The sequence below is a fragment of the Mauremys mutica genome, chromosome 4, assembly GCF_020497125.1.
Source record: "Mauremys mutica isolate MM-2020 ecotype Southern chromosome 4, ASM2049712v1, whole genome shotgun sequence".
Lineage (NCBI taxonomy): Eukaryota > Metazoa > Chordata > Testudines > Geoemydidae > Mauremys > Mauremys mutica.
In genome coordinates, this window is record NC_059075.1 from 145,788,017 (window position 1) to 145,860,105 (window position 72,089).

Sequence of the window (72,089 nt, forward strand, 5' to 3'; positions counted from 1 at the left end):
CATTGCCCCAACAATTCACAGGATCCTAATGACTGACTAGAAGAATGGGGGCAAAATTAGCAATATTTCTGTGGGGTTTTTTTCACGCTTGCATGAGTTGGAGAAGAACATAACATTCTGGACGAAGCTGCAGATTTTCACACCACAAGGGCAGGTTTTGCCTGTGAAAATTGGCTTTTTGTGAAAAAGAGGGGAGGGGGGGAGATGAAAAGTGCAAAATGTTTGTTTTTCACAGAACTGGTGAAAACAGCATTCTAATGGCCAAACTCTGTGGCTGACAAGGCTGAGATGAACATTTCCCCAAAAGATTGTTACGTCATTAAATTAAGTGCACAACACACAAAGAGTTTCCAAAAGAGTTTAATAAATAGCGAGGTTCTTTCTTTACTGTATAAACTATAAATATACCATGCAGTCCTTATAATTTAAAATAATTTACAGGCTGAGGTAGGGGGGATGGGAGGACGTGGGCATGAGTGTTTGTTCCATCTCAGGGTCTCACTGTTTTCCGGCTGAGCACGCACACACATGCGGTATCGATTCGGATAAATCTCCAGGCTGCTTGCTTGCCTTCCATTGTCAGTGCTTTGACAAAGGTGTGCGTGGTGGTGCAGTAGGAATTCCAGTGCTTAGCATCAATTCCCCGGCACCCACTGGAGACTGGCTTAGGGTCCCTGCATTTGGTTTCAAAAAAGTACTGCTTGAAAACATTGTTGTTAATGTTCACCTCTCCCAGCACTGTCACCTCTTTGCCTTTGATGTCAGTAGCTGTGGTTTTGTCCCCAACCCACATGCTGACACTGTCACAAACTGAGAATTCTCCCCGGTGCAGCACAGGATGAGCAGTCCGCTTGGTTCGAATAGTCCTGTTAAAAGAATCTGCACTGTCCAGATACTCCATGTTCTGCCCATCCCCCAACACTGGAGGGGGCTGCGTGCTGAACAGAACCCGAGGGGACCGGAATCGTCTCTTTCTGAAAAGCTTTGGATCCACAGTGATGTTTGCTGCCTGTCCAGCTTCTCTGCTGTCTACCTTCCCAGCAAGGTGATGAGTGGCTGTGTGTTGAGCTGCCTTGGGAATGTGATTTGCTTTAGTCCGATGGATATTTTGAATGGTGGGTCCTGCAGGAAACCCCCATGGAGCATTGTCCTCTGACTTTGGTGCTGCCTGTATGCCGAGCAAAAAAGCTATAATCAGAGTGTAGTACAGCATGGACATTACGCTATGCACCTAGAATGAAACAAAAACTGAGGGTTACTACAAGTGACAGGGACGTGAACCGAAAGCACTTGTGCTACACGAAAAGTGCCCACTCTGACCTTGACGGGTATTTACTGATCTAATGCTGCTAATGACAATGAATTTGCTGGATATTTAGTACTGTAATGCTGATCATACAGATCTCATCAGGTATTCATGTGAGTCCCAGATGTTCTTCCAGAAAAGCTCATTCAAACAGCACTAATGTGCTTAATAAAGTGGTAATCCAAGGAAATAATGGCTGGATTATAATTAATTTATTTGGTATTTGTTATTAGAACATTATATATGAAGCACTTGTTTGGGGTTATTAATGTGGAGACCATAGGATAAGAAGGTGTTCTCTGGAGTATGTATCTCCATTGATATTTTTTTCAAGCTCTTTGACAATGGCTACTGCTACTCTGGGGCCATTTTGGTCACAGCACTGGGAGTTATGGGTAGAGAAACACCCTTCTTTATTCGGACAGTCATGAGCAAGTTCAAGTTCAAGACATCACTGAATAGAGAAACAAGGCCGGGGCTCGTCGCTCTGGAAGCTGGAGAATATGCACATCTGTTTGGGTGTGGAAAAATGTAAAATCAGTTTCTAAAAATTCTTCAGGAACAACGTTATACCATAAGTCCAGTGAGAGTGAAAGCTGCATTAGGCAACACAGACGTGGGTTAGGTAATGAATCAGTAGTGGGCATCCTAGGAATAAGAGAGACATTTGAAACATAATCTGAAATTGCACTTAAGGGCAGACATTGTATTTCCCCTGCAAAGCATTAATAAGTAGAGACAGGGCATAAACAGAACAAAAACTATCAAGCCAGACTCCTCCCCTGTCTCAGTGTCTCATTTTGCCTGACATGTTTCAGCTGGCCTTGGATTTCACTGCATGTCCGGCAGGCACGCACTGACTGGACAAACATGATTTCACAGGGGAAAATTCAAACTCTGCAATTTAGCTCTAATTTCCCATAATGTTTTAATATTTTTCTGGACATGGATCACTTATTACTAAAGCTCCCCCCTCCCTTTCTGCACAGCCTTCCCTAGCCTAAAATTGGGAGGATTACTAGAGTACTTGTTAAGTTTTTATGCTTTTGCTAAGACTGGGATCTCATGGAGAACTCAGGAGCCTATGAGGAAACTGCTATCTGAGATAAGAGCTGGATAGACCTAACCAGCTGAGTTTATGCAGGACTGGATGATCTGATGGATTCAAGAAGCGAGCTGAAGATGCCAAATGGAAGGAGTTACTGAAGACGGTAATGATGCGAAAGTCCCTGCAATAAGGGGGGAGAGAGAGAGGCCAAGAGCCACTTTAGCAATTCTCAGTGCAGTGACCAAACTGGATTAAGTGGAGACTGAATGTTGGAGCGAGAGGCAGGTTTTGCTGCACTGAAAATCTTCACCATCCCAAACCTAGCCTCATTTAGTAGGACCCAAGGCTGCCTTCTTCCCACATTCGGCTTGTGCTACACAGGCATCGTCTGTGTAAGGAAATAGAATTTGGAGGTGGGAGTAGCACTACAGCCATGTGAGTCTACGAGTAACCTCCAGTTCTCCAACTCAAATTAAAGTCAGATGGTTCACAACATCGCTAAAGAGTTTTCTTTTTTCAACAGAGATGTTATTGAAAAAGGTCTGCAGAACAAAATCCAGACGTAGTTTAAACACCCCCACAGCAGCCTCAACCAAATGTATTTACATATAGACCCTTTGTTTATACTTTCCTTCTATAGGAAAGAGAGCTTAGTGATGCCAATAAAAGCCTGTTTTCTGCTTTTGTGTGATTCAGAATTCACTAAAATGCAGCAACATGTAAAGAATGATTTATCTCCCTTCCTCCAGCTCTTTTATTACACAGTTACTAACATCATTGTACTCTGTGCTTTAAACCTACTAACACAAAATTGAAACCATCTCCAATTTTTTCCCCATCCCCCAACTTTACAATTGCATTGCTCCATATTTCTCTTCACTGTAGCAAGTACTGTGCAGGCAGCATGGTGTGAGGTAGGACTAACCAGGACAAAGCTATTTGGGATTTTTAGTACACTTCTACCTCAATATAACGCTGTCCTTGGGAGCCAAAAAATCTTACCGCGTTATAGGTGAAACCGTGTTATATTGAACTTGCTTTGATCCATCGGAGTGCGCAGCCCTGCCCCCCCTGAGCACTGCTTTACCGCATTATATCCAAATTCGTGTTATATCGGGTGGCGTTATATCGAGGTAGCGGTGTAGTTATTTTTTAACCTTGAGAAAGCATTTTCAAAACTGGATCTCTCAATTTGTTTATGGGAAGTGGAAGATGAAGGATTAAAGCAATGTGTACCTCAATCACAGTTAATTGTATGTGCAAAATAAATTTAAAGCCCAGGGAGACCTTGAAGTGTGTGAAATATGGATTTGCTGTCTTACATAAATGGCCATTCCACAAGGTTTGTTTGTTTCTGTTCTTCCATTCACATGCTTAGTACATATTTGACCAGGGCTGCCCAGAGGATTCAGGGGGCCTGGGGCAAAGCAATTTCGGGGGCCCCTTCCATTAAAAAAGTTGCAATACTATAGAATACTCTGTTCTCATGGGGGCCCCTGCAGGGCCCGGGGCAAATTGCCCCACTTGCCCCCGCTCCCGCGGGCAGCCCTGTATTTGACTCTTAAGTGCTGCTCTTTGAAAATGTGTAAAGTGTATGCCAAGTGCATCTGAGCTTCAGAGAGGTTTTACAGAGCTGCAACCTTTAGGCATGAAATTCAGGGACACCTCTTAGCAAATATAGCCATGTGGGTCATCACAAACCTTTCAATACTAAAAATGTAAATACTGCAATGGAGAGTACTGCATAACAGATGTGACTTCAGAATGGCTCAGCTTCCATTATAATACAGTAATTAGTAAATATTTCCCACAAATGATGTAATCTGCTAGAAGAAGAAGGAAAGACTCAATGAAATTAAAAGGCAACTAATCAATTTTTTTTACTGATCTGTTTAGTTCACCTGGGAGTTTGCTGCTAGAGGATATTGTTGAGGAAAATCACTTAGTAAGAGTCATAACAAATTAGGTGCTTACAAAATAAGAATATTAAGTGCAAATAAACTGGCAAAAGTAAAAATGATAGGGTCTGTTGGTCTTCCAGCTTCAGAGTATAAACCGAGCACTCTTTGGGCTAAGAAAAAAATCTGCTCTTTCCACACTTGGTTGTACAGTTGATCAAGTGTATTATTATTTATTTACTCTTCTACTTCTCCTCTGATGCAGCGGGTACAAGCCACTGCTGGAGACAAGAGGCTGGTGTAATGAGACTTGGTCTGTTTTGATATAGCAGTTACTATTGAGCTTACCTCTGTGTGTATTGAACGGAAAGCTGCTCCCAGGCAAGGTCTTTAGTGTCTCCAGACTCTGAGCTGAAGTTGGATGCAGCATGCCATCAGGCCAGTCTGACTGCACAGCTAAGAATCTCTGAACAACCTAGTCTGGGTTCTGCTAGAGGAATGAAAGTATCTGTGTCAATAATCATTCAGAAAATACGCTTTTCAAATAACCTTTCCCCATTGTTAGAAGGAGCACAGGAGCAAGACCTGGCAGGCAGGAAGCTCACTTGCAGGGCTCTTCGAACTATGATTTTTTTGGGCTAATTTCATGGCATAGGAGATGTCTGAAGCACAGCACTCTATGACTCTGCGGGCACTGGCCTTGAAGAACAACAAAGCATGAAAGCACATGCTTAACTTTAAGCACACGAATGCCACTGAAGTCAATGGAAAGTAAATTTTGGCCAGTTTAACTTATTCAGTGGCTGATTGTGCCAACCTCCCTCAGACTGCATCTGACCTTACTCTGCAAGTGGTCCATTCGGTTTCAATGTGGGTAAAGGTGGCAGAACTAGGCCCCGCTAGTGCGGGTGCGCTCAGTGAGAGGATCATCCACCTGGCACCAAGGCATTAAAGAAGCTTTAGAATTTTTTTTCAATCAAGTTATTTTTAAACTGAAATTTCACAGGCCAAATCCGTGGAGTCAAACTATGCTTTTGGCTGCCCCTGCACAAGCCCCCGGTTTTCATTAACAGGAGCTGCACATCAGGAAGTGAGGTTGTGGGATTTGGTTGAGAGTGTGGCTCTTAAAAAATCAAAAGGCAAAGTTACTTCTTTTTAATAGCTTAATTGAAAATTTCCAAAGCACTTTTAGCATGGGGCTTGCACTAACTAAACCTGGGAGTAGCTCGGATAGCATCACGGTCTGTTGGAGCCTTTTGATTTGACAGATGAAGGACCTTGCATCACTTTGATAAGATGAGGTGGCCAATGTCTGTATGCAGATTATGGTCCACAGTCTACAGTATGGAGTTTGTTATAGAGAAAATTTCAGAATAAGGCAAATTACAATTACATGAATTTGTTAAGTTACATCAAACCCTAAAAACAAAATCGTCATGCTATAGAACTGAGTAAATTATATTTTAGTAAGAATGTACTAGTAAAATAATAACCCTTTCAATGTAGCCTGTTAGTTTAGTAACACTAATGATAGAGTTATAATATACATGCCACTGCCAAAAATAATCCAACAATTTTTCCAACTGTTCTGCCACCCTAAGAAAACACTGCTCAATTCCAACTGGCTGGTTATTTAACCACAAGAAAAAGTTTCATTTCAGCAGTTTTTTTCAAAGTTCTTTTACTCCATGCTTCCCGGATTCACCATCATGGCTGAATCCAGTAAATGATGCAGTGTCATTCAAATGATGCTGAAGACAGCACCTATCCATGTTTCCATTGTATATCCAATTCTCAGAGATTAATAGCATGTTAGATATACTGAAGCAAAACTTTCTTCAGAACTTGTCAGTTTAGATTTCTTTTTTCTAATTTTAAAGCTAGTTTAAGCCACTGCAACAAACATTTTACATGGAATTGCAAAATATAAATTTTCCTTCTTTCGGGATCTTCTCTTACTCATGCACTAGTTAAAGAAGTAGCACGTTATAAATATATACAGCACTATTCACACGAGTATCTTGTAGTGATCTACAGAGAAACAAAGCACTTTACTACTTAAAAAATAAAACAAAACAAAAAAAACCTCAGACAAATGGTTACTGGAAAAGTCATCAACCTAGATTTAAATAACCTTCTCTCTTCTTTTGTATCACATGTTAAGTCCTGGCTGCCCACCCTACAATAAAGGCACGCTAGAAAAAAAGCAGAACAACATGAAATTAACAGTTTGCTAACAAGTATCGGGTTCTAGAAATGATGACCCATATTAAAGCACACAGAAGGAGACTCTCTTTTCACCTGGGAGACTGTAAGCAATGTATGCAGGCAAAGCAAAACCTAACCTACACCACATAAAACAAAGGAATTCAGCTCCATTTTTCTTCTACTAATAGACATTTTACCTCACGTGCTCCAGGATCTGCTTATAAAAATAAAAAAGAACAAAAGGACACATTGCCCGGATGGAGGTTATTCAATACTTGAAATATATTAAATGAATGGCCCCTGTGCCTCCTCCAAGATGAATACCAGTGGTTAACATTATTGCCAAAATCTTTTCTTTTCCTTGTTATGTTAAAAATACAAAAATCCTGTATCCATTGATTTCAATACATATCTAGGAAATTGTTGTGTAGAATTATTCTATATAATCTGAAGAATCAGTGCCTTTAAGCACACACACACACACACACACACAAAAGGGGTGGAAGTTCTTGCAGGAATGTATGGAATTAACACCAATATCTGTGAAAATTACAACAAAATATTTGGAGCTCTGACATTTGCTAGAAATACAAGAAATAAATACATAAAAAAGGAAGTTCATCCTTCGTTAGATCTATAGTAAGTCAAACCCTTTCTGAAAACTACAAACCTTTTTCCAATGCCCCTACAATGGGGAAACAATAGATACTCATGCAAAGTCAAAAGAATTCCAGTTCATGGTTATAGAGATCCATTACTCTACTAACACAAAATACAGCACTGCAAGTTCAATACTATCTACCTCTTCTTCCTAGGAAATCCAGAGTGCACCAACACTCCAATAATATTAATGTTTGATTTAAACCCACAAAAGAGAGAATTTGGAGTTTTATTTGTCACAAGTCCAGCTCTTTAGTGCCATTGTTTCCTGGCACACTGAATGATTTCACAAATATAAAATCTTGACTCAGGGCACCAGTGCTACCTCAGCCTTACTATGGCATGATGGGCAATACATACTTGGGTCTCCTGTGGCTAAGCTGGGAGCTAAAGGAGCTTTGTCACCTTCAAATCAGAATTCCCCTTCCTAGAATTTCCCTTTTTGTGTTTATCAGAATCCTAATGTTGTATTTAATAGTATTTTTTTGTATAATTTTAACCGACAGACATTATAAACTCAGCTTTTATCGCAAAATTATATTATATATGCTTGATGGTAACTGCCAAAACATCAACCAAGCGGTTGGATATAATGAAGGCTGGATTTCATGGGTATTTTTAAGCTTATGTTTAAAGTGGATTCATCTAGCTCTTTCATTAACTCAGTAGCAAAGGTCAGAGGAGATGAAAACCTGGTATCTTAAATTTACTTGATACACATATAATTATGTTTCAAAAAGTCTTCTAGTGTTTCTTATTTCTGGTTCCATTTGACCATGACATCATGAACAAAGGACAACTTTCCACCAGGGAAATTCACTCTGGGGCTAACAAGAGCTCCACAGTACTCATCTCTCCCAAGGGACTTGAATCATTTTGAGTAAGAGAATCCCTGGGATTAAGAGCAGATTCTTTTTTCCCACACCTATAGAATGAAGGAAACCAGCCGCTTTCTCCTTCACCACTAACCTAGTGCAATTTAGCTATTTTAGGCTCAAAGGAATGTGAATTCCAGCAATTCAATTCCCAGCAGAAATTGCAGTCTCTTTCTACAGATTGCCTTTTTTCAATTATATAGAGCTCAGTCACCCACTTTTTTGAAAGCAAGAACAATCTGCCTGTTCTTTAATACATGTCACCCCAAAACGAGCCATATTATGAGGCCAGGGGAAATTATTTGATGTCAATACCAAAACTGCTGGACGTTTTAGCTGCTACTTTGTACAATATGTTCCTCTTCTGTATTAATCTACAGTCACCCAGCAGTTTAGTAACCATGGTCTGTAATCATTAGATTATAAATGTTACACTCCAATCTCTCTTACTGAATCAGTTAGTGCCTTAATGTGCATCACTTTCCCAACTGCTCTCCCAATTGTCCAAATCCAATTTATTAATTGATAAATGAAATGTATCAGCTAAATAACGTTGTGCCACATGCTTGAAAAATATTCAAAGTCAATAAATGTGTTAACCCTGAGTGTGCAAAAGCAGGATTGTGATAGCATTTCCCATTTGTTACAAGATATCTGGACACAGATTCTTATTGATAATGTCTATAAACAAACCTCTCCTGTCCTGAACAAGAAGCTACAGGAGCAGAAGACGTGCCTTCAGAGCCAAAGACGTTCAAATACAAATCACAGTCCAGTTAGCTTTTGCAGAACTGTCTATGTGATTTTACTGTTGATGGCAATTAATTCTTGCTAAAACATGAATTCTGACCAAAAAAGCCCTTCCATTAGACTGTTAGAGACTAAAATGTGCTGTAAGTATTAACAGCTCATAATTCCCATCATGTCTGGTTGGAATGTATCTTGCTACACGGATTTTCCTTAAAGATTGCCATATTCCATTTTTCCTTTGAGGTTTCACCCCTTATGTTATGCAGCTCTGTAAAGAAGGTGATTTCATTGCTTTGTCATAGCCCATAATGCAAGACATGAAAGATCAGGAAAATATATAAAAACCTGGTTGTGCAATCGGTAATTAAAGCCATACTCCTATGTTACATTTTCTTCAGTGTGAACTGAAAACTAAGATGCAAACCTTGAGTTTATACAAGGACACCTATGAAAATCTCACATAATTGGTGGCCTGGTACGAAACTGGTGGGAGCAATAGCTGTGCAAAAGCAGATGGTTGCTGTTTGAACTGAAGGAGGAGATTCTCTCAAAAGTTCTGCAGAACCTTCTGACTTGCTGTCCATAAATGCCCCAGTGATTCTCTTCTGCTTCTAATTAGACCACAGTTTCCATCCTGAGTCTTCAGTTCTTGTCACACTATTTTGTGAATGGAGATTACATATACTTTTTTTTGCTCAACTGAAAGAGACCTTCTTTCTTTTGTGTAGCAATATCTTATCACTTTCTTCACCCATGTTGTTTTAAGAAGATGCAGACTGTTCACACCTCTGGAGACAGCCCTCTGAACAGAACTGGCCAAAGGCTACTAGCAGGGACAGCTCTAGGCACCAGCGTTCCAAGCATGTGCTTGGGGCGGCACTATTCAAGGAGTGGCGCTCTGGCCCTTTGGGGGCGGCACTTTGCTTCCGCGGCAGCACTCCATTTTTTTGGTTTTGTTTTTTTTTGCTTCATTGGCGGCAAAAAACCTGGAGCCAGCCCTGGCTAGTAGATTTCAGAAACATCTAAATTACTCAGTTTTTTCACCTACACATTTCTTCTGTATGGATTTTTATCACATTAACCGTAGGATTGGTGCCTTCTATTAGTTGGCTTTTGTGTGGTCTACCGTTGTGCAAAAACCTTCTGCTGGTGAAACCAGCCAAAAGCCACATTTTTATGGGATTATAATAAAAATTATCTTGCACCTTCCATATGCACACCTGGGAGGCAAGTGAATCTTTTAAAGAGGGGCTAACAAAGGTCCAGAGAAGACAAAGGCTTGCTTTTTCAGAGGTGTTTAGCACCCATAGCTCCAATTGTACCAGCTTTATTATGGAATAATATACCAGTCGGGCCATGGTTAATGTTGCCAGTAACTTTCAATGATAGGTCCTATTTTTGACACATGGAAGGGAAGTTGGCTGATAGATTAGTAATGACAAAGCCAATATATTGTGTGTAAGCTCTGTTATCTGCCCAATTCTGACTGCATATTGGGGTTCCCTGAATACTAACAAAGTCCAGTTATGAATGTAATCATTTCACTGGATGAGGGGAAAATCTGCATAACATTAATTTGTTATGGGAAAAATAAGACTCAAGAGTTAGAACCTGCTTTGTTTGCATCTGAGGCATGTTCGCTGATTCTTAGTACGGCAACATTTTTCAAACACTGCAGCATGGCACTGAAATGGAACTGACTTGCAGAACATTCAGCTGCGTGTGTGGTGGGACAGAATTCTGAAAAAAACTATCAGGTCTCAGGAGATCACTTAGGCCCTTTGGCCCTCTTAACCTGCTCATCACCATACAATATCTAACCTTTATGTGTGCAGACAAACATCGTTAAAGTTAATTGGGACTACTAATGTGACGTTACTCAGTATGAGTAAATGCTGCAGAATCAGGCCCTATGTGAGGATAACACAAGGAGCAAGGAACATTATTTTTATCTTGGGCTCTTTTTTGGTGCAGATATGTTGGTAGAGAAAACAGAATTCAGCCTGCTAGCATGCACATTATCACAGTTGTGCAGTAAACCAGATCTCCCACATTACAAGGGAAAATATAACTAATATCCCAATCAAAAGTAACAGTAAAATTCTATTCTACAGAAAAATAAACCTAGCCACATGGGTTATGTTCTAGTCCTATGCAAGACACTATTTGGAATGCCTGTTTGTGTCATTTCTGAAACAATACTTCAAAGAAGATGGCAGATTTTTGGGCCAGGTAAAAATGAATAAATACTTAAATAAAAACCACAAGTGGTTCAAGCATGTCTTAATGATTAGAAAAATTCAGATGTTCCTTTAATTTATTAACTGACGTGTATGTCTCCAAATGTAAAGTGTACTTCTCCAACTCCTAGTCACTGCTGAGTCATAAAATCATAGAAACGTAGAGCTAGAAGGGTCCTCAAGAAGCCATCAAGTCCCACCCCCTATGCTAACGTAGGGCCAAGTAAATCTGGACTGCACTAGTCATGCTCCCTAGAGCAGGGCCTGGTCTACTACAAAGTTAGGCGGACATAAGTAGTCTTGTGTCGACCTATTTGTGCATGTATCTACATTCAAATTTGTCACCGGGCAATGTAAGTATCCCATTACAGCAACACAGTATAACCACCTCCCTGAATGGCATGAAGCCCTGGTTGACCTACAGATGTTGACGCAGTGCAAGTGCAGATAGTGTGTAGCCTGTGTCAACCCTAACAATCCTCCAATGCTGTGACCGCTTTGGTCACAACTTTAAACTCCACTGTTCAGGGGTCACAGAGACCAGAAGCCATCCCCCACATTTTAAAACCATCTTGCGTGTTTTTGAAATGCTTTTTCCTGATTGCTTGCCTTGGCGAGCACATCTAGCAGCGCACCTCTGTTGTGGGCAACTTCCCAAATTACCACGCCAGCACCATGCACTAGACACACTCCTGTTTGGAGCAGACAGGAGGTTTGGATCTCTTGGGCCCATGGGAAGAAGAGGCTGTGCAAGCACAGCTACGGACCAGCTACAGAAACATGGACATATATGAAGAGGTGATGCAGGAGATGCAGGCAAAGGGGTACAAAAGGGATCAGCAGCAATAGTGCCAAGTGTAAGTGAAGGAACTTTACCTGGCATATCACAAGGCCAGGGAGACCAACAATAGGTCTGGTGGTCCACTGGAGAACTGCTGCTTCTACAACAAACTGCATGGCATACTTGGTGAAGAACTCACCAGCACCCCTCACACTTCTGGATACCTCAGAGGAGCCTGAGTCAGAGACCCTCTGCCACGAACAATAAGGAGGAGGAGGAGGAGGACACAGTAGCCATGCTGTGAGCCACAACCTGTTTGAGATTCCACCATAGTCTAGCCAGTCCTGCCAGGTGAACATGGATGAGTCAAATGAGAAAACTTGGGTAAATGTATGCATGAATTTTTCCTTGCAATGTTTCAATATAAAGATGGCACCTGGTATCATAACCCAGAGGCCTCAAACCCAAGTCCATGGAGTTTATAGGTACAGCTATGCTGCAACCTTCCACTTGGCAGTTTGCTTATATCTGCTGACCCAGGACCCATGAAGCTCAGCCCCAGTTTGAGGCTCCACCCCTTGACATCCCATTGGTGGAGTCCCAGAGCAGCTGATTGGCCTGCTGCCCTTACTTAAGCCAGCAACAGGCACAGGAAGCTTTCTGTACAACCAGCAGTCACCTGGTTGGGATTGTGTACCTTGTGCTGTCTGCTCCCCCCAGCTTGACTTCCTGGTGCCCTGACCTGGCTTGGCTCCTGGCATCTGACTTGTGGTTCTGATCTCTGGTTTGTCTCCTGCCTCTGAGCTGGCCTGACTGTGAACCCTGGCTCTGAGCACTATATCTGCTGCTCGTGCTCTGCCTCTGATACCTGGCCCATCTGAAGTTAACAAGATGTGAGTAAAACAATGAAAAATCAATACTTACATGAGAAGCACTAGAGGTAGAGTTGGCATTTGCTTTTCATTCTCCTGGTGGGGGAGGGCATGTAGAACAGTGAATGTGCATGGGGATGTCCCTTTTACCCTCCTGAGAGATCTCACTGAAACTTCTGCAGTCCTTTCCTGAAGGCTTGTAGGAAGAGCTGCCTTATTTTTTCCTCTGCAGTAGGATGTTCCCCATGCCACTCTGCAATGATTTCAGCTGGGCAAGCTTTACTAGGCTTATAATATGAAGCAGTAACATGAGTTCTGATTACAGGAAATAGAATGAAGCCAACATCCCCATAAGAGTATAATAGTCTTTCAGGATGTTGCATGACTAATAGCGTACCTAAAGCATTTGAGTAGAACTCTGTGCCTCAGCGTGCAAAAGGGATTGCTTTGCTCTCTAGTGATGAAGCACACCTAATTATTGCTACCAGCTAATCTGTAAAGTATTGACAGCTCTTGGCTCTGCACCTGACACAGTGACACCAGGTGCTGCCCAGAAGAGCTTACAAACACAAAGGCAGACAGGCAAAAGTCTGGGTGCACTGGGAATTCCAAAGGGAGGTATAACTGGGAGGTGAGTCTTCACTGTCATTGTTGGTGGATCACTTCATCTGGGCATCTTCAAACACATGACTCACTTAGGAAGGCTCAGAATTACTAGAGGGTGGTAACTCAGTAGAGATAGGTGTTGAGAAAAGGGAACAAGCAGGGTAGAGTGACTTGCATCCATGGGAGGGAAGTGATAAATGAGATGAGGGAGGCCACAGTGGAGCTGTGCAGGGCTTTGATGGTAAGAATGTGTTTAGCATGGGAAGCCCATGTTGGGGCTCAGAGTGGGAGGGCTTGACATGGTAGGAGGAACAGGCAGAACGGTAAAGTGGGAGCTGCATTTTGATGGACTGGTGGGGTCTGATATGGTCATTGGGGAGACTGGAGAGGAGGAGACTTTAGTAATCAAGGTGAGAGGACATGGACAGCCACCCTAGCTGTCAGGACAGAGGAAGGGATGGATTTTTCATAGGCTATGGAGAATTTGGACATGACCTGGATGTTTGGGCAGAATAAGAAGGCAGAATCAAAGATGATCCCCCCCCCAATTGTAAGTTTGAACAGCCAAGAGGATGTGGGACCAACAGTGACAAGATGGGAAGGTTTAAGAGGAAAAATAAGGAGTTCAAGTTTAGCCATATTAAACTAGAGTCATTGGCAAGCTATCCAAGTGACGATGCCAGGGAGATACCTTGCTGAAAGACAGCACTGGGCAGAGGGGCACAAGCCCAGAGGAAAAAAGCTGGTTTGAGAGTGACCAGCTATGAGATAATAGTTGAAGCCATTTGAGTGGATGGGTGTCGGCCCTGAGGTTTGACTGGGAAGAGGTTGTCCGAGCCCCTGAGTCCTTTCACAGAAGAGGGTGAAAGCTAGAATAGAGAGGATCCAAGCTGGAATTAGAAGTGAGTGAATGGAGGCAAGATTTGTAAATAACCTGTTGCCTGAAGGGAGCTGGAGTAACGACTCTGTCCCATGACCTATCCGGGTACCTACTACCCATTCATTGTACAGTCAGACCCCAACACTATATATCTGATTGTCACTAGTAATTCTGGCAGTGGGCTCCGGAGTGACACAGCTGGTTAGAGCCGGGAGCAGGCCACAGAGTGGGGGTAGCAAACATTTTAAGTTGCCATGATAAAAGTTTAAGAAGCTTTTTTTGGGCCTGATCCTGCTTTCATACCATTTTTACATCCATATCATTCCACTGACTTTAATGGGGTTACTCCTGATTTACACCTATGCAAGTGAGGTCAAAATTAAGCCCCTTTTATGTCAATTATTTTTATTGTAGGAGAACAGGAAAATGCCCTGCTTATCCTCAAACAGGGCAGTTTGGCCTCTCCCCGATATGAAACTAAAACCTCAGTAACATACATTCCACAGTCATCCAATTTTTGCTTAATATTACCCAACACAGTGAAAACCACTAGGAAATGTGCATCTCAGAAATTCTCCTCACTTATGACTCTGACTTTGTTAATAAGGGGAGGATGGCCACAAGCTCATCTCCAATACAAATATTTTAACAATGTGTGATAAAATGTAACTTCAAACACTGAAAAGCCGGAAGGTCTGGGGAAGCGTGGAACCATGCTGACTAAGAACAGCATCATAATGACTGGGTCTTACCTTGGGTAAGATCAAGCAAAGGATATAAAAAAAGAACTCTGAGCTCATTTCTTAGACTATCAGCAAGTTACCATCTAGTGCAGGGGTGGCCAAACTTCCTGACCCTCCGAGCCGCATATGATAACCCTCAGAAGTTTGAGTGCCGCAAGACACGCACAACCTGCCCTGTGGGACAGCATGTGCTGGGGCTCGGAGCTACAGCCCTGAGACCACCTCCCCGCAGGGCAGAAGCCCCAAGCTCCCCATGCCCAGTCTGGTGGGTGGAGAATGGGGGTTGGGAGGAGGGCTCCATGAGCTGCACTTTAACTGCAAAGAGCCACACGTGGCTCACAAGCCACCATTTGGCCACAGCTGATCTAGTGCATATATTACAGTGCCTGTGGGATACCACTTGTCTCTAGCCCTTCTTACTAATATGCCTCGAATGCTGTAATGTTCCACGAGTGCTTCCACGGGAAGGTGATACCTTTGGGAATAATACATTGCAATGTCCCTTCCTATGCTGCAGTATCATTCTGCACAGTTGTAGAAGGACGGGTGGCAGATCTACTTCTAGACTTCAGGTTCAAATCCAGCCCAGACAGTGAGGAACCAACAGGTATTATCAGCTGGCTGCTTGATCAGTGAGGTTGCTGTCTGGTTCATGGGGGTTAAGGAAGACTATGCTAGCAATCTCATTGCACTCACTGCTATTGTTGGCTCACACAAATGCAGGCTAGGGAATTCTGGTGGGAGAATGTGCCGATGTATGAGAGTACCCTCATATTTATGGGTGTCTTTGGGGTCAGGGCTATCTGTGGTTTCTCCCAATCTAGAGCACACATTCATGAGGCTTTCTAATCACCAACAACTGTCTAGAGAACTGTGATTTCCTTTTAGTAACAACACATGACCTTTAGAATGCTGCCCCAGTTAAGGGTTTCCAATGGGACTGAGCTGTCACTGACAATCCTGAGGGTTAGCAGGGTGATAAAAGCGCACAAAGTTGCCCTGACAGAGATAAAATTATCTAATTTAGATAACTAAGACAAAATGGCTTACACAGAACAAATGTTACTAAAATTAGTCATGTCATTCCAAGGGGCCTTAAATACGGTGAAGGAAAAATGAGTTAATAGTCACTCATGAGACTGGTGGGAAGTTTCTCTGAAAATAAAGGACAGGGCAAAATATCAGAGGGAGTGTGAAGCTCAAGACACAAGGGCCACAATTCTCGGTAAGTCAATGGACTCAAAAGGTTTAAAGCTGGTATGATGGAGTGGTGAATCAGGCCGAAGATGCCCAAAACTCTGGCTGCAAAGCATTAGCTGAGCATGCAGTTGTAGAATGATCATAATAGTAGCCACAAATCAAACCTAACGCTAATGATTGACACATGATGACTAGCTTGGAATCTTCCATTGCAGACTTCGGTCTATAGATGAGTGTTTTACTGGAATTTTGGGTTTCATAAATCCTAACTCACTGGCACAAGGCACTGACTGAAAGAGGCTAAATCCTCACACAGAGGCCTCAGGCACTGACTGACTGGAAAATCACAGCTGAGGGTTCAGGGTGAAATTCACTCCAAGAATGTGAAGCCTTCCTATTTGGGGTGGATGGGAAGTGAAATTCACTGCCCCTTGCCAAATCCAGGGCTAGGGTGCAGGGCTGCCATGCAGCTACCACTCTAGGCACAGGAATAGCATCATAATGTTCACTTTTGTTAGCAGTAAAAAAGAGATGTCAGTTTATACCACAGGGCATAGGGAGGTCTCTAAAAAATCTGTTACCTGCCTGAGATCAGTCATACCTTGTGGAGCATGTAACATGGAAACACAGAAGTGTTTGTATAAAATAAAAACTGGGAAATAGAGCTGGGTGAATAACTGACTTTTTGCTTTGGTAGCAGTTCTGAAAAATCAGGAAAACTGTTTGACCTGAACAGAATCTGAAACTCTCAGAATTTTCAGTCAATTGAAAAAGTCAATTTTGGATCAAACAAAATGCTTGTTTCTTAGTAGTTTCAAGGGCTAAATTCACAAACTGGCCAGAGGAGGAGCTTGTGCTGCCCCCCCTCCACCTTTGACCCACTGGTTTGGGAACTCACCTGTGATGTGAGGAGCATGGGTTCAAACTCCTACTCTGCAACAACAATGTGGACTCAGGTCTCCCCTGTCCGAGGTGAATGCTCCAACCCTCAGGCTATTGGGTATTCTGGGGCAGGTCTCGCTCTCAATCTCTTCAGTTGAAGCTGTTCAACTTTATATAAATATTAATTGGGGCAGCGGGATTCAGAACCTTATTTTTTCCCCAACATGCCCCTCCTCCAGTGAGTGCCCTAACCATTAGGCTCTAGAATAACGGTCTCTGCCTCAGTGACTATTTGAGGTTATCAGGGATGGGGGCGGGGCCAGCTCCAGGCACCAGCGAAGGATGCAGGTGCCTGGGGCGGCCAATAGAAAGGGGCAGCACTCTGTCTGTTCGCGCGGCAGCACAACTGGGTCCGCGGCGGATCCTTCAGTCCCTCTCGTCCTCGTCGGCGGCAGCTCAATCACTCCGCTTCAGTCTTCGGCGGCAGGTCCTTCAATCGGGTTTTTTTTTCTTCTTTGCCGCTTGGGGTGGCGAAAAAGCTGGAGCTGGCTCTGGATGGGGGGAGCACGAACACCACAACCTTCAACTCCTCCTTCTAAGTCACCTTGTGAATCTAGACTGAAAATTGTTTTTGTCCTAAGCTACTCAGTGAATGTGTGCCAAATTTGTGAATAGTTTCAAGTTGACCAAAATGCATTTTTTGGCAAATAAACTATTTGTCCAAAAAATTTTGCCCAGTTCTACAATTAAGTCATGATCAGAATCTCTTGGGCAAACAGATTCCATCATTGTAAGATTTCTCCAAAACTTTATTTTAGAAAAACATTCTTCACACACACACAACCTTCAGGAAATGCTGACATAATCCTCATGGTATTTAATGATTTTTTTGTTGTTTCAATTCTTCATTCTCCATTCACTCTTTATCCAAACAAGGAATTTTTAACTCCTACCAGAGTCTCTCATAAACTTTCCTATGCTTTTACTTTTTGTAAAAGCCACAAGTTTTTCAACAGGATGGGAATTCTATTCCATGTGATCATTATTACACTTGTTTGTAATTGGCAACTGAAAGAAGAAAAATAGATCAGCAGTGAAACAGAGGTCAGCATTTGCAATGTAGGCGGTGGCCCTACAAAATCAGAAGCTAGATGAAGTTCATAAAATTCTTGTGATATCAAAAACAGTGAAATTGTTTTGGAAATTATGCCAAGCTATGAAAGACTGGAGCTGTTTTCAAAGATGAAACAGATTTGTCCATGAAAAGGGATTAAAAATTTGAATAGAAGAGATCCCAAAATAAGCCTGTACTCTACGAGAGGAAGATGTTCCTCTGCTCATACAAGGCTTTCTAAAACCTACAGAAATACTGTTAATACTTAAATAGAATATTGGTTGCATTTACAGAAATGTTATTCAAAGATCTCAAATGATTTTATACACAATAATTAATTAGGCCTTATAACAGACCGATGAGGTACCAGTAGGAATTATGTGGCAAATCAGTGGCAGAGTCAGGAATATACCTAGGAATCCTGTCTAGCAGTTTGCTTCTCTAGCCACTAGATACACTGCCTTGCTTTTCTTTACTTCAAGGAGACTTTCCTATTTCTAAATGAGGGATCTGTTCCCCACATGAGACATTGGGGGCTTCTTGTTCTTAGCAAATGAATTCCCTCTTTGTTCACTCACGTTACAGCCCTGAGAAATAACCTGCCAATTTGAAAAAGGTAACAAAAATACTAATGAATGCTTCAGAGACTTACTACCTCAACTTCCAGTGCACTTGATATATGAAACAGCCAATAACATCCCAATGCAGTCCTGTTTACTCGCTGGGTTATATGCTTTTTATTTCAGGGTTTTTATGGTTTTGTGTGACTCACTGTATTACAAATCCACATGAGCTTTAGGCATGATATTTGAATGTAAAATTTAAATGTTAGTGATCTAACTTAAATCAACAAAGCCTTAGTTAATATTTGAAATGGCTTTGAGAGCCTCCTATGAAATGCTCTATAAACATGGAAAACATTGTTATAATACATTCTGGAACATGAGTTCTGTAGATGACTAGGTACCATTGGGTGTAATGAGTTAAACTGAACCTGGAACTTAGGTCTTTAAAATATTTTATGACCTGAATTAAAGCAATATTTGAGTAGAAGAATGAAAGCCAATAAAAACCAAAACAAACCCATTTAACTTATACTATATCAAATCCTAAATTTGGACCCATCACTAATGGGTTGAATCTGTGCTCTCATTTACATCCAGGAAATCCTATGCAAGTATATTGGTTCCAAATGACTAACCGTACATATGCAAAAGGTGACATATAGTGACCTAACATGCATGCTTGCGCATATTCTGGGTGTGAAGTTTGAGCCCATTCTAGAGACTGTATCCCAATAATTTCAAAGCAACCGTTCATCAGCATACTCAAAGCAATTACTCCATCTGGTAGCTGTGCTTTTCTTTTGGAAAATTAAAATTCTATTGCTTCAGTTTAATCCAAGAAAAAAGGTATTTTTTTAGGGATTTTATGTTGGTTTTTGGCGACCTCCAAATTATCACAGATGAAAGTCAAATGTTCCCTGTCTCTGCACAAACAAGCCCCATTTAAATCTGATGCAATTTTGAAATGACCAGTTGTGAACGCCTAAGAATAGGGGTTATAGCTGAATTACCCACAAGAAAACGACAACCTTGGAAATGCTACCAGAGTACAGTATAATCTGTATTACAATTGTAATGTTCTCTGGAGCCACAAGCAGATCCTCATGAGAATGAGGCTCTCCTGCCATGTTGGGTAGTTCGTTCACCAAGAAAAACATTAGATGATAAAAGCAATTTGTACTGATGCTTTGGCTCTTCTAGACGTCATCAGAAAGAAAACAGACCAAAAAATGTTCAGCTTTGACTTCTCAGCTTGCAGTATATGAGCAGAGCCACTGAAGTGCTTTCTAGATAGAGGCAGAGGCACATTGCGCATAGTGGTGTTCCCAGAATTCATGCTTATGTGACTTTGTAGTTTGCATGTTTTTGCTACCATGATGATGTGGGATTTGCATAAATCTGAAGACATTTTAAAAAAATTTTTAAAGCCCCACACCTCATTTTTTTGTCTGTATTCTACCCTGGACTGTCTTTACATTGCTCCTTTGTCTTTGATTAATTATCAGAAGAGTACACCACTGTCATTCCTGTCCGTGTAAATCTGCAGGATTTGTTTGTGCAGCTGATGCTGTTACTTGGCATTCCTGTATTTACTGTTCTTGCATTTTTTCCACTTTGCCCTCAAGTGGTAGGAAATGCAAATGACCAGATTCTACGTGGCCCTTACTCTGGTGCTAGATGTGGGAGTAAGGAAGGGAAATTCTTTCCCCAATCTGCATCATCCATTGCAGGGCCAAGCTAGATGGCAGACCCTGTTCCCTGGTGACCCTCAGGTAGGGTGACCAGATGTCCTGATTTTATAGGAACAGTTCTGATATTCGGAGCTTTGTCTTGTATAGGCACCTATTACCCCCACCCCCATTCTGATTTTGCACATGCTATCTGGTCACCCTTCCCTCAGGGCTGTTTTCTCTACTTGTTTGCTGGGATGTGTGGCACCCAAAGGAGCAGAGACATTGCTCCATGCCACACCCCCCGAGCACAAACCAGTGGAGGCAGAAGGCTGCATGCCTCCAAGGAATGTAGCAGCGCAAACAGAACTCCACACTGGGAACTCTGGGAGACATTGGGTATCGCAGTGGTTCTTCTGGGGCAGTACAGAGCTGTAGCTCCCCTGCCTAAAAGGCAGTCTGGATCTTGAGTGTAAGGACTACATGGCTGTGAGACTTGTCCAGTTTGCTCGGCAGCACACTCAATAGTCAGGCATCAGTTACTTGCCAGTATGAAATTTACCTCTAGGAACACGTAAAACAATCCTCCAGACCTTAAAGAGCCTTGCTCAAACTACACCACCCAGCTCCTCCCCTGACTCTGTGCCCCTTTCTTGGGCTTCATTTTCAAGCATCCTGTGCTCTGTCCAAGTATCTCTGCTGACAAACGCCCTTTGGCTCCAGCCTTTGTACTTCCCTCCATGCCCACCCACAACGTTTGGGGAAGCCTCTCCTTCAGTGTTGGCCAAGCTCCCTCCTCCTTTCACACACGAGAACACTGTGAAGAACTCTTCTGTGAAGAGTTCCTGCTCTGCTGACCAATCTCCTCCTGTCCTGTACTCCCCTGTTTTCTGGTGCTTTTAGGCTACAAGGTCTTTGCTGGAGGGACTCACTTGTTCTCCTTGTACCCAGCAGACAATGTCATGTACAGCTGTGGTGTTCTACACATGGCAGAAACCACACAGTCAGGCAATGTCACTAAATGTGTCTTCATTTTCACAGTGAAATAACTTCATTCAGAAAGATTCTTGGGTCCCATTGGGATGTAACGAGACCCTGACAGTGAACCCAGTCAGGCCAGAAATACTCAGCCCTACTTTCTTCACTGGTGGAAATCCCAATACCATGTGAAAGTGTCAGGCCACAGAGGTGAGCAGGTGCTGCCCAGAAATCCAGCTAATGCTTCCAAGGAGGAAGGAACATTGGAACTGAGTTCATATCTTAGCTGGGGTTGTGGGCTCTTGGGAGTGGACCCAGTGTGGAGTGGGAGTTCTTTCTGTATCATGTCTGAGCTTGAGGGAAGGGAGCAGCTCCAAGCCTTTCATGGCAAGAGGGTTTCTCACCCACCAAGAACATTAGGAGGAGCTTGAAAAGGGGCTGACTCTGAATCAGAACTCAAACTACAATTGTTGGGGCCTGAGAAATACTGATCTACACAGGTGCAGAAGGGGTGCAAACTGTGGCTGTTATGTTATAGGGTGAGGTTATACTAATGTGAATAATGTACACCTATGCTGAGCCCTGCTGCCTGATGGCCAGCATTGACCTCAGGAAGGGTTTTGTTTTTTCACTGGTAGATTTTGGGGAGTTTCTGTCCAGCTCTGCTGATCCCACATCAACTCACTGCAAAGGATCAGATGCTCCTTAGAGAGATGGCCCAATCCTCATTTACACTAAGGTTACTTTTACATTTATGCCCACTATAAGGCAACATAAAGGGGTCTTAGTGTAAATGAGAATCAGACTGCTGAGCAACTTCTGCTTACAAACAGGGAATGTTTCACTATTTATAAGGGCTTGGACTAACCTGTCATCCTCGATATCCTTATAAATCTACAGTTGGCAATAGAGGTTCCTGGTAGCAATATTTGTTTCAGTAGTTTGTGGAGACTGAATGCATCCTTCAAAATACTTGGAAAGTCAGGAACCTCTTGCTGTTGTCAAGGTTTTTGTTTTTGTTTTTTTTAAGCATTTTGTAAGCTAATGTTCAATCTACTTTAGCTCAGGGTAGATACTGCTAGCTGAATATTCACATGCAGTTGAGTTTTTCACCATATTCCTCCAGAAATATGGCTTTCTGTGTAGGCTAAATTACTCCTAGTGTTTAAATTATAAAGTGTTGTTGGTGGTTTTGCTTGCACAGTTTTGCAGTGCTGGCACTTCAGCTGCTCTTATACCTTTCACTGATCTTCTGACTGCTGGGCTCTAAAATGTAGTAATTCAGCAACGAATGGACCAAGATCAGATGCCGTGTTGTGCTCATGTATGCCCGGTCTCGATTTGGTATGATACATTTATCTTCCTCATAGCTCTTCTGCTGTATTAGATACAAGCCTTTCTCCATTTTCACAGTAAGATCACTCTATAGTATGGCTATGGAAATCCTTGGGATTGGGATGACCTGTCTTTTGAAACTGAGGGAAATAATCCTAACTCTTTACGTGTATTAAAGGAGTCTGGCAGAAGCAAGTTATGCTAATACCTCTCCTAGTGAGGTAGCTCCCTTGTTAGAAAGTGGAATCTGCAAGCAGATGAGGGGGAGACTAGAGAGCAACCGTGGGAAGAGGGTTAAGCACAGTTGAGACCCCAGAAAGATAACTTGTAAGAACAGCAACACAATCTTCAGAATTTATTCCAAATACTTCTCTCAAACTGATCACTACAATGTTGACATTTACCTTTCCAATTCAAAAATACTGATTATCATTTAGTCAGATCCCTCCATACCTCCGTGTGAAGGACACTTGCAGTGGGTATAAATATAACTTTACCAAATCATGTAAAGGGGGCTGAGTGTAACTGAGAGTCAGGCTCTGTACATTTAAAGGAAGTATTAATGCATTTGGTTTCACAGACGTAACATTTAGAGGCCAGGTCCTCAGGACTATGGGGGCCAGATATTTGGGGCTTTGTCTTATAATAGGTGCCTATTACCCCCCTGCCACACCCCATGTCCCCATTTTTCACAGTTGCTGTCTGTTTACCCTACTCAGGACTGACACAATCACTTGTAGATTCCCCCAGTGGGAGAATCCTTGAATCTATTGAAACCAGTTTTGCAGATACCCACAAAACTGCTCCCTGATGGCCAGCACAATTCTCAGCAGGATCGTCACAAAATATGATTTGGTTGAGAGCTTTAGTATGAACTAAGGAAGAGGGATAGTTTCAACTCTAGCTCTTAGATGTGTATGGTAACTTTTAAAAATTATTTTGTTACATTCAGGGAACAATCGGGGTCGCACTTGAAGCCAGTCCCCATGCATACGTAAGGGGACTGTTGGCTTAGTGGGGTTTTTGGTTGGCCCTCTCCCAGTACCAAGGGAAAGGGCCAATGGGAAATCAGAAGCCTGAGACTCCCCAGGGCCAATGGGGAGAGGTCAGTGCTCCAGATCGGCCCAATTGACAGGGCAGACAGGCCAATGAGGGAGTCAGGAGCCTGGGATCCTGTCCTCCGAGTGCGCTGGAGCTGCTTGGGGCAGCGCAGGGGAGAGCAGGGGCCAGAGCTGGGCAGGGGGCAGAGCCAGAAAGGAGCAGCCCAGAGAGCAGAGCTGCGCTGGAGGCAGAGCCGCGCCGGCCAGAGGGGCGGCCCGGGGAGCTGCGCTGGAGGCAGAGCCGCGCCGGCCAGAGGGGCGGCCCGGGGAGCTGCGCTGGAGGCAGAGCCGCGCCGGCCAGAGGGGCGGCCCGGGGAGCCGCGCTGGAGGCAGAGCTGCGCTGGAGGCAGAGCCGCGCCGGCCAGAGGGGCGGCCCGGGGAGCTGCGCTGGAGGCAGAGCCGCGCCGGCCAGAGGGGCGGCCCGGGGAGCTGCGCTGGAGGCAGAGCCGCAGCCGCGCTGAGGCAGGAGCTGGGGCTGTCCAGAGCCGAGTGTGGTGAGCAGCTGGGGAGCGTGAGGGGGGACCGCAGGCAGAGGGCCCAGCGCAGGGCGAGGTCACCAGCCAAGGGGTCTCACAGGCCAGACTGGGAGGGGGCAACGCTGGGGGGAAGGGCCCTGCCACCTAGAGCCTGAGGGCAGCCCCGGGTTGCCAACTTTCTGACCAAACAAAACCGAAAACCGAACACCCTTGCCCCGCCCCTTCTCTGAGGCCCCGCCCCACTCACTCCATTTCCCCTCCCCACCCCCACCCTCACTCACTTGCTCATTTTCACTGGGCTGGGGAGGGACCTTTCTCAACCGGGTGTTCGGTTGAAAACTGGCAACCCACCTGCAGCGTCCCTGCCCTGTTTTGTTTATTGGTTGCTGTTTAATCAGTCGTGTTTGCTTTGAACTCTATGTAATGAGCAGTGGGTCGGGGACGTGGCTGGGGCAGAGAGAGCACCCTGCCGTGGGGACACCCTAGCCACTGTCCTAAGTGACCACAACGAGACGGGGGTCCAGCCCCCCAGGGATCCTGGGCCCGGCCTTGTCGGGGTTACGAGGACTCTGCCCCATGGGATGGAGGAAGGGGACCCTCAATGGCAGGCAGGCTCCTGGGTAAAGGGAGTGGGAGCGAGGACTCAGATTCTTTCACTAGCCAGTTCCACAAGGGTGGTGTCTAGGCCAGGGAAGTTTCCCAGGATAGCAGGACCATTCCTCCGCTTACACATGTTAATCTGTTCCCTGGGTTTTGCAGTTCAGTGGATTGAGCACTTGTTTTCTCACACTGCACCTCCAGTATTGGTTACACAGTTATGGTTAAAATCTCCACTGTCTCCTTCTCACTCACTTTAGCTTTCTGAAACCTTTGCCTTTGTTGCCAAACTTTTGCATGCTTGGACTCTGCCTGAGGGGAGGGAGTAATGGGGTTGGGCTGAGGGAGTTATACCAGTTTTCCACTGATTGCTAGCAATCTACACAAATTCCTGCAGGGAAAACATCATCTGGAAGTGGAATGGAGCATTTTGAAGTAAATCAGAATGCTGGCTTGAATGCTTGGTAGCTTCTTCTGTTTATAGGAATGAAACCCAAAAGGATGTTACTAAGACTTTTTATTCGACATAGGGAACCCACATATTTCTCCTCTGAGTTGATTAGACTCTCTCACGTTTGACAACTCTTTGGCACATTGAAAAATACGTGTTTCCTTAAGGCACTTGTTGGATTCTTAATCTGCCCCAAATTGTGCAATGAGAATTTTATCAACAGCACTTCTGTAACTGAATCATCCTTATTTCCAGCCCCCTTGTAGTTGTGCATTTTTAATTTTATCTGTCTACTTGCTTTGATTAGCATGTGATAGTTGCTATTTCATCACATTTGTAACATAGGAAATTCCATACAAACCTAATGCCCCTGACATAATCTCACACTTAATGCAGTCAAAAGGCGTGAATAATCATATCATAACTGTATCCAACTTGATGCAATACTCTTTAATTACCAACCACATAGTGATTAAAGTTTACAACATAAGGTTGCCTTCAAATTATGTATCTGGAGTTTAACATCTGTTCTTATAGCTGTACTATGTACTGTAACACATACCACATAATGCAGGCAGCAGAAACATGAGTAGGGTTCATTGTTACAGTAGAAGCAATTACTTCTCTTCCTCTGCACCACTGAACATCACAGTAAATGCTGAAGGGTGCCTCCTGCCCGTAAGGCTTTCCCCAGCACAAGCCTAAAGCTAATCTCCTTGGTTCTCCTCGGAAATGCTGAATATTTCTTGTCATTTTCCTTAAACAAAAGGGAAGTTCACTAAAATGCTCCCTCTTCCTGTCTGTTTTGCTGTTTGAATGGAAATGTGAGAAGGAAATACAAGAACTTATTCAAGGGTTTAATTAGATGTTCTAGAGAACTCACTTCTGCTTCACCTTATCCCCTACACCAGTGGTCCCCAACCTTTTTGTGGCCAGTAGCACATTCATGTTTTCAGAAGAGTGTGGCGGGCGCCAACAATTTTTCAAGGCTTATTTTGTATTTGTACATTAAATAATACGAAAAACATCATATTTAACATTACATAATATATGAATCCATCAGCTAAAGGTAACTTTACATGTAAAAGGTATTAATTAAATTATTTGGCAATTACTCTTTCACCTTACCATGAGAATTTGCTTTTTTATCTACCTGTAAGAAAAACTAAGGAGTTCTTACAAAATAAATATCATAATCAGTTTTCATCTTATTTATTTTAAACAAGTAAAACACTGTTGAACTGCTGGTCCAAATATAGTTATTATTCTTACTTTAACATACATAGCCAGTTATGATTAATTAAAAATATTCTTTGTATTGTTACTTGTATCTGGATTTCAATAAACAAATATGAAAAAAAGTTAAACACAAGTTAATCATACACGCTCATCAGCACTTAATGGAAAATAGGTATAATTAATTCATGTTTTTTCTAATAAAGTCATTGTGATTTTTGGCAGTGCATTTCTTCAGCCAATTTTTCATAGTTGGGAGAGTAGGATGATATTCCGTTTGTAAGAAATTGTCAAGATGGGCATCTGTAAGCCGAGATCTGTATTTTGATTTTATGATGTTAGTTGTTGAAAACAGAACTTCACATAGATAAGTGGAACAGAAATAAGATTTTATTTTGTATGCTACATTTTTTTTAAGGCAGGAAACTTTTTTCGGTCAACCAGATTCCAAAAGTTTTCATCTGTTGCGCAGGATTTTAGAAAATATCATTTTGAAGGTCCAAAATCTCCAGTTCCACGTCTACTGTTCTTTCTTGAATGAGACTTGCAATTGATGTAGCCATTTCTGTTACTTCTATTTGGCAAGTAAAAGGATTCACAAGAAAGGCAACTACAGGCTCAATGATGAACTGTTCAAATCTCTTTTCAAATTGTTCCAGAAGTGTTTGAATGTGGATAACAAATGGTGATGGGTTAAAATCACTCACATACCATTTTCTTCATACTTGGGGAAATGTACGAGAGGCTTTGTCTTATGTGACATCCACAAGATCAGTTTTGCTTTGAATGATTTTACAGAACCTATCATCTGAGCCACACGTGTCTTTCCCTGGAGCTCAAGATTTAAAATGTTCAATTTATCAGTGATATCGGCAAGAAAAGCCAAGTCCATTAACCAACTGAAGTCTAATTGCTCAAAGTTCTGACTTGTGGATTTCAGAAACTCTTTGATCTCTTCAATTAGGCTTAAAAAATATGCAAGAACTTTACCTTTGCTCAGCCCTCTTCAGGGGCGGCTCTAGGAATTTGGCCGCTCCAAGCACGGCGGCATGCAGCAGGGGGCGCGCTGCCGGTCGCCAGTCCCGCGGCTCCGGGGGACCTGTTGCAGACGTGTCTGCAGAGGGTGCGCTGGTCCTGAACCCTGCGGGACCACCGAACCCTCCGCAGTCATGCCTGCGGGAGGTCACCCGACCCGCGGGACCAAGTCATGACTGTGGAAGGTCCGCCGGAGTCGCCTGCCGTCCTGCCGGCAAAATGCCGCCCCAAGCGTGTGCTTGGCATGCTGGGGTCTGGAGCCGGCCCTGGCCCTCTTAGTTCTGTGTGTAAGATAAGATCAGATTGTTTATCATCAACATCTTCCAACAGGGCCTTAAAGTCGGTGTTGCAAAGGTTTCGCTCAAATAGAGTTATTTTAATAACGACATTCATGATGTGTTGAAAAGAGAGAACTTTGATGCACTAAGCTTCTTGGTGGATAATGCAATGATAAGATATAAAGTTCGGAAAGGATTCATTCTTACAGAGTGCAATGAATCCATTGGTGCTGCCCATCATTGCTGGTGCCCCATTAGTGGTGATTGCAGACAGCTTGTGTAGTGGCATACTAATTGATGTTGCGTATGATTTGAATAAATTATAGATGTCCTCACCCTTTGTTTGCCCTTTCATAGGCAATATTTTTAGTAACTCTTCTTTTACGGTGAAGTCACTAAATACCATCCTCACCATAACTGCCAACTGCACTGTATCCGATATATGTCGACTCATCGAATTGCAGTGAAAACCAGTCACATTTCCAAGTCATCCTTTAGCTGAGTTTGCATGTTGCTTGAAATTGCATGTATCCTCCTCATAACTGTGTCTGATAACTGCCGACAAACACCGCGCCTGCAGCCTGAATTCTCTGTCCCCATCAGGCACGGGGCCGCGGCTTCTCTCCCCTGCTGGGCACTTAGGTGGGTGCACATAAATGCCCCAGCGGGCGCACATAAATGCCCCGGCAGGCACCATGTTGGGGACCACTGCCCTACACTCTGATTCCCAGCACAAATCTGTGGTGCATCATGACAGGAGCCTGCTCAATCTGAGTGTGGGCTTGATGCAAAATTCTATCAGATCTCTTACTGACACTGTTTTAAGTCTTAGCTATTTAGCACTGCAGAGCCTTGGGACAGGATTAATTGAATGCGCAAGCAGCACCATTGCTAGAATGTATAGCTCTATTACATTTTTTAGATAAATGATTTAGGTTTTGTATTTATATTATCTACCCTGGTGCTAGACTCTGCCAAACACGGCATTTACATTTAAGCAGACATACTTCAGAGTTCAATGTTACCTTGGACAGTGATCTGTGGGGCACTTCATGATGGTGTACAGACAGCTGGCTAGTAACAGACTGATGTTTCTCTTTCTGTTACCATGTGATACTTCATCGTAGAAGCAGCTAAAAATGCATCAAATACTTTTCCATGTAAGCAATTCCAGTTTGTGGACAGCTAATTGAAAAACAAACACCTTCTCTGCAGGTCACTGTGGCTAAGCATGGGTGCACATAGGAATGATCAGGCAGCAAAAATACTGCACAGTGAACAAATTAGTAAACCAGACTGTTCTAAATGTATGTGACACTGAATCTGATTTATCCTCTAACAAAGATTAAGAGGATTCACAGTTTTAAGGATATAAAGTTGTGGCCATCTGGTGGGTCAAACTCTTCTTTTCAGTGTTGAATGAAGTGATTCCAATACATATCATTTAAATGAGTTCACAAAGTTCTCTGGGATCATTTTAAATAAAAAGCATCAATTGGGATGGTGCTCAGGATGAGCTGCGGCTTCATTATACAGATGTGCCCAAACCCAAATGTCAAGACCGTGCACATTTTATAGCTCCACAGTAGCAATTAGGGAAAGTCTGATGGAAAATCCATAGTTCAATCTACTGTGAGTAAGTATTAGACAGTAAAATAACCAGTCACATTTGAAGTTTGCCATCATTATATCATTCATTATTCACTGTAAAAAGTTTATAATTTGAGGGGGGGGAAGAAGGGGTCTATCTGGGTATATTATATACATTCAAGGAGTTTTACTTTAAATGTTATTGGACCAAGAAATTAAGGCATTAACCAACAGTCCTCAATAGTCAGTTGTAATGACATTCTATTGTGAATGGGAGGGGACGTAGGTCACACAAGTGTGAAGGGAAAGAGATGTACAAGTTAATCTGTGTATTAAATTGTGGTCTACAGTACAAAAATGTTTCAGAACACCTGCCCTGGGAACTGGTTCTAGAAACCTATGTGGTGTTGAATAGCTAGGGCCTAGGCTGTGCTCACAATCAATGCCACAAGAATGGACTCTTTGGCCATTTCCTATTTTTATTACAATTTTTCACCAGAGCAATCAGACCTCCAGAATTGTAGAATAATCAGCACAACAGGAGAAATAAACTATGGAGGAGACTTTCAAAGTCTCAGGTATCTAAAATGGTGTCATGAGGAGGGAGAAAACTTGTTCACCGTAGCCTCTAAGGATAGAACAAGAAGCAATGGGCTTAAACTGCAGCAAGGGAGGTTTAGGTTGGACATTTAGGAAAAAGTTCCTAACTGTCAGGGTGGCTAAACATTGGAATAAATTGCCTAGGGAGGCTGTGGAATCTCATCTCTGGAGATATTTGAGTAGGTTAGATAAATGTCTATCAGGGATGGTATAGACCAGGGGTAGGCAACCTATGGCACGTGTGCTGAAGGCGGCACACAAGTTGATTTTCAGTGGCACTCACACTGCCCAGGTCCTGGCCACCAGTCCAAGGGCTCTGCATTTTAATTTAGTTTTAAATGAAGCTTCTTCAACATTTTAAAAACCTTTTTTACTTTACATACAACAATAGTTTAGTTATATATTATAGACTTATAGAAAGAGACCTTCTAAAAACGTTAATGTATTACTGGCATGCGAAACCTTAAATTAGAGTGACTAAATGAAGATTCGGCACAGCACTTCCAAAAGATTGCCGACCCCTGGTCTAGACAGTATTTGGTCCTGACATGAGGGCAGGGGACTGGACTCGATGAGCTCTCGAGGTCCCTTCCAGTCCTAGAATCTATGAATCTGTGAAAGACATAAATGCTAGTTTGTTCTTTGAATCTTCCCCCAACCTGTAAAAAGGCCTTTATGTTCTATCTGACAACACTATTTCTGCTTTTGCCTGTTTTCTTCTGGATGAACTCTAGAGCTTGAAAAGGATAATCAAATCATTGTGTAAAGCAAAAGTCTCAATTTATGCAGGTCACTTTCTGCCTATTGTAAAGTCAAATCTAAAGAGTTTAAAATAAAAATGCTTCAGAGAACATACTTCCTATGCCCAGGATACCAGAGTTTCAAAGTGCCATCAAAAAGCAATTTTGATTACTTTATTTGATTAGGTTACTAAGATCTTATTAGGAATATAAAGCAATTAACTTCAAAATCTTAACAGAGAACATAAAATCAGCCATTTTCCAGCATGAAAAATGTATCTGCCTCCTGGCAAATTATTTCCTTTCACTTCCAAAACATGTCGAGTTGTCAACAGGCCATAAAGCTGCAGGCCAAATTGAAATTGATTATGAACTCTCTTAAAAAGCTATCTTGTTAAAGCACAAAACACTTAAAATTCAGATCAAAGCAGGAGGAAATTCTGCAGTTTGTTAAATTGTTGTATGTGACATGGAGAAAAATGTTCCTTATCAGGAGCCATAATTTCTTTAGTATTCTTGCAACAATTAAAAAAGAGAGAAGGGTGGAGAAGCACATTCATTCTTTCTCTCCCCCTCTCTGAGTCAGACCCAAAAGTGGGAGAGGGAGGAGGGAGAAATATAGTTCATTTGTTGGACCCCATGTTGCCTTAGTCCTTTTTTTGGGAGGCACACAGATAGTATAGTGATGGGTGTCTAGATAAGAACATAGTTTGTAGCCTGATTTCTTCTCCCTCATGTGAGTGGTTTCACGTGCTTTGGCAAAGCTGGGAATGCACAATTCTGGCAGAGAAGAGGCTCTGGAATGTGCAGCTCAGCACTGAACCTTGTGCACTCTCCTATTTACAGCATATGCCTGAGAAGATGAGAGAGAAAAGAGTTGGCAAGAACTACTGGGGCAGGACAGATTTGCATCTGGGAAGAGCTGAAACGTTTTTGAGTATTTATAATGTGGATAAGATGCATTAATAATAGGGATAGAAATGGGGCCTGGACAGGAATCCTGACATGGAAAATTAAAAGGCTGTCTATTGTCTCTCGCCTGTACTTTCTGTAAGTAACGCTTAAGCCACTATGCGGGGTAAGAAATCACTTTCTCATCCCACAAGAGTTTGTTTTTGAGATTTTGAAACTTTTCCCATCTCAAAATGGGACAAAAAGGTCAATCTTCAAAATTTTCACAAACTGGAAAAAAAAATCAGATTCGGTCAACTAAAATGTTTTGTTTTCAATTTTGACCTTTTAAAAATGCAATGTTTTTAGTATAAATAAAATTTCTAAACAAAATTGTTTCAAATTGAAAAACACAACTTTTCACTTAAAGTGAAACAAAATATTTATCAAAACCGACCCTTTCTCACAAACAGAAATTTGATAATAGAGGTGTTCACTCTAGCAGACAAAGGTATAAAAGTCCAATGTCTGGCAGTTGAAGCTAGAGAAATTCAGGCTCCAAACAAACTACACATTTTAAACAGGATAATTAATCATGGAAGCAATTTGCCAAGGGTTGTAGTGGATTAATTGGAAACTTCTAAATAAAGACTGTATGTTTTCCTAAAAGATGTACTCTAGTTCAACCACAGCTACTGGCCTTGAAGCAATAACTAATTTAGGGGGGGGGTCCTCTGGCCTGTTAGGACCATTGTGATCGAATCTGACCTTCATTTCTGGCCTTAAAATCTGACCGTGGAGTCATGGCCCTTTGCCCAGTCTTCATCAGCCCCTGGAGCTGCCTGGCTGCAGAGGGAAGCATAAGGATGTAGCTGTGGGAGGGCTTCCCTGTCACCCAACAACTCTGGAAGGGATTGGGCTCTGCAGTGACCACAATGTAGGATGCTGCTTAGAGGGCCCAATCCTCATATCACTCATGATGGCTATGGTCAGGCTAGCATAGGAAAGCAACATGCATCTCCTCTAATGGTCTGTTAGTGGATTGGGATGTTCCAGGGCACGCAAGTTGCAGAGAGAGCATGATCAGGAACTTGTCCTGTCTGGGGGGGATATAGGTTGCCAGTTAGGGTTGGTTGTATTCCTGGAGGTGTCATCCCATGACATAAGCTTTAAAGATTCATCTTTAATTCCTGGAGACTCCAGGATAATCCTGGAGGGTGACAACCCTAGTGGGACAGAGGCTTATCCCTATATTGTGCTTAGCTTAGATGACAAATCTCGAGAGGAAGGAGCTGAGCTGGGGACTGCCAGAAGTGAAGGTGACAGACAGACAAGAGAAGGGGTTTTCCAAGTGAAACATTCTGATTCTGCCCTGTGGGAAGAATTATTGGTCACAAGTTAATAAAGTTTCTTCTGAATTTGTTTGTACTATCCTGCATAGTCTCCTCCTTTTCTTCTTTTGATACAATGCACAGGCTTGTCCCTTTCTTCCCCAGGTAAGGGGCTGGATATCTGAGCTGCTCTTTTGATGACAAAATTGAACGGGCTGCTTGGGGGTGGGGGGAAGTCTCAAGTGTGTTCCCAATTAAAGAGAATCATTTTAAAATACCCTTTCAATGGTATCTTGCTCCTATAGGACTTAAATACATATCCATAGTAGTGTAGAGTATGGGAGACTTGGACATAATTTCTGTCCTTTGTTACAAGTGCATCACTCCCATTGACTTCAAGTCATATACACTGGCTTGGTTTATATCATAGAAACAAACAACTGAGGGAAGAACTTGGCCCTTTCTATGGATAAGTCTCCATACTTGGTGGAGTCGCTCTGTTTGGGCTCCTAGTCAAAGACAAACATGAAAAGATATATGGAGCAAATATAACTCTTATTAATAGTTGCTCATGGTGAACAGCAGTCAAATTGAACAGAAAGGAGGCCCTGGGCATGGAAAGCCAGTTGGATAGGGAATAAATGGGAGCTGTTACTTTATGGGTGCCAACATTATTATGCAGGAGATATCACATGCAGCCATCGACTGATCGAGTAAGGAATCAGAAGAAGCCAGTGGAATCAACTGGAGTGTTTTGCCTTAGGTAATTGAGAGAGGGTTAGGCTCTGGCCCATAGTGGTGGTCCCTCTTTATAAATCTATTGAGGATCAAGCTGTCGGGACCTATTTGGTGCACTCAGTGTGTCCTGTATTGATCCATAGTAACAGTACTCCTCTCTCTGCACTGACCTTACTGCTACATGAAATATCACAAATAGGTTAGAAAATGAATGAGATCACTGTGGACTAGCTGATGAAAAGATTCCAAGAAAATAAAATTGCACAAAGCTTGGTCCACCTTATCTAATACCCAGTGTTAACCTTTTTGTCCAGTGGTCCATGTTCCTGCCTGTTACAAGGAGGCCATTTTCCTCTCAGAATCCTTTAAGGTGCTGATTTGCTTAATTTGTATTTACCCTTCTGTGCCGCACCCCTCCCCCCACCACATTAACTTGTATCTGAGATATATCTGCTGAACATTCAAAACAATACTTATTTTCACAAAGGAGAGGAATACGGCATCTAATAGTCCCTGAAAAAATGATGTTCTGTAGCTCAACTCAACTTGCTGTGGAAACTGGCTTTTGTCTGGATTGCCTGCACATACCACAAAGTTCCTATTGAGCACACAGGACTCTGCCTTTCTTGAAATGCTGTTTTCTAACTTGTCACAGCAGTAGTCCTGAATTGTGTAATAGCTATGGGGAAATCATCCTTACTGTGGCAAAATGACAGTGACGGTGCTATTTTTCTACATCAATTGAAGAACATTACTACCACAAAGCTGTGATAAATTGGATCATTTTCCATTCCTGTGCTAATGCACCACAACTTAAGTGCAGACATATGATGATACTCCATGCCCTCCTCTTTTACTTCTCTTGCGAGGATGTCCAAGCACCTTGATAACATTAAATACTCATAATGTGCATGTGAAATAGGTAAATCATCTTATCCCCATGCTATATATTGGGGAAAGTGAGGGTCTGTCTGCATTGCATCCAGGAGACAGCCTCCCAGCTCTGGTAGACACTCGCACAAGCAGGGCTTGAGTTAGCCCAGTAACAATAGCAGTGGGGATGTTGCAGCTTGGGCTGTCAAGCCTGGAGAATCAGATGGGCTGGGGTGCACAAGCCACAACATCCACACTGCTATTAGTGTATCCTAAGCCCCAGTAGCACAACTCTGTATACTCGAAGTGGGAAGTGCGATCCCAGCTGCAGTGTTGCATATCTTGAGGCACAGAAAAGTTAAATGACTTCCAAGGGTGACAAGTACTATATGCTGTAAAATAGAAGAATACTTTTTTCTCATCTTGTTTTGTCTTTTCTGTCTAGAATATAAACTCTTTGGGGCATCTCTCATTGTAGCACCTAGTATAATGGGGTCCCTGATCCCATTTGGGCCTCTAGGTGCTACTGTAATGTAAATAATACCACCCAATCAATGGGGTCATCAGTGTCCTAAAATAGACCATCGTTAGGGAAGAGGGATGCCAAGTCTCTCTAGGCATTGCCAAGTATGGTGGTAATTTAAATCAGAAACAAATGGGAGCGAAGACGAAACAAAATGAGGCCTATATCAGATGAACTCAGATATGGTTGCTTGGACTGTGTTTTGTGATTATGATTCCAAAAGTATCCGTCATAGTCTTCAAGATTTGGCCAAGTACTTCTCCATGTTCCGTTTTAAATTCCCTGAATATTATCTGTTTGCATCCAGAGGGGCACTTGGATTATCTCTTTTGATGCCAGCATTTCCAGCTGCATCACAATATACCAATGACCTGGCTGATGGATTACTAATTTTTAAGAATGATTTCCCATGATGAGTTGCTGTATATAAAAATTAAGAATTAGATTAAGATTTGCATAATGGTAACACTTACAGGCCCCTTCTTGCTAGGCATTGTACAAACATGCACCAAAGGGCAGCCCCTGCCCCAAAGAATTTCCAGTCTACATAGATAAGACAGAATAGGAGACAGGAAAATATAGTTTATACCCATTTTATAGTAGGAGAACTGAGGCCCAGAGAAATTAAGTGACTTGCCCAAGTTCACAGAGTAAGTTTGTAGCAGAGACAGGAATTGAATCCAGGTCTGAGTCCTAATCTGTATCTTAACCATAAAACTCTCCTTCTCAGAGGAGACTTGCGGATGGGATCACAATAGCCCTCCATTCCTACGATTATATCCTTATAGGGATCAAACCTCAAACAGATACTGGCTCCATAAACTGTAACTCCAGTCCTCTTCTGTAAGAGTGAAGACCAGATATGAATCCAAATATAGAAATGTCAGATAAACTCCTATTCCCTAATAGTGAGGAATACCCAAAGAATCAGATATTGAAAGGAATACAGAAATTTGGCCTTGTAAGGGACAAAGGACAAAATATGTCTGCATCTTAGAACTGGTGAAAACCAGCCATGTTCTCTCAAATACTTGAGGTGTTGATCCTATCCATGGGAAAGAGAATATTGCAAAGACAGCAAATGTCTGATATATAGACACGCTCCCTGTGACTAGGCTTTTCTTTTTAAGATGCAATATAAAAAATTAATAATGTAGTGGGTATTTGCTATCTTAGCAGTTTCTTCTTCTCAATACCCAAGGCCATTTACCCAAATGCTTGCAATTAATGCGAATAAGAGACCCTGTAATCTCGGCCAGAATGCTGTGACCTTTTCAACATAAAATACTAGCTTTACAGATGGCCAGAGTGGTAGAAGGGTAAATAACTTGATTTAAAATAGGGCCTTCCCTCCTAGGTAAGAGGATGGGTGTGTGCAACATAATTCTCTGAGAGCTGGGGCCCTAGAGAGGTTCCTGTTCAAAATGAGAGAATGTAGCACGTATTTGGGTTATTAAGGTTACCACTGACAGAAACAATTAAGGACATTGGCACAGGACAGAAAATATATTGTGGTTACCTGGGAACCCTATTGCTGTTCAGTTGGATCCAAAATTCACTCATACATGGAAAGTCAATTGTTGCCTGTGCTGCGTACAATCAGACACCATTTACAAAGTCACATTTAGTTCAAATGAATTATTTTTTAATATGCGCAGTACTTAAATCTCCAATTTTCTTCCCTGCCTAGTCATTGTACATAATATTCCTGAGGGCGTTCTGCACCTAAAAAAATTAAAATTCTTTGCACAATATTTTAAAATTCTGCAAATTTTATTTGTCAAATAAGTGTGGAGGCTCCTCCCTGGCGTTGGGGAACACAGGCCACTGGCTGCACAGAGGAGGGAGATCACTGTGCAGCTCCGCCCCCCCCCCAGACACGGACTCAGCAGTGAGGCTGCACCCAACCCTCACACAGCACAAGAACCCAGCTTGCCCCAGGAACACCCCAGGGCCCTGCCCCACTGTGTGGGCAGGCAGGCTCAGCAAGGCAGGATCCAAGTGTGGAGAGGCTTAATGTGGGGGGGATCCAGGTATGGGTTGAGAGGATTCTGTGTGGGGCAATCTGGATGCAGGCAGCTCAGTGGGGTTCCAGTGTGTGTGTGGGATCTGGATGCACAGGAGCTTGCTGAGGGTGCTGGGTGCAACAGTAATGTGACTCTGCGGGGTGGTCAACATGAAGGTGGTTGGGGCTCAGTGTGTGTGGGGGGTCTGGCTGTGTGTGGGGGATGGAGCTCAGCAGGGGGTCTGGGTGTGTGGGACTCAGTGGGGGGTCCAGATGCTGAGGGAGTGGGGCTCAGGGGTGGGGATCCAGGTGCAACTGGTTGGGACTTGGTGGAATGGGGATCTAGGTGCAGGTGGCTTGTCAGGGTGGTCCAGGCAGGGGCGGCTCTAGGAATCCCACCGCCCCAAGCAGGGCGGCGCGCCACGGGGCGCGCTCTGGCGGTCGCCGGTCCCGCGGCTCCAGTGGACCTCCTGCAGACGTGCCTGCGGAGGTTCTGCTGGTCCCGCGGCTCCGGTGGAGCATCCGCTGGCATGCCTGCGGGAGGTCCACCCGAGCCGCGGGACTAGCGAACCTTCTGCAGTCATGCCTGCAGGAGGTCCACCGAAGCCGCGGTACCAGCGGACCCTCCGCAGTCATGCCTGCGGGAGGTCCACTGGTCCCGCGGCTCCGGTGGACCTCCCGCAGGCATGACTGCGGAAGGTCCGCTGGAGCCGCCTGCCGCCCTGCCGGCAAAACGCCGGCCCAAGCGCGCGCTTGGCGCGCTGGGGTCTGGAGCCAGCCCTGGGTCCAGGTGCAGAGCAAGTGGGGCTCATCACGGAGGGATCTGAGTGTGGGGGGGTGAGGCTCGGTGGGAGGGTCTGGGTATGAGGGGGTCTGGATGCATGGGCATTGGGTGGATGAGGGAGCAGCTCCCTGTACAAGGATCCCTTCCCCTGCAGCTGAGGAGTGATGGGTGCAGGAAGTGGTGGGGAGGGGGAGTTTGCAGAACATCTTGCACCCAGGGGAATAATCTGGGAGTGGGTCTGACCTGGCCCTGGATGCTGTGCAGGGGAAGAAGTCCCGTCCTCCCCAGCCCAGCTGTGACTAGCAGCTGAGCCAAGGGTAGGAGCCACAAAGCTGGGTCTTCCCCAGTCCTGCCCCACAGTGATTTACCTCTGCCGGCTGCCCTGGGCACCCAAAACATACTGCTCGTGAGGGTCACATGACCGCTCTTTTGGCTTCCCTTTGCTTCCCCATCAGAAAGTCATTTTTCTGGGGGGGGAAATGAAGAAATTTGCAGGGGATATAAATTCTGCACATGTGCAGTGGTGCAGAATCCCCCCCAGCAGTAACATAAGTGTTTACTTCTCAGACAGTGAATCTTTCACATTTAAAGGGTACTCAGAGTCTTTAAGATGTCGGTGGGCATTTAAAATTAAACTACTAATAAAATAACATGCAAAGAGCACTGATCTGGTATAACTGGGATAAATAACAAAAAGATCAAAAATAAAAGTTGGTTGTTTTGCTGGAACTGAGACTTTTTAAATGTTCTAGTTATTGTGAGACATACAAAATTATATATGGACACACAGTAGTAAATAGGAAAACTAAGCAGAAATCAGGGATTCATTACAAACAGCTGTCCTCTGGTCTTTCAGAAATATTTATGTAAATCATTATAGGCCCAGTCCCGGGGACTGCTCAGGCAACAGAATGTGACCAAACTCACTGCCTCATTACTGTGCAAACTAGTATTTTCAAAAGTGGCCTTTACTTTTGGGTGCCTTGATTTTTAAATGCCTAATTTTTACATATCTAGAACCTGATTTTCAGAGGTGCTAAAACTCCAAATGGAGTCCATGGGGAATTTTTGGTGCGCAACACCTCTAGAAATCAGGTCCCAACATTTAAAAACGGAAGCATCCAAACTTGGACTACTTTTGAAAAATTGGTCTTTATTCTCCTTGTTGATGCAGATATGAAACTGGTGGTACAGTGAATCTGGAAAGCTCTGAGCAGCAGCAGAGGCACTGGAGCAGTCTGCCTGCAAACTCAGAAATATAACACTGCATCAGTTGCGTTTAGAAGATTTTCTTCACATCCAAAATAACTAGGAACAAGTTTAATATCCATAAACGTATGGCCAGCCTGCTTCCATACTGTTTACCTGGGAAAACTGCCCACTGATGGGTGGATTTTTTTAAGCCTTGATATGTAGCTATCTCAGGGCAGGTCTACACTACAGGGTTAAGTTGACCTAAGTTATGCAACTTATGGTATTCACATAGCTGGAGTTGCATAACTTAGGTCAACTTAATCCTGTAGTGTAGACCTGCCCTGAGATAGCTACATATGTAGCTTAGGTCGACTTACTGCAGTGTCCACACCACACTGATTTGATGGGAGAAACTCTCCTGTCGACATACCTTATGCTTCTCGTTCAGGTGGAGTACCAGAGTCAACGGGAGAGCGATTTGCAGTTGATTTAGTGGGTCTTCACTAGACCCGCTAAATTGACCCCCAGTGCATCGATCGCTGCAGTGTTGATCCCTGGTAAGTGTAGACATACCCTCAGTATCCACTTTCAGACATCTCCATGATAGAAACGTAGTCCTTTTTGCTTCTGTAAAAATTTGAAGGGCAGAATTCATCCCTTCACTAAAGCCACCAGAGTTGCATTGCTTACATCAGGGCTGAATTGAAAAGTGTTTAATCACTGATGGCTACATTGTTTCATAGTTATGGGTTTGATTCTGGAAGGTGCTCAGCATTGGAGTCAATGGGACTCCTCATATGTTTAAAGTTAAGCATGTGCTGTGGTGCTTTGGGGCCAAAGTGCTCAGCACCTGGCAGGAGCAACCCTCTTCAGAAGTGATGACCAGATGAAGATGCATTATGCACAATTTGAGTTGTCCTTGAAGTTACTAGAAATCTCTTTGAAACTAATTGGCACCTAAGTGTGGACATGCTTTTTCATATTTCGGTGAACTATCCTGCACATGGCCACTTCTCATAATAAAGGGTAAATTTCAAAACAGAAACAAGTCCTCACTTCTGAGCCAAAGCTGTTTAACCAGGAAACAAAGATAACATGTAGCATGGGGTAGTTGGCAAGTCCACATGTGGAAGATTTCTGATGAACTCAATACACTTTCCGGTTTTTATTTAGATTTCATATGGCTCTACTGAAAATAAAGAAAATGGGCGAATGAGACACAACTATTAAAATCAGGAAGAGCTCTGAGACCCAATTACACACTTGATCACTTAGAGAAAAAACTGTGAAATTAATGAGTTGTAAAACATCATAAAAATAATGTTTAGACTAGCAAAACCACATTAGTTGACAGCCAGAAAAATACTCAGAGTAATAGGAAATCATCAAAGAAATAATCCCCATCCCACTGACATTGTAATCTAACTTCCTCTGTGTGACTAAAGACTGTCAAACAGTTTAATCTTCTTAGTTTTCCAAGCAGCCACTATATAGGAGGGCTCTCCAAATAAGCTTATCCCAGCAACTTCAACACTGTAGCAACTCTCACAAATGTAGCAATTAAAAATAAATGACCAGCCACCAGAGTGAGAATCCTGATCACATTATTTCTGGAATGGATTTGATGTTTGAATCATATCTGATTGTCATAGTTTTGATGAGGGTTGGCAAGTCGTCAAAAAAAAAAAAATTAAAAATAAAAAAAGCCTATGTGGTTGGGCAATTTTTTCTCTTTATGCTTTAAACAGTTTCCACTGAAATCAGTGGGAGTTTTGCTACTTAATTCAGTGGGAGCAGGATCTGCTTTTATTGGCACATTGTTATGATATACCACGGCAAGGGACATGAGATTTTGGAGATAGGATTATACATTTAAAGAATGATCTTTTGGAACAGTTCTTTTAGAATACATACAATGGGCCAACTTCAGTTTTCAATTTTAGAAACTTCCTGAGCAAAGCTATAACATTATCAACTGAATCAGAAGTTGCAGGTACCACTTTACAGTCAGTGGGTTCTAGGCCAGGAACATCTGAACATCACCAGGAAAATAATGTTGAGGGTTGCCAATCCAAGGAGAATGCCTTAGGTTTGACAAGCTGCAGAGCCTGTATCATGCAACTTCTTTGGATTTTTATTGGAAACTGTAACCATAACAGATTTTTTTTTCAGAGGATTCCACTGAGAAATCTGGAAAGTGTAATCATGCATTACAACTGTTCCCAGTAATGGAGAATGTGACTTTGATAGGGGTTGATATGGACTTCTGCCAATGGGAATTACTTTACAGTAACTCTTTGAGGCTTTATGGCAAATGCAGGATCCTTGGAAAAAGAAGAGAGGATCTTTGCTAGGAGGTAAATATTTCTCTCCTCAGTGTTTGAGATGAGGTCCAAAAGGTTTCTCGTACACCGAAGCAGGGGTTTTAAAGTGATACTGCTGAAGTTTGATATGCTCACTCAGGCTTTTCAAACTATCTGGTACAAAAGTTTTGATCTGAGACTCTGCTGCACCAAAATGTCATCCAGATTTGGAAATACAAAAGGCCCTGGTCTCAATATGGTAGCTTTATTTTTCACCATGAATAGCTTTATAGGACCTGAAGACGAGCTCTGTGTAAGCTCGAAAGCTTGTCTTCACCAACAGAAGTTGGTCCAGTAAAAAGTATGATCTCACACCTTGTCTCTCCACTAAATTTGACCCTTATCTAATGCCCAGCAGTGACTTTGTATACGGCTTCCTATAACATTCTGTGTATTGACTCTTGTGCATGGCTGAGCAGGCACATCATTATAAGCCCCTATCTTCAGGTGCTCATAACTCTTAGAAAAACATAGCCTTTGGGCTCAAAAGTCTCATGCTTGATCTTAGAATAAAGGAGGTTTTTGTGTGTGCCTTGAGAGCTCAGTATAATTCTGTGACCTTTTATGCATTCTCAAAGTATGAAAAAAGTTCACATATTAAAATAATTCAGACACTTTTGAACTCTATTAACCACTTCAAATGCAGTTGTGCTTACTGAGGACTTTATTAAGATCTACCATTTAGAATCTGCTCCTTCTCACATTTTTACTTCATTAGTTATTACTGATTCAAACAAGCGTAAGAGGAATTAATCATTCCCAATTAATGTTTAAGAGTCAAAGTTACGTATACCACACACGTGTTGCTTCGCTTATCTTTAGGGAAGTTCAGAGGCAGAGCACTTCAGCTACAGGCACATATCAATGCGTGCACAGCTGGAGCCACCAGACATTGCAATAATGTCACTTTATACACAACGCATCATAACTTGCAGTTGTAACTTGGGATACGTCCATACTACCCGCCAGATTGGCGGGTAGCGATCTATCTATCAGGGATCGATTTATTGTCTCATCTAGACACGATAAATCGATTCCCTGAATGCTGCCGACTCCGGAATTCCACCAGGGCGAGAGGCGGAAGCAGAGTCGACGGGGGAGCTGCAGCTGTCGATCCCGCGCCATGAGGATGGGAGGTAAGTCGATCTAAGATACGTCAACTTCAGCTACGCTGTTCTCGTAGCTGAAGTTGCATATCTTAGATCGATTCCCCCCTTGTGTAGACCAGGCCCTTGCACATACCATATAGTATAAAACATAGATCGTAATAGCAATATCAGATGCTACTCACATGGAAAGTGGCTACATTATGCTTCCTGTAGGAAACAGAACATTGGTATTTCCAGATTTTAGCTAGAGTAACTGAGATGCTATTTGTATTCACATAAATCTTTAGTCCTTTCTGGAACATTCCTGAGCTACTTGCCTCTATATGGGAGGGGGGGAAGTATTAATTTAAAATGGACAAAATATTTGCTTTTTAATATGAACTCGCAGTGTGACACTGTGGCCAAAAGGGCTAATGCTTGGGTGCTGTGATGGGGTGTACAAACCTCCCTCTGGGCCCAAAGGGGTCAAAGGACAATACTGGATCCAGGTAGCCCTGCCCCACCCCACCAGGCCTGCAGAGCATGCTCCACCTGGAGAGAAACCTTGAAAAGGAAAAGATAGAGGAGGAAGATAGACTTATGGGGAGGTCTCCTGAGCAAGCCTTGCTGTGAGGAAGATGAGCCCAGCTGAGATTAAAGGTTTAGGTGTCTTCTTTTTTGCTATATTGGACTTGCTTGTCTTGGTCGGGGAGACGGGTGGTAGCATGTGGGCACACCAGAGTGCCTGACACTGCTGCCTCTCAAAGGGCTCTGGGTCAGAGGTCAGTGGTGTGGGAGGGCCCTGGCCCCCTGTGATGGGGTGTTCACCCCACATCTGCCTTGAAGAGGTTAAGGTGGCAAGGTGGGCCAACTAAGTGCCTCGGTTACACCTGGAGGAGGAGCTAGGGAGCAACGAGGACTAATTAAAGGAGGAAGCTCACCTGGACAGGAACTGGTATAAAGCTGGGTAGCTGAGGGCAGCCTGGAGTCTCTCTGAGGTGAGGAAGAAAAGGGAGTTTGGCCTGCAGGGAACAGTGTACCTGGAGGTGGGTGGAGAAGGAGGCTGATAGAGGTAATGTAGGAAGCAGTCCAGGGAAACAGCAACGAAGCGTGGGGCAAACCTTAGCTGCTGGTTGTAGGGTCCCTGGGCTGGAACCCAGAGAAAAGGGTGGGCCTGGGTTCCCCCATCAGCCATTGGGGAAGTGGCACCATTGAGAAACAGTGAATTGGAAGACTGCTTGGGACAGCTGATACAGAGAGACTTTGGTACACAACTGCATCCCCCACCCGGAAGGGGAAAATTACAGTGACCAGGTGGGAGGGCCAAGGGAGCAGTTGAGGAGGGGGGTGGAGAGAGAGAGAGAGAGACTGAGCACCCACCGGAAGGGGTGCAAGACTGTCCAAGCTAATCGCCAGCCATGGCTAGAAGGCGGCGCTTCAGTGGTGAGTAGAGCACCATGTGACGCTCCCCTGCCAACTGCCCTTGTTGTGAGGGTGTAACCTCATTTCCACCCCACCTCCCGCTCTAGTAAGAAGAGAGTAAGAATGTTGAAAGCCCTGAAATGAGGATAAGCCACTGAAGGCCCTCCCTCCTGGGAGGGGAAAGACTGGAAACCAAGTGCACTGAGCACCAGGCCACCTGGCTCTGCTACAGATGTAAAATCAGAACTCTTAAGTAGGCATAGAGAGGTTATTTTACCTCTGTATTTGGCACTGATGCAACTACTGCTGGAATACACTGTCCAGTCTCGTGTGTACAGTTCAAGGAGGATGTTAATACATTTGACAAGGTTAAGAGAAAAGCCATGAGAATGATTCAAGGATTAGAAAACGTGCCTTATAGTTACACTCAAGGATCTCAATCATCTTAATAAAGAGACCATTAAGGGGCATCTTGATCACAATCTATAAGCACCTTCATGGGGAACAAATATTTAATTGGGGGGGTCTTCAGTCTAACAGACAAAGGTATAAAAAGATCCAATGGCTGAACGTTTAAGCTAGACAAATTCAGACTGGAAATAAGATGTAAATTGTTAACAGGGAGAATAATTAACCACTGGAACAATTTACCAAAGGTCTTGGTGGATTCTCTATCACTGGCTATATTTAAATCAAGATTAGTTTTTTGTTTTTTTCTTTTTTTTTAAAGCGATGCTGTAGTTCAAAAAGAATTATTTTGGGTAAGTTGTGTGGCCTCTGTTATACAGGAGGTCAGACTAGATCAGGGGTAGGCAACCTATGGCATGCATGCTGAAGGTGGCACGTGAGCTGATTTTCAGTGGCACTCACACTGCCTGGGTCCTGGCCACCAGTCGGGGGGGCTCTGCATTTTAATTTAATTTTAAATGAAGTTTCTTAAACATTTAAAAAACCTTATTTACTTTACATACAACAATAGTTTAGTTATATATTATAGACTTATAGAAAGAGGTCTTCTAAAAACATTAAAATGTATTACTGGCACGCGAAACCTTAAATTAGAGTGAATAAATGAAGACTCGGCACAGCACTTCTGAAAGGTTGCTGACCCTGGATTAGATGATCACAGTGGTCCCTTCTTGGTGTTAGAATCTATGAACTTCAAGTGCTCTCTTACTCTGGTATTTCAGGAAAGAGTTAATTAAAGTGCCCACTTACCCCTGTCTGTTCAGCATTTCATGCCTCTCATACCACCTTGAATATTCTTCTCCTAATGCTGAAGATCCCCTTGTACCCAGAGCCCCATTATTATCATTGCCTTTCTCTGGACCTTTATTTTGGCTGCATGTATTCCAGCTGTGACGCAGTATTCACGGCAGGGTTGTATTAACTTTTCTATAATATTTCCTTGCTATTATTTATCTCATTTTTGTTGCACATTTGGCAGATGTCTGTCTTGAGCATCCCATGCTGACAATGAAAATCTTCCTTTGACTTTACTTACAAAATTCATCACTATATACAGATGACCTTTTTTTTCCAGCATACAGAACATTGCACATGACTCTCCTGAATTACAGCTGCCCTCAAATTGACCTATTATATAGTTTTGTAAGTAGTTTTCTGCAGTTCTTTAGTCATAATCCTCCCTGCTCTTGAATAAATATTTTTTGTGCCCTGGTATGAACCTCTTTCTACAGTGAATAAATGAATGCACATTGCCTATATCATTCATTTTTCTTTGCCATTAGTCTTTAAGCCAGTAGTTCTCAAACTTTTGTACTGGTGACCCCTTTCATATAGCAAGCCTCTGAGTGCGACTCCCCCCCCATATAAAAAAAGTGTTTTTAATTTATATTTGATACCCTTATAAATGCTGGATGCAGAGCAGGGTTTGGGGTGGAGGCTGATGGCTCATAACCCCCCATGTAATAACCTTGTGACCCCCTGATGGGTCCTGACCCCCAATTTGAGAACCACTGCTTTAAACAAACCAAATACAGTTGGTATAATTTTACCATCAATGAATTAACAGCCTGTATTAAAGAATTTTTTTTAAAGTGAGCTTTGTGTTCTGCAAGACCACACAGTATTTTACATGTTAAAATACTTAGTGTAAATGAGACTCAGACCCTATGGCCTCTTTGCAGCACTTTGGCAGTGTAAAAGGACCTTAATGTAATTTCCACCCATTTTATAGCCTCGCTTTGCTGCCAGTATGGTGTAAACAAGCCTTTGTACAAATGAGACTAAGGCCCATGTGCTCTCAATGTGTGTGCACACATCATGCTAATGGGGTTTATGAAGTCATATCTAGAGCAGAAATGGTTCTGTAGTGTTTGACTACATTGATTCCTGCACTGAGGCTTGATTTTTTTAAAGGTATTTAGGCACCTAACTCCCGTTGATTGAGGTTCCAAAAGTAGATTTTACTGAGCTTTATTTTTACAGGAACTTGGGGAGGAGTTAATTTAAAAGGTAGAGTTAAAACTTATGAATTTTTAGGGCACTTAACTTGGGAAAATATTTTTCATAGCATGATTTGGCTCTTTTCTGTTCCACAAGTTGCAATTCTTGCCGGGGATCCTTATGGAGTCCAAATCTTATGTTTCTAATCGATGAACTGTCTTCCATGTAGAAAACACTTCAGTAGGTAGATCCCATCTCCTTCACAAGTCTCCCGACTATTCTCTGGTTCATTGCCTTAGTTACTTCTTGCTAGTGGATGAATGTTTCCATTCTTATGGGTGGTCTACATTGCCTATAGGAGTTCCTGTTCCTTCAAGAGGCCAGATTTTCAGCTGGCATAAATTGGTGTATTTACACTAAAGTCACCCATTCAATCTAGCTGAGAATTTGGCCTACTATCTGCATGTGGGTCAGGCTGGTATCAGTCCCCAGTGCCTTCAATCTCATTATAAGCAGAAAATCCAACAGGACACTGAGCCAGAGCTTTTACTCTGCTTCCATTTGGGGAATTAATTCCAGGCCATTGCACCTTTTAATATTTAGCCTATAGTGAAATCAACTATTTCCATCTCAAATGATGACAGTTCCAGCAGCAGATTTTCCCCCGAAAGTGTTAGTGCTAAAATTACTCCCCAACAATGGACTGAACACAGTATTGCAAGACTTGCTGGAGGAAACTTAGAGAAACATCTCTGTCCCTGGTTTTTAGAAGTGGGATATGTGTATAATGGGCTCTGTTGTTCATCACAGATGTATACACGCACATAGATGTGCAAACACTATTAGAGCTGTTCATTAATGAAATCTAGAGCAATTTCTACATTTTATCAAATAAACCCATTACACTCATGGTGATGAGATGGCAATTGCCAGCAGAGGTCACCATTGCTTTAGATGGTTTGAAAAATCCTGCCTTCATTTGCTTTTGTAGGGCAGAGATTTTAATGACACTCAAATCTCTAATTCTACCAATATTGGACTGATTTTATTGGTGGTGAGATTTAATTTCAGTCTTCTACTACAGGTTGTATTTCAGGTGTAAGTATTGTAGTAGGAAGAGCTGGTCTTAAAATAACTACAAAACTGTATTACTGCCTTAAAACTACAAGTATATAATTCCCCAACCCATGTAAGAATAGCCTTTATAATTTAAACTAGAAGAGGTGGTCAGAATGCAAGAAATCTTCATTAAAATGTAATAGGATTTTCAAATTTTTTTTTAAACTTTTATTTCTTAAACTCAAATTAAGAGTAAAAGGGAGCATCATATACATGACCAAAGCAAGTGGAGTCATATATGAGCTTTTGCGATCTAATCTACTTATTAATACTCTGCTGCAGCCTCCACTTTGCATAGCTTCAGTCCCTACATGTGCCCCAGCCATATCTTTTCTATTTGCTCCTTAAAGGAAGGGCAGTTAGCGTAACACTCACCTCCAAAAACATGTTTAGTTTTTCCAAACACAAATTTTGATGCACATTTTAAAGCAAGTGGGTAATGATTGTGATGCATTAGGGTTGCAACTGTTTTTATTTAATACATGTGACGGAATAAGCCGTTGTGCTTTGTGTAACTCTTAACTGAAAGCCCACGAACACAGCTGAGAAGAGGAATTCTTAAATTTTGAGTGAAGAAATTAAGGTTGCGTAGCTAACAAGCAGAGAAAGTAATGAGCAATATAGTCATCACTACTTCCTCTGCTATTACATTGTGAAATAGATAGATCCCTTTAGGGTGAGTTGTCTGCATTTCTCAAGTTGTTGAATAACTCCTACTTTGCATATACTCAACAGAAAAGTGACTGTCTTGCTGTATGATCTCTCCAGATCCTGCTGAGATTTATTATATAATGACTCATGCATTTGACGGCCAAAGCCTGCTTCTCTTACTCATTTGGACAGTCTATTTAATTTGGCCATTGATCCCATTATTGCAGTCCTCTTGAGAAAGTACTGACACCACAGCAGGCTTGTGAGCTTGACGCACATGACACAGCAGTTGACAAGAGTTGTTGTTTTAAAGGAACTTCTTTCTGTAATGTATGCAGCAACTCAGAACTGTAACCAATGTGCACTTAGGCAGGACCTTCAGATGACTGTCTTGGGGTGCAGAGGAGAACTCATGCATTTTGTTTTAGCTTGTATCAAAAAGTACCCAAGAGGCTTTACTGCGCTACGCTTCAAGGCATGAAAACACCCATGAATTATTTTCCTAACAGTTACAGAGCAACTTCCAAGTTGTGGCAACTTGGAAAAACCAGCCTGACAAGCAAGCTTACTATTTTTTTCCCTAAAAGTTCTGGAGCATATAATAAGAATTTAAAGTGAAGGAAGAAACCCCCAAAGTACGCACAAACTTTATCAAGTTACATTTTGTTCTGAGCTCCCCAATTCTCTTTCCCTTTTCCTGACTGGGGTCCCCAACTCTGTCTCCTTGATTAGTGTCTCTTCTATATAAAACAGCTTTATCACCAAATACAAATCAATAAACAGTTTCATCCTATCACAGCAAGCAGACAACAAGGAGTTTGTAAGCTTTTCCATGTGAACCCAGAGAATTTGTATCTCTGGTGAACTGCTGCTTCTGCCAATGTCTGATAGCCTTGAATCAATTCTGCTCAGCCTTACACCACAATTCAGTTCTGATAATGAACATTTTCTGAACTAACGTAGGATTGTTTTAGGAAAAATGTGTCAAAAGTTAAATGAGCCTAATTCCCTGAAACTAGCAGGGTAATGGTGATTTCTTAGAGGTACCTGTGAACATTAAATTAGTCTGATTTACCTAGGTGGAAACAGATGAGAGAGAATCCTTGTATTTGTCTAAGACTGGGCTGCTCTGTAAGGATGTTACAGGTTTTTAACTTAGCCACAAATGCTTACTGAAGCCTTCCAGATAAGGATGATATCCAACTCATATTAGGTCCATTTTAAGTCTCAATACACCAACCAAAATATGGGAAAAATATCAGGCTTTTTGCATAAATGTTACTTTCTAGTCACAGCCAGTATACTCCATCTTTCAAACACATCTGGACTGCCCCATCCAGGAGGATAAGGATCAGAGTACACCAAAACCATGTTTGCTAAATATAAAAATCCCAAACTTCTACAACAACCATTGTGATTGCTTTGTGAAAGCCCTTTGATCAGAGTGTTGTCACTCACCTCCGAGCTGTACCCTGAACACCACTGGGAGATGGAATCCTAAGGGGTGCCCAGGCTGTTCCGTAGACCGTAGTATCCTAGTTTGTGGACACTTTCCCAAATCAGATGAGCCATTCACACACACTGCTTCTCCAGCCTTATTCACTGCTCTGAGGGGTGAGAGCAGCACTGACTCATATGAGATTCAAGCTCCCCCTGGGTCCTAGTGTCTGAAAATCAGAGAGCTGCATTGATTCAGGAAACCAGCCTTTGGCTCAGAGCCTAAATCCATGCAGAGATGCACAGATGTGCAGTGGAAGTTTCAAAGTGTGTGCACAGACTCTGTAGGAATATACACAATAAATATTAAGTGAGGCCAGGGACTCCCCACTGCATAAATCCAATACTTTATTCTCGGCTACAGTAAGTGACTTTAAAATGTATGTTAGCTTCTGGTCTGCATCTTAGTTCCTGCCTCCTGCACTGTACACTGATCTTGGTCTTAAAGGAGCTGCATGTATGTAGAGGGACCATCCCAGCTCCCTGTGGGATGGGTCCTTATAGCAATGGCTCATAATGTCCCTCACGGCATTCTGCTAAGCCAGGGATATTGCTGGACAAAAGCCAAGATTACATTGCACAATAAAGGGAGATACAGGGAGGTTTCTCTTAATTCTTTGTGTGTAGAAGGATTAAATGCATTGAGAAATTAATAGTGTTTCAAGCACTGAGTATTCTGTCACCAGTGTTTGGGAGGGATACTGAGAAATACAGAGAAGAAAGGCAAGAGGAACTCTGGAAAATCTTGTAGAAGAGTTATAGACAGACCCCAGAAAAAATCAACCCACTCCAAGAATCTTTTAACAAATCCCCAGTTTGGCCACTTAGGACTGCATTTGCCATTCTGCTGCATGGAATGGCCCTTGGAGCTTCCCAGAGACAGGAGGGATAGAACTTGGATGTTCTTCTTCAAGAGCTTGTTCATGTCAGTTCCAGTCAGGTGTGTGCACATACACGATGGCCAGAAGATTTTTTCCGTCGGGTTGGCTGGGGCGCCCCCTGGAGTTGCGCCCTCATGGGGCCTAATATATAGCCCTGCTGACGCACTCACCACCCCTTCAGTTCCTTCTTATCACCAGTGCCAGTGGCTGGAACTTCCCTTAGCTCTTGCTCAGCAAGTTTCTTCATTATTTTGTGTATATAGTTAATTGTTGGTAGTACTCCAGTTAAAGTTTAGTATAGGAGTGGGGGGGGGGTGTTCCCCCCCCCAATCCAGCCCCAGCGCCACGGCATGCTGCGTGTCTTCCTTCCTCCTCCAGCCAGGCTGCGGACACTAGGCTCCATGCTTTTTTTCCCTGCCTGGCACTGAGCAGCAGCTGCAGGGGCTACCCTCTAGCTTACAGCAGGGAGCAGGAAGACTGGCTGAGGGAGGGAGAAACCTGCCTCCTGCATAAGAACAGTTTAAACTCAGCTGTTCCCTGCACGGTTCAGTAACATTTCAAAAAGGATCTGCAAGCAGTTTGGACATCACAACCATGGTCCTTCCTCTGCTGGGGAGGGAACAGGATAGATTTGAACTTGGAAATGGTTCAAGATTTTGATTGTTTTTTGTGTATAGGAGATCCCCTCATCCCGGGGGCAGAAAAGAACTGCCCCTGCCATGGTCACACACCCCCTCCCCCCCTCCCCCGCCCCAACAACAACTGGAAGTGAAATTAACGAGGATGCCAGAAACCACTCCTAACCCCGAGGGCTGAACCGCTCAGGGAACAGCTGAGTTTAAACTATTCTTATGCAGGGGGCAGACTTCTCCCTCCCTCAGCCAGTCTCCTTTTCTTACCGGTCCTCCGTACCGGCCCGTACCTGCTTACTTTCACCTCTGGCCCCACCTCTATCTCTGGCGCCTAAACAGCAGTTTCAGCTCCCGTCCATGCCGGAAGCATACCAGGCTGCCAGAGATCTCCTCCACCTGACAGCACCTTTTTCGCCTGCCAGAGAGGAACCCTCAGCGCCGACGGAGCTCCGTCCTCCAGTGAATTCTAAGGGAAAGCTGCTATGATGTCAAGGTGCTCCCCATCGCCTTGTCCATTGGCACCTACATGCTCCGACAGAGAGCCTTCCCGCTCCCTGAGCTCTCGACGTTTGAGGCATCAAGGATTGGCTCCTCCATGGTCTTCAGTGTCTGAGACCTTGGAGTCAGAGCCCGACTCCTATTGCTCAAGTAGGAGCAGAAACCATAGAGTGAGGTCGGGCAGAGATGGAAGGGAGCATCAGGAGTGGCCTCTGCAGTGGCAGAACCCGCCTCAGTGGCCCTTCTGGACTTCCTGGGCTTATCACCAGGGCCAGGGAGGAACCCAGGACCCACGTTCAGTAACGTCTTCAGTTGCTTCTGCCACTGTTGTGCTGCATTCTACTGTGCATACGCACCCGGCACCTACAGTCCCAACGCCATTCCCCTATGGCACCGTGTTCGGCTCCGACTTTGGAACTGGCCTTTGTGACGGTGACACACCTGTCTCCCACGCCTGCACCATTGTTGACGTCGACCTCGATGCAGGCACCTACAGCCCAGGTGCCGATGCCAGCACCTGGCCCCCCGGCACCTGTGAGCTTGCCGATGCAACTCCCTCCTGTGAGACTGATGCCAACGTTGACTATGATGCCTATGGCTCTGGCACCGACATTGGCACCACCTCCTTCTGTGCTGCCCTGGGAGTCACGTGACCTGTCCAGGGCAGATGGCAGGGAGCTTCCACCACTGGTACACGCTTCCTCCTCTTCGCCACCGGACGAAGCATTGGCAGGGATGTCCAGAGCTCCTGCGTTAGAGGACAACAGAGTTCTACAGCAATTGCTAAGCAGGGCTGCCCAAGGTTTGGGCATCAAGGCTGAGGAGGTGGTTGAGGACACGGATCCCATGGTGGATATTCTAGCACCCTTGGGGCCTTCACAGGTAGCATTATCTCTCATAAAGATGGTGGTGGACCACATCTATGGCAGATGCCGGCATCCCTGCCACCCACTGCCAAACGTAATGAGCGCCGGTATTTAGTCCCTTCCAGAAGCTTTGAGCATCTCTACTCCCATCCGTCTCTGGACTTGCTGGTCGTTGATGTAGCTAACCAGCAGGAGAGACAAAGTTTCCAAGATCCTTCCCCAAAGAATAGGGATGCTAAATGCCTGAACCTCATGAGTAGAAAAATCTACTCTACTAGTGGTTTACAACTCTGTATTGTGAACTAGCAGGCCATTGTGAGCAGGTACTTTTATAATACCTGTGCTTCCATGGCTGAGTTCACGGAGCTTGTCCTTTAGGACTCTCGGTCAGAGTTCACCGCCTTGGTGGAAGAAGGGAAATTTAGTCTCCCATGCTTCACTGCAGGCAGCCTTAGACACTGCAGACACTGCCACAAGAGTCATGGCAACAAGGGTGGCTATGCAGCGGGGGGCCTGGTTGCAAGTCTTAGGTTACCCTACAAAGTCCAACAAACAATTCAGGACCTCCCGTTTGAGGGTGAGGCTCTGTTTTCAGAGAAGACGGACAAACGGCTCCACAGCCTAAAAGATTCCCAAGCCACCCTCAGATCCTTGGGCTTGCATACCCCCGCTACACAGCAGAGAGACTTCCACCCACAATTCCTCAAAGGTTCCAGCAGCAGAACCGCAGGACAATTCTAGTTGGAGGAACAGGAACGGTAGGAGAAGGCAACATCCCTTCGCTAATCAAGGCCAGCCCAAAATGCCCTCTGGGCCTAAACTGGCCTTTTGAAGGACGGTGCACCAGACCAGAGACTGGATTCACCCCGCCTTACCTTTTCCTCCCAGCTATCCCCTTTCTACCATGCATGGTCCCGTATAACTTCGGACTGCCAGGTACTTCGCACGGTAGAGAGGGAATACTCCATCCAATTCTGTGCCCTCCCGCCCTTTCACCCCCCTTCCCTGTTCCTCTTCAGGGACCTTTCTCACAAGCAACTTCTCATTCAGGAGGTGCAGTCGCTCCTTGCACTGGGGCGGTGGAGGAGGTTCCACTGGAACACAGGGGCGAGGGTTTCTATTCCCGCTATTTCCTAATCCTGAAGGCCAAAGGCAGCCTCAGGCCTATCCTGGACCTGTGCGACCTCAACAAGTTTGTGAGGAAACTCAGGTTCCGCATGTCTCCCTGACCTCCATTATTCCTTCACTGGATCCAGCAGACTGGTATGCCACTTTCGACTCGAAGGACGTGTATTTTCACATAGTGATTGCTCACAACCACAGAAAGTTCCTCAGGTTTGTGGTAAACAGTTCCCATTACCAATTTACTATCCTCCCTTTCGGCCTGTCAGCGGCACCTCGAGTCTTCACCAAGTGCATGGCAGTTGTCGCTGCTTTTCTGCAGAAACATTAGATACAGGTGTTCCCATACCTCGACGACTGGCTGATCAAAGGCCGATCCAGGGCTCAGGTGGAAGCTCAGGTGGCATTCATCAGAGACACCTTCAAGAATCTGGGCCTCCTACTGAACGAAACAAAATTGACTCTGTCCCCAGTCCAGAGGATAGAGTTCATAGGAGCAGTTCTGGATTCAACCCAAGCCAGAGCATTCCCCCCGCAGACGAGATTCCAGGCCCTCAGCGCCATGATCCAGGGACTCAGGCAGTTCCCTCCACCACCGCGAGAAATTGTCTCGAACTTCTCGGCCACATGGCGGCCTGTATGTACGTGGTTCGGCATGCCAGACTCAGGCTTCGGCCGCTTCAGTCGTGGCTTGCGTCAGTGTAGAGACCTACCAGGGACAGCTTGGACAGGACTGTGACCCTGCCTCGTCCTATCCTCGATTTGCTCCTGTGGTGGATGGACACTCAGCAGGTGTGCTCAGGAGTCCCCTTCGCTGCCCCACAACCATCCCTGATGCTAGTGACGCACGCGTCAGACTTGGGGTGGGGAGCTCATCTGGGGGACCACAGGACGCAGGGCCTCTGGTCACACACAGATCTCAGGCTTCATATCAATATCAGGGAGCTCAGGGCGGTACGCCTAGCATGTCAGTCATTCCACCCGTATCTAGCAGGCCAATGTGTATCGGTCATGACGGACAATGCGACCGTGATGTTCTGTATCAACAAACAGGGGGGTGCATGCTACTCTCCCCTGTGCCAGGAAGCCCACAAGTTATGTATTGAGCACTCAGTCGATCTAAAAGCGTCATACCTTCCAGGGGTCCAGAACGAGCTGGCGGACTGCCTTAGCAGATCTTTTCACAGCCACGAGTGGTCCCTTCACCTGGATGTCGCATCTTCGCTCTTCCAGAGGTGAGACCTTCCTCTGATTGACCTCTTCGCCACATGACGCAACAGGAAATGTCAGCAGTTCTGCTCCTTACAGTCCGGGCTCCACAGCGGACGTGTTCCTCCTCCATTGGGTGGGGACCGCTTCTATACGTCTTCCCACCCATACCGCTCGTCCACAAGGTCCTGCTCAAGATCCGCAGAGACCGGGCTCGGGTCATTCTAATAGCACCAGCCTGGCCCCACCAGCATTGGTACACGTCTCTCCTAGACATGTCAGTCGGAGCCCCAATTACTCTGCCGCTCTTCCCAGACGTTTTCACGCAGGATCACGGGTGGCTCCAGCACCTGAACCTGCAGTTGCTGCATCTCACAGCCTGGAGGCTCCATGGCTGAATACGTTCAGCCTCTCTTGTTCAGAACAAGTTAGACAGGTTCTCTTGGGGAGTAGGAAACCCTCCACTAGGGCCATGTACCTGGCCAAGTGGAAGAGATTTTCGATCTGGTCAGCTCAGCGTGACTTTTCCCCGGTGCTAGCCCCAGTGCCCCAGATTTTAGATTACCTTTTCCACCTAAAGCAAGAAGGTCTCTCCTTGTCTTCCATAAGAGTACATCTAGCTGCCGTCTTGGCTTTCCACCCAGGGGTACAGAGCCGCTCAGTTTTCGCTAACCTCCTGGTCAGTCACTTCCTGAAGGGCCTCGACAGGTGTACCCACATGTCCGCTAACCGGTTCCTGCTTGGGACCTTAACTTGGTCCTCTCTCGGCTCATGGGGCATCCCTTCAAGCCTCTAGCAACATGCTCCCTGCTCTACCTCTCCTACAAGGCCGCGTTCCTGGTGGCAGTAACTTCAACCCGGAGGGTGTCTGAGCTCAGGGCTCTAACATCCGAGCCGCCCTACACTGTGTTTTTTAAGGACAAAGTTCAGCTCAGGTCTCATCCGGCCTTCCTCCCGAATGTGGTATCGCAGTTCCACATCAACCAAGACATTTCCTCCCAATTTTCTACCCCAAGCCTTATGCGACTAGCATGGAGGAGAGGCTCCACACTCTTGACATCCACAGAGTGCTGGCCTTTTACATCGAAAGGATGAAATCGTTCAGGAAGTCAGTACAGTTCTTTGTCGCAGGCCAGCCTGTTTCGACACACCGCATTTCATCATGGATTGTGGCCTGCATTACTGAGTGCTACAGTCTAGCAGGGATCCTAGTGCTCCCTATAACGGCGCACTCTACAAGGGCACAAGCTTCATTAACAGCTTTCCTGCCTCAAGTCCCCACCCAGGAAATTTCAGAGCAGTGACGTGGTCATCAATACACACTTTTGCCACACACTATGTAATTACTAGGCAGGCCAGAGATGATGCGGCCTTTGGTAGAGCAGTACTCCAGTCACTGGACAGCTCCGACCCCACCTTCTAAATTTGCTTGGAAGTCACCTGATTGGAATCAACATGAACAAGCACTCGAAGAAGAAAAAACAGTTACTCACCTTCTCGTAACGGTTGTTCTTCGAGATGTGGTGGTGTTGTCCATTCCAGTAACCATACTCCTACCCCTCTGTCGGAGTAGCCGGCAAGAAGGAACTGAAGGGGTGGTGGTTTGGCAGGGCTATATATTAGGTGCCATGAGGGCGTGACTCCAGGGGGTGTCCAAGGCAACCCGACGGATGCTGCTAAGAGAAAAATCTTCTGGCTCTCGTGCACGTGCACACACCTGATTGGAATGGACATGAACAACACATCTCGAAGAACAACAGTTATGAGAAGGTGATTAACCGTTTTTTTCCTCCTCCAACATATTGTCCCCTGCCATTTGGCTGCTACACATTTTAGTAGTATAGAAATTATCACACATTTTAGCACTTCTAATTCCATTCAGCAGATGGCAGTGGTGTGAGGAGAGGCATGTTGTTTCTTTAAATCCATCTCAGGAAACTGTATAGGCAAGAGGGAGATAGGGAAGATTCTAGATAGAAGCTGTGCAGTAAAACAGAGGGCATGTCTATACTATGGAGATTATAATGCCATAACTATGCAACATAACTTTGTAGTGAAGATGCAGCCTACACTGCAAGAAAGTATTTTTTCTGAACACCACCTCCCCAAACAAAGTTAGTTATCTCGATGGAAGCCCTCTTCTGTCAACATAGTTGCATCTACACTGTGGGGGTTTGTTGGCATAACTATATCAGCCAGGGATTTCATACCCTTGGCCATGCTGATATTATATTTCAGTGTAGGCCAGGCCAGAGCTAGGCTAGTTTTAGGGATACTGTTTTCTTATTCTAATAAAGTTCCTTGTTCAGCATCAGAAGAAATTTAATAAATTGACTCTTTAAATGGTGTACATAAGCACTTGCCAGCCTATTACAAAAAACATCTTGTTGTATTAATGAGATTAGTAGACAAATTTACTGTTCCTTTCATAGGGTGGCAGGCACACTGAAAACTCCAGTTGTGGAGCCCCCACATAGTTGGTGTCAATATAAAATTGTTTAAAATCCTTAAGGGAATTGTAATACAAAGTGCTTAGTAAAAAATACAGGAACTGCTGTCCCCAGAGCCAGATTCAGTTTGGTTTGTTTTTTTCCTAAAAGAAAAGTGATTTCCCACACAAGGTACTCACCACAGGTGAAACGCTGAAGTCATCATTGAGTCCGCATTCAGGTGGACTGCCATCTGATTCAGTGGGAGTTTTGCCTGGACATGGGTGTCAGGATTTGGCCTCCTGTTCATATTTCACTGTAGAAGTGTGAGGCTATACTTGTGGTGAAAATTTTTATTGCTCAGCTAGAAACTGCTCCTATTAAATCTTTATACTGGAAAATCTGAAAAACCACTTTGAGCAGCCTTGAAACAGATACAAAAAGACCTCTCTTTCTGTATAAAAGTCAGTGAACCTTTAATCTAAATTCTAGTGCTCAGAATTTCTGCAATGGATGTCATAACAGGAGCGACCTGTTTTCCTGCAAAATCAGTATGGACTCCAATAACCTTCTTCCCGGGTTGATCTTGTATTTACATCAATTTCATTATCACTGATGTCCGATGAGGAACAAGCCTTTTTTAACCTTGCCATCCTCATGTTCACAACATAAGCTGGTGGACCTGAACAAAAAAGATAATTGAAATCTCCCTTGACAAAGGCCAATTCACTGTTCGTCAAATTCCCGTCATGTCCCAAATAAATTTAACCTCTGGGCTTCTGAAGTAGGTGAACCCTCAGGGCACAGCTGCAATAATTACTAATTAGAATCCCAAGTGGACTGCTGTCTCTGAGCTGAACTCCAGTTGTTGGCCAGAAGTCATGCATCTCTTCTTTCAGTATTGGCTCAAACCACTACTTAGGGGGAAATTCTTGTTTCACGAATGGACACTTAGCCTTACTTCTCTCATTAGTTGGGGGTTTGTTTGTTTTAAATCTGAATATGAATTCACTGTTCATGAAAGCGTGGTGCTGACAGCTTTAATCTGAACTAGAGCAGTGTGGTGTTCTTGAATCAGCTGAACCATTGGATAAAGTCAAAAATAAGCACATGCCCATTGTAACAGGATTTAAAAGGGCAAAGCTGCACTTGTCAATTCAATTTGTTACCCAAATAGTCCCTAGATTTTTGGAATATCAAAATTGTTAAATCCAGAAAAGCTGTGTTGTCCAGCATCCATGAATACAGCCAAAATACTTTGTGTGTTACTGAGACAAACTCTTTAACTATATGCCAGGCTGATGAACAGAACTAGATGAAGAAGTAAGAAAAAGACTTACTTGTTAGCCAGTGTTCTTGAAAGCAGTGTCAAAGTGAAGTGACCTAGAACACTGGTTCCCTTAGTGCATCTCTTTCTGCTTCAGAGCTTGACAGGTTCCTTCACTCAGACTAATGCTATGCTGCTTTCACTGGTGTTTTATTTGGTCTGAGACCCTGATTTAAAAAACAAATAAAAAAACTAGCTGCTTATCCCTTCTATAGCTAGCTTGAGAAATATTCCCAATCTATTCTGAGTCCGTCTCATTTCATATAGTTCACATTAGTGGGGCGTTCTGGTCAGGCCGTAATGCACTCAAGCAAAATAAGTTTTTCTCAGAAAAAAGTACCCCAAAACCTGGCCTCATGTATTGGTTTTAGAGATTTGAATACAAGCCACATTCTGGTAAAACCATATAGCCAAATTTCCAATGATGCCTCAACCCAGCCTCTAAATTTATTCTTGCAGTTTTGCGCACATTTTTTTTTCGTCAAGCATACAGCTTTTGCATCTGCACCTAGAGTTTTATGCATGCAGAAATGTATTGGTGCAAATTCAGAGCTCACATTTGAAAATTTAATCCCTTTGATAAACTTTGTTTTTCCCTCAGGACTGTCAGATCATGAGATTTGAAAAATAAAGCATATTTTAATGAAGCTGGACTCATTGTCTTAACCAAGGGTCCTTAGTGATGTAGGAGGCAGTTCCTATTATGCAGTATTTTGGCCCATCGCACCAGCCACAGCAAAAGACTGTCCTGCATTCTAATGCCTTCTTTTCCCCTGAAAGTGACTTTACATTTCCTGCTGTGAAATTCTCAATTACATATGGGAACAGAAACTGTAAGCACAAAAAAGACAGTGAAATGAGGCCCCCAGAGAATCAGACACATTTGGAGTATCTCCTAAAACTCTCAGGGAGGGAATGAGGATAATAGCTCTTCTTCTTCGTTCCAAAAATATATATCTTTGTTAGTGTTCTGGGGGCAAGGGAGGGTCTCCTCCCTACAGTCAGTTACATTCATTGCTCCCCACTCTTTTTGTTACAGTTAGTATCCGTTTTTTGCATATGTAGCTTCTATACAAAAGAATTAGAAGTGTTGCCTTAACTATGAGTGCAGGAGATTTCTTCAAACACCATAAATGGTACTTTGAGTATGAGCTATAGTCTACATTAGCCACTAAAGATTTATCTTCTCCAAATAAGTAAAGGAATTTCTGGAAAATAATAATGTTGAGATGAATATATTCTGTTTTGTGTAAACTTGCCTGTAGGCCTCAGTCCTAAACCTGGATAATCTTGAATGAGATACCACACAACAAATTCTCTTTCTATTTCACATACAGTAGAGGAAGAGTTGGAGTCAGGAACTAGATGTTTTGTTTTGACTGTTTTGCCTCAGAGCCAGAATGTGTACTACGAGAGAGAAACTGTTTCCTATCAGTGAAATGCATTCTGTAGCATTACATTATTGTACCACGGTTAAGAGAGAAATTATTACAGAAAATCAGGAGCTCACTCATGAGTTATAGATAAATAGGTCATATAAGCCAACTCATTACTGATTTGCTGTAGAGCTCAGTGTCCTGTAAATATTGTCTTAACTGTTTCTGCCATATGAGTTCTTGCTGAAATCAATAATACACAGAATTCAGCTGGGGCACAATCAGAAAATTGATCCACCCTTGATTAATTTATATTATATTGCAGCTCAGACCAAGCAGTGCTAGAATGTTCAGAGCTGGTGAATGATGCAAGTAATCTATGCTAGGCTAATTCTTTTTTCTTATTTGGAAGGGTACAGTAGGAATGCACTATCTTGTTGTTGTTTATAAGAAAAAATCTCAAAGACCTGGGGAAAACAGCACCGACTTTAGTAAAGGCAAAATGTGTGTTGACTGTATAAGTGCAGTAACACCAATTGAAATCCATAACAACGGGGGGGAGGGATAGCTCAGTGGTTTGAGCATTGGTCTCCTAAACCCAGGGTTATGAGTTTGATCCTTAAGGGGGCCATTTAGGGAACTGGGATAAAAATCTATCTGGGGATTGGTCCTGTTTTGAGCAGGGGGTTGAACTAGATGACCTCCTGACAGGGGCAGCTCTAGACATTTCACCACCCCAAGCAGGGCAGCATGCTGCAGGGGGCGCTCTGCTGGTTGCCGGTCCCGCGGCTCCAGTGGACCTCCCGCAGGCGTGCCTGTGGAGAGTCCGCTGGTCCTGTGGCTCCACTGAAGCCGCACGGCACCAGCGGACCCTCCGGAGGGATGCCTGTGGCAGGTCCACCAGAGCCACCTGCCACCCTCCCGGCGACCAGCAGAGCACCCCCCGCGGCATGCCGCCCCAAGCATGTGCTTGGTATGCTGGGGTCTGGAGCCACCCCTGCCTCCTGAGGTTCCTTCCATCTCTATTCTATGAACAATCATGATTGTGTTATAGAGATGGAGCATCAAGTAGAGGTTGGGGATATGCAACACTGTAGGGAATAGAGGTTGACCTGGGAATATCATCTAGTTTTACTGGGACTGTCTGCATTGGGGATCGGATAGCAGGGGATGATTTTACTTGAGTTACCTGAGCTTGTAACCTGAGCCAAGAGGGGGGAGGTGCCACGTGACACCTTTGCCCAGGGAAACTGGACAAAGGGAGGGGAGGAGCTGGGGGAAGGGGGAGAGAGATGGCTAGAGGGGGGTTGGCTTTCAGTTTTGGGATGGATGGTGAAACACAGGGAACCCCAAAGCTGGGATCTAAGGTCCCTAACCCCCCAGAAGGACTTGACTGAGGGGTCCTGGTTGTACCTACACGCGCTGCTTGGGACTGTCATCTGATAAACCTTCTGTTTTACTGGCTGGCTGAGAGTCACAGTGAATCCCAGGAAGAGGGGTGCAGGGCCCTGACTTCCCCCCACTCTGTGACAGGGTGTCAACCTTAGAAAGATATGGGGAGATAATAGGGAGACCATATTTCAAAGGTTAAAAATGGGGCTGCTGTAGCAGAGGGTGGGGTGCAGTGCAGGGGATTGTCAGAGGGAGGTGGACCACAGGGGAAAGGACTCCTACTGAGTGAGGGGAGCTCATTTGGAGGCTTCGTGATCAGGAAGGTGACCATATGAGATTGGCTTTGCGGAGGTCATTGAAGTTCATGCGTGCCACTCCCCTGGCATTGGTTTCATTGGCTCAGCTGAGTGACAGCATTTTCAGGGGGCCAGTTTGTAGGGTGACCAGATGTCCCAATTTTATAAGGACAGTCCTGATATTTGGGGCTTTTTTTAAATATGGGCTCCTATTACCTCCCCCTACCCCAGTCCCGATTTTTAACATTTTGCTATCTGATCACCCTGTCAGTTTGAGAAGGAGAACCTGAGGCAAAACACTCTTTTTTTTGTAAAATTGAACAGGTCAATAGGATAAGCCCGGAAAACAAGGACAGTCCTGGTTTCAGGGACACAAGGTCACTCTGAGAAAAGGATACAGTGAAGGAATTGTAGGGTGTTGTCAGTGGATTTGCAAACTCACTGAAAGTCTGAAGCCTCTGTATAAGGGAACAATACAAATCAATTGGCAGGTTAACTACATATAGCTTTAATAACCTTCCAAAAATGTTCTTTGCATGCACAGGATGAATCCAAACCACTTTGAGTTAGAAGAAAGCAGGGTTTACTCCAGGACACGTCGTGCAGTATTTGCAGATCATTGGACGGAGCAGTGTAGTACAGATCATGCCTTTTTATGGGGACATTCCTGCTCCAAAGAAAGCAAATTTTTCTGAAACACATTGTCTTAGTTAAACTTTTAATGTGTTTTGAGATTTCTAGCAGCAACTTTACATAATGCAGCCATGTAATAGTTACCCAACAGAAATGTATTCTATACACTGCTCAAGTATGGGGGAGCCATTACAGATGTAGTTTGTATGTTATTACATATGTGATTTGCACAGTATATTAGCCTTATAATTAAAGGGTTAATTATCTCATAGGGTGTGGACATGTACTAAGTAAGAGTATGTATGTCTGCTGTATTAGCTAAAATGCACTTAAGGAGAGCTATGCTGACAAGTGTGCTGGTTTTCAAGTTCTCTGAAAGTTTGGATAAACTGATGGGTTACTCTCCAAGTTCCCTTAAAATCTATTTTAATAGATATTAATGAAGGAAATTCAAGTGTGTGCTTCGTAATTTTTCAGTACATAGGTTCCTGCAAAGATTTGGGTCACTCTGAATATGGAGGTTCTTCTTCAAGTGATTGTTCATGTGCATTCCAAGCAGGTGTATGCGTGCCGCATGCCGCGTGCATGCCAGCCAGAAGATTTTCCCTTAGCAGCATCTGTAGGGTCTGCCCTGGCACCCCCTGGAGTGGCGCCTCCATGGTGCCCTATATAGGGGTCCAGTGACCCTTCATCCCCGTCAGTTCCTTCTTACCGCCGGTGACGGCTAGCTGGAACTTTGCTTGCTCTTGCAGCAAGCTTAGCAGTGTCTCGTCTAAGTGTATAGTTGTTTCCTCTCTCATAGTTTAGAGTTAGTTAGTTGTAGATAGTTAATAGTTGTTGGGAGGCTTCCCCCCCAACGTACTTGTCACCCCGCTGGGGCATGCCTGGGTCCCCAGGGTTTAAACTCTGCACGGACTGTGGGAAGTTTATGCTGAAGCGTGACCTTTACTCGTACTGCTTGAGGTGCCTCGGGGAGAGCCACCAAAGAGATCGGTGCAGTATCTGCAGGGGATTCCATCCCAGGACTCTTAAGGACAGAGAGCAGAGATTCAGAGTGCTCCTGATGGAGGCGGCTTTACGGCCACACTCGGACCCTGACCCTCCTGATCCGGCGCCCAGCACCTCATCCTCGGTGCGCAGCGCTTTGGCACCACTAACAAGACAGGAGGCCCAGTCTAAGACCTCTAAGTCCCGGCACTGGAGAGAATCAGGACATAGAAAATCGGCCTCTGGGTGGCACCAATCACCATCTCCGATGCCCGCGAAAAAGAAGAGGCCGGTGAGGGACCGTTCACCCCACCAGGACCTTAAAAGGCTGGCGGCATCCACGACTGTGGTGAGACAAGCTGAGCCATAACCGCATCCTCCCAAGGTCCCATCGACTCCCGCCCCAGTGGTGGTGCGGTCGAGTCCGGACCGGTCTAGATCCCCGGACCTCAGCGAGGATGTGCGTCTCCCACCGACGCTGGAGGCATTTGAGGCAGCCTCTGACTTATTAAGCCTCCCAGTGACGGCATCCCCGTGCCAGTGGAAAGAGCCGCCAGACACGGACCAACCCCCGATCCAATCAAGGGGCAAGCTGGCCATGATGTCGTCCCAGTCCCCGTTTTGCGCCTCTCCGGCGGCACCAGCGCAGAGAGCGCTCCCCAGCCTCGCAGCACCACTCCCCAGTGACAGTGGGTACTGCTCCCCCTCGGTCCTCCTATTTGGAGACCTCGGACTCGGAGGCGGAATCCTACCGCTCCAGTAGATCGAGGAGCAGGAGGTCGGCTTCTCAGGCAAGCCAACGACCTTACCCGGTGCAGTGGCAGCAACAGTGGCAACCGCCCTCCCAGTGGCCATTCTGGACTCCCTGGGCCTACCATCAGTCCCTGGGACAGGCGCAGGGCCTGTGCTCCAGGTCTGCGTCGGTCTCCTCGACGTCGGTGGCTCCGGTGCAAATGCCTCCACCACCGACACCGCTGTCTGACAGGAGTCTGCTGCAACAGAACCCGGCACCACCTAGTCAGACACCAGCACCGATGGAGACCATGTTTCTGACCCTGCAGGCACCGCCCAACATGCCTCATTGTTTGGTGTGGATCCCGGTGCTGCATCCTACATCCACACCGGCCATGCAACCAGAGTACTGTGTGCTGCAGAGGCTGAGGGTACAGAGGAAGGTCCTTTGCAGGTGATCTCCTCCTCTTCCTCGCCGGATGAGGCGGTGCGGGAACTTCAGTGGCACCGGCCCTAGAGGACAACCCGGGTGCTTCAGCAGCTACTTTAGCGTGCCGCTCAGAGCCTGGCGATCCAAGCAGAGGAGATCGAGGTGGATGTAGATCCGGTAGTGGACATCCTGGCCCCCTCAGGCCTGTCTAGTGTTGCCCTACCATTGATCAAAACGATAGCTGATACGTCCCGCACTTTGTGGCAGACGCCAGCTTCATTGGCCCCTATGGCCAAAAAGACAGAGAGGTGCTACTTTGTACCCTCCAAGGGCCATGAACACCTATATACCCACCCTCCCCCAGACTCTCTGGTTGTGGATGCAGCCAACCAAAGGGAGAGTCAGGGGTTTCAAGGGTCTACACTGAAGAACAGGGAGGCCAAGAAGTTGGACCTCTTTGGTAGAAAGGTGTACTCAATGTGGGGTCTGCAACTACATATAGCCAACCAACATGCTATAGTGATTCGGTATGGCCATAATACGTGCTCGGCCTTGTCCAAGTTCGCCAAACTCCTTCCCCAGGAATCGCGAACAGAATTTTCCGCTTTGGTAGAGGAAGGGAAGCTAATTTCCTGGGCATCCCTCCAAGTGGCCCTGGATGTGGTGGATGCAGCCTTCCGCACGCTGGCAACCGGGCTGGTCATGCGTCGGGAAGCCTGGCTTCAGGTCTCAGGCCTTCCACATGAGGTCCAACAGACCATCCAGGACCTCCCCTTCGAGGGGCCCATGCTCTTCTCCGATAAGACGGACAAGAGGCTCCATAGCCTAAAGGACTCAAGGGCTACCTTATGTTCGCTAGGCCTGCACACCCCAGCCACCCAACGCAGGCAATTCAGACTGCAGCCAGCTCCGCGACCGTACCAGCCCCAGAACCGCCTGGAGCCCTCGTGTAGGCAAAGCAGAAATGGCAGAAGGAGGCAACAACAGCCCTCCGACCAGTCGTCCAGCCAGCCGCAGCCTCCATCGGGGCCTAGACCCCAAATTTGATGGTGCAGTTGAGGACAACTACCAGTCAGGACTCTGGATCCTACCAACCCTACCTTTTCATCACGTCTGTCTCCCTTGTATCGTGCCTGGTCCAGAATCACATTGGACAGTTGGGTGCTCTGCACGGTAGAGAGGGGATATTCTATCCAATTCTCCTCCCTCCCACCCCAACAGCCCCCCTCCCATCCCTCTTCAGGGACCCATCTCACAAGCAACTTCTAATTCAGGAAGTGCAGTCCCTCCTCGTAGTAGGGGCAGTGGAGGAAGTTCCCCAGGAACTCAGGGGCAGGGGTTTTTACTCCCGGTATTTCCTAATACTGAAGGCGAAAGGGAGCCTCAGACCCATTCTGGACTTGCGGCGTCTGAACAAGTTTGTAAAGAAGCTCAAGTTCCATATGGTCTCCCTGTCCTCCATCATCCCTTCCATGGATCCAGGTGACTGGTACGCCGCCCTCGACTTGAAGGATACGTACTTCCATATCGCAATAATCCCTCAGCACAGACGTTATCTCAGGTTCGTAGTGGGCAACACCCATCTCCAGTTTGCAGTCCTGCCTTTCGGCCTGTCAACAGCCTCAAGGGTCTTCACAAAGTGCATGGAAGTTGTAGCAGCTTTCCTGCACAAGCACGGAATTCAGGTGTTTCCCTACCTGGCCGATTGGCTCATCAAGGGCCGCTCCAAGGCACAGGTGGAGGCTCAGGTGATCTTTATCAGACAGACCTTCCTTGAGCTCGGTCTCCTGTTGAATGAGGCTAAGTCTATCCTGTCTCCTGTCCAATGGATAGAGTTCATGAGGCAGTTATGGACTCAACGCAGGCCAGAGCATACCTACTAGAGGCCAGATTTTGGCCCATGTCCGACATCATCCTCGGTCTCCACTGTTTCCTGACCACCACAGCGAGGAACTGCCTCAAGTTGCTGGGACATATGACTGCGTGCACCTATGTGGTGAGCCACGCCAGGCTCAGGCTGCGCCCTCTTCAGTCCTGGTTAGCAACTGTGTACCGACCAACCAGGGACGCGCTGGACTCGGTGGTGACGCTTCCCCAAGCGGTGCTGGATTCCCTCCAGTGGTGGCTCGACCCGTGGGTGGTCTGTGCGGGAATACCCTTCACCAGCCCTCAGCCATCCCTTTCCTTGGAGACAGATGCTTTGGATCTGGGGTGGGGGGTGCATCTTGGGAATCTCAGGAAACCAAGGCCTTTGGTCCCCAGAGGACCTCTCCCTACACATCAACGTCAGGGAGCTATGGGCTGTTTTCCTTGCCTGCCTCACTTTCAAATCTCGCTTGGTGGGCAGGTGTGTTGCAGTCCTCACGGACAATACCTCAGTGATGTTCTATATCAACAAATAGGGGGGTGCATGCTCCTCTCCCCTGTGCTAGGAAGCCCTTGCGTTATGGGACTTTTGCATACAGAACGCAATTCACCTAACGGCATCCTACCTCCCGGGGGTGCAGAACGGCCTGACGGATGCCCTCAGCCGCTCGTTCCATGGTCGCGAGTGGTCCCTTTGCCAAGACGTGGCACGCTCAATCTTCCATCTCTGGGGTTATCCCCAGATAGACCTGTTTGCCTTGAGGGACAACAGGAAGTGTCGACAGTTCTGCTCCCTCATGGCGCGCAGTCCAGGGTCTCTAACAGATGCCTTCCTCCTCTTGTGGGAAGGTGGCCTGCTTTACGCCTTCCCTCCGATCCCCATGGTCCACAGGATACTCCTCAAGATATGCAGAGATCACGCTCACGTCATACTGATAATGCCAGTGTGGCCGCGCCAGCATTGGTACACGTCCCTGCTGCACATGTCCATATAGACGCCCCTCACGTTGCCCCTGCTCCCAGACCTGATCACGCAGGATCGGGGCCACCTCTGCCACTTGAACCTGGAGTCGCTCCACCTCACAGCCTGGATGCTCCATGGCTAAACCTGGTGGAAATGCAATGCTCACAGCAGGTCAGACAAGTCTTCCTCGGTAGCAGAAAACCCTCCACCAGGACCACATACATGGCCAAGTGGAAACATTTTTCCATCTGGGCTGAACAGCAGGGACAGGCTCCATTGCTCGCCCCGATCCCTCTCATCCTTGATTACCTACTCCAGTTGAGACAGCGAGGACTTTCCCTCTCTTCGGTTCGGGTCCACTTGGCGGCCATCTCCATGTTCCACCCAAGAGCTGAAGGTGGTTCAGTCTTCGCAAACCCATTGGTTTGTCTCTTCCTCAAGGGCCTGGATAGGCTGTTCCTGCATACTCGACAACCAGTCCCAGCTTGGGACCTTAATTTGGTCCTCTCCGCCCCCACAGGGCCCACCTTCGAGCCACTGGCTACGTGCTCTTTGCTATATCTCTCCTATAAGGTTACATTCCTCGTGGCTATCACCTCGGCCAGGAGGGTATCGGAGCTCAGAGCGCTGATGTCCGAGTCTCCATACACTGTCTTCCACAAAGACAAAGTCCAACTCAGGCCACACCCAGTGTTCCTTCCTAAGGTGGTCTCCCAATTCCATATGGGGCAGGACATTTTTCTCCCTGTATTCTACCCTAAGCCACACTCCTCCAACGCAGAGCATAGGCTGCATTCGCTGGACATTCGCAGGCCCTGGCATTCTATATTGAATGAACTAAACCATTCAGGAAATCAACCCAACTCTTTGTAGCTGTGGCTGACAGGATGAAGGGGCTCCCCGTCTCTTCACAGCTTATCTCCTCATGGATCACGGCTTGCATCCGCGAATGCTGCAATCAGGCCAAGGTGCCTGCCCCACCAATCACAGCCCACTCCACAAGGGCACAGGTCTCCTCCGCGGCGTTCCTGGCTCAGGTCCCGACCCAGGAGATATGCAGGGCTGCCACGTGATCCTCAATCCACACATTCACGTTGCACTATGCCATCACACACCAGGCCAGAAACGATGCAGCCTTCGGCTGGGCGGTGCTCCAATCGGCAGTGAACTCCCATCCCACCACCCAAACTCAGGCTTGTGAGTCACCTGCTTGGAATGCACATGAACAATCACTCGAAGAAGAAAAAACGGTTACTCACCTTTTTGTAACTGTTGTTCTTCGAGATGTGTTGTTCATGTCCATTCCAATACCCACCCTCCTGCCCCTCTGTGGAGTGCTGGCAAGAAGGAACTGAGGGGGTGGAGGGTCGGTGGGCCCCTATATAGGGTGCCAAGAAAACACCATTCCAGGGGCGCCAGGGCCGACCCTATGGACGCAGGTAAGGGAAAATCTTCCGGCTGGCGTGCACACGGCATGCACACATCTGCTTGGAATGGACTTGAGCAACACATCTCGAAGAACAACAGTTACAAAAAGGTGAGTAACCGTTTTTTCATATTTCTACCACTGGGCATTTGCCAGACTCTGTTAAATTTGAATCTGTTTGAATATGACTTTCTAGGGTAAAATCCATAGAGTTTTTCAGGAAACCACAGATTAATGCTGAATAGTTAGTCTCTGTTTGCCATATACAAGATATACTTTAGTTCAAACAGGAATTAAGTCCTATGGCCTGTATTATACAGGAGATCAGAGTGGATGATCGTGATGGTCCCTTATGTCCTTATAATCTATTAATAACACAATGCGTGCAAAAGATGATGTAGTACAGACTCAAAGACTAAATATTTTGATATCTCTACTCTGTATCAAAGTGTGCAGAGGGCTGTTCTCTAATCAGAAATGACCATTCCATGCTAGAAAGCTAATTGTTTCTCAGTTTTAGTCATTATCCTGGCCCAGTGAAGGCAGGCTGAAGAATGCACTGCTAAACCAATGACAGAGAGGTGGTGGAACAGAAAACAAAGAGGAAAAGTATGGCTTAAAAGACTCCTGCAATGATGTGTCATATTACAATATAGCACAAGACAGAAAACCAATTTAATCTCATGTACCGCTCTAATTGCCAAGTTTCTCTGCACTTGAAATATTTTAAAATAGTTCCTCTTGGCTGCAGAGACAATTGCTGTGAAAGTTCTGGAGAATGTGTAAGTGAAGTCTGCTCTTAAATAAATAGAAAAAGTATCTTTGTCCCCCGTGATGGCATGTATCCCCCACACAGGTGACAAAAGTGTTAACATAAGCCTGAGAGGCCAGTTATGCTACCTGGCCGCACTGGAGGAGGGTGGTTCGACAATTAGTCCCAGCTGGGAAAGGAGTTGGATGAATAGTTTTAAACAGATGAAACTGAGCAAAGAAAGGGGCTGCAGGGAGAGAGAATGAAGAACTCTGTAGTTGCTCTCTAGGACTAGAGAGGCTGTGAGGAGAAAGCCAGGGAGAGAGTTGGCCTGGGATCCTCCCCTAGTTGGGAGATCCTGGCAGGAGGCCAGGAGAGACTTGGAGCAAATAGCAGGGTAGAGCAGGCTCTGGTGGTGAGCCTGATAAAATGACAGGATCTGGACTTCTGGGAAGAGAGTCTTGGGAGATTTTCATTTGTGGAACAGAGCAAGGGAAACAGAGCAGCAGAGAGGAATGAAAGCTCAAGGCTGAGAAGGGCAGAAGTTGGTACTTTAGTTTGGGATTTTATTGGAGGTTTCCAGGGGAGAGCCCTGTGAGGCCAGGCCCTGAACTTGGAAAGAGTGATGTTGGAGAGGCCTGATAACAGGCCATGGGAAGAAGATATCCAGGGAGGCAGCAAGGAATCGGAAAGAACAGACCTTGGCTGCTAGTTAAATAGTTGCTGGACTGTAACCTGGTGTCGTGGGAGGGCCTAGGTTCCCCAGCAGGCATTGGTGAGGTGGCATGAGGCCAGAGAAGGGGATTGGTATTGTCCAGGAGCAGTTTTGGGAAGAGTCCCTGTTTATTTAGTTGTCAGCACAGCAGCTTGGGGAGCCCAGTCTATGCTGCAACAGGACGAGTGAAGTAGAATGTGTTTGTAGTAGAGTGGAGGACAGGGAAGTGTTGTGCTAAAAGAAATTTGATTCTGTGTTTACTGCTGACTGCCATTGTTTGAATCTTGGAGACTGAAACTTATGCAGGACCCTATCTGCTTGACTGCATCCTTCTTCCTGCTGGGTGATCCAAGAACCCTGTAATCTATGATGAAAAACCATTAATTGTTTATAAATTGCAACAACCCTATTGAAAAGAAGCCCATACAAGATAAAGTTTATTCCCTTGCTGGTACAACTTGTCTTAGTAAATACACTGTTGCTCCTCCGATAGGACAGCAATTGCACTAAAAACCATTTTGGGCCACAGAGGAGGGAAGGGAGGCAGCTATGCTGGCTATTTCACTGGCCCCCTTGTCCAATGCAGCATCCTGACTCCCCATTCATAAAAAAATCATGCATCTGACAGGTTATGAGGGAAGAGGCATGGCCTGAGAGGAGGGAGGAACCAGCAACCATCTCTAAAACAACAGATTTTATTGTGAACGCTGAGTGTTATGTAGAAAAAGTTCAGAAACCAAATGCTGCTGAAGCACCTTTACCTGCCTTCATGCTTTAGCCCCCTCTCTTCTGTGTCCCAACGGGTCATGACGCATGGCCGGTAATTTGCCAGGCAAATGCAACTGCCTTGTGGTACAGCCATGGCTGTGTTGGGAACGCTGAGGGCAGAGTACCTTTGTATTCATGGCCAGGATGTGCAAGGCTGAGGGCTTGGCTTCCTGGACCCCCTGCTGTTTCTCTTAGCACCGTCCCCTGCCCACACTGCAAGCCTGCTGACACACTGCCTGCAGGGGAACATGCACCTGACTCACATGTCTTACCATGCTGTACAGTATTATTTCACTCTTCTACATTATGCAGAAAGGGGACATGTATTTTTGTTTTTTCCCCTGCTAGCAGTAATACCTCCTTTTTTCAGCACATGCATATACAGTTTTTGAAAAGTTTTACACTGCATTTATCGTTCCATAATTTAGTCTGGTACAAGCTGTCAGATGGGCAAAGTCCGCCTGCCTGGAAGTTACTCTAAAAATTACAAGAGTTACTATATTAAGAGCAGAGCTCACATTTATAAATTGCATGCTGTAAACAGACTTCAGTTTTCCCTATAAAGAGCAGACAGGACCTTTGCTTCTGTTACAAATGTTATAGCAGTTGTCTTTTCTACAATAAAATCAAGTATAATTTGTTACTTTTCATAAAGTGGAGCTAGTTCTTAGAGCCCATCCAGCTAGTGCAGTGCAAGTGTTTGGTTTTCTGAGAAATTTACTGATACCGATTTTAACAGTAACATAAAAAGTTTTCCATAGTAAAAGATTGAGCCTTCGAGTTAAATCAAGCATAAATGAAAAACCCAACTGTAAAAGGCACAGAAAGGCTTCTTGACCCTACACAACAGCCTTACTGAGTAAAATGTAATCATTATGCCACATTGAGCAATAGAAAAAGTGATAGCCACACACACAGCTATGTATACTTGTAGACGTAAAAGATGGTAGTGCTTTGTGCAGCATTTGAAAATGCTGTCAGGCATTAGTTTGATAGAAGAATTCCTCCTTGACGTCAAACTATCTTCTCAGCTTTACTTCAGAATCCAGAGTTATTTTAAAAGATAACTGTTTACTCATTCCTCTCTCCCCCACCTTGTACCAATTCACACATGCTCTGAGGATGCATGACTTGACCATCAGCCATGATGTAATTTGATTCTGCCCACACTTGATTATGGAAAATG

General features: G+C 44.8%; 1 protein-coding gene across 4 annotated transcripts; it reads right to left on the reverse strand.

The window, feature by feature from the left end:
- Positions 1–374: 374 nt before the first annotated feature.
- On the reverse strand, positions 375–49,695 carry NGF (nerve growth factor). Of its 4 annotated transcripts, none has more exons than XM_045015407.1 (3): positions 49,565–49,695; positions 4,601–4,739; positions 375–1,231 (listed from the first exon to the last, which is right to left on the reverse strand). In XM_045015407.1, exon 3 carries the CDS (start codon positions 1,217–1,219, stop codon positions 491–493), a length of 729 nt encoding a protein of 242 aa, XP_044871342.1. In that variant the 5' UTR covers positions 1,220–1,231; positions 4,601–4,739; positions 49,565–49,695; the 3' UTR covers positions 375–490. The 4 variants fall into 4 exon arrangements, 3 of the variants coding, with proteins under 3 accessions (XP_044871342.1, XP_044871343.1, XP_044871341.1); XM_045015408.1 differs by having other exon boundaries at positions 375–1,188; positions 4,601–4,742; XM_045015406.1 differs by having other exon boundaries at positions 4,601–4,742.
- Positions 49,696–72,089: the final 22,394 nt, after the last annotated feature.

What these genes read in the sequence shown, in the direction of transcription:
- NGF (XM_045015408.1), bottom strand. Translation starts at nt 4,682, where the DNA reads ATGCTGCATCCAACTTCAGCTCAGAGTCTGGAGACACTAAAGACCTTG. An exon ending in TCCGTTCAATACACACAGAG is followed by an intron (nt 1,189 to 4,600) that starts GTAAGCTCAATA and finishes CTCTGATTATAG; the next exon opens with CTTTTTTGCTCGGCATACAG.